Raw genomic sequence first — 72,089 nt, forward strand, 5'->3', positions numbered from 1 at the left:
TAGGCAAGTGCTTGGTTGACCTGACACCTGGGTACCATCACCTGGCCATCACATCCCTTTTACATGGTATAAATATCCCCTCTTCCCTAGGAACAGTTTCCTCACGTCCTGGACATTGCACGGTGTGTCCTATAACCAGAAATCCCTTGCCCCAGACAGCCACTTAACTGCTCTCCCACAGCATTCTGTAGGGAGAGCTCTGTAAGCCACCTTCTACACACAGGGCATGTTCTGGAACAGTGAGTCCCTCAGGCCACCCACCACTAGACAGATTGGCCAGACATACATGCTCCCAGTGTGTGTACAAGGGTTACCCTGCCCTCTCTGAAACTGGGAGCAGGGATCCACACTGAGCACAGATTGGCTGCATGCCAAGCTGGTGAAGGGTGGAGACCGGACCAGCCAGGGCACCATGAGAGCCTATCATTTATTTTTACTTAATGCAATTTTATTGAGACATATTCATACACCATATCATCCATCCAAAGAATACAATCAACAACTCATAGTATCATCATATAGTTTTGCATTCATTGCCACAATTTTAGAACATTTTTATTACTCCAAAATAAAGACAAAAAATAAAAATAAAAAACACCCAAAACATCCCATACCCCCCCATTATTTATATATTTTTTGTCTTTATACAATGGATAAAGGGAGTGCCAGTCACAAGGTTTTCACAATCACAGAGTCACATGACAAAAGTTTTATAGCTATACAATCATCATCAAAAACAAAGGCTACTGGATTACAGTTCAACAGTTTCAGGTGTTTCCTCCTAGCTATTCTATTACACTAGAAACCAAAAAAGAATAGCTATATAATGCATAAGAATAACCTCCACAATGACCTCTCGACTCTATTTGAAATCTCTTAGCCACTGAAAATTGATCTTGTTTCATTTCTTTTCCTCTTTTGGTCAGGAAGGAATTCTTAATCCCATGATGCCAGGGCCAGGCTCATTCCTGGGAGTCATGTCCCATATTGCGAGGGAGATTTACACTCCTGGGAGTCATGTCCTACGTAGCGGGGAGGGTAGTGAATTTATTTGCAGAGTTGGATGAAAGAGATCCTACTGCTTTTAAGTAGCTTTTTCTTAATTTTGGCTCTCACCCTTTTACTGCAGTCCTTTGGCTGTTTTCTGGAGCTATAAGAAAGATGTTTCTACTAGATCTTGCTGGTTGTTCCAAGTTTCTTTCCAAGTAGCCCTCTTAGACACTGCTGTCAGGAACATAAATAACAGCTTGGCAGTGTGAATAAAAACTTTAAATATGTGCTCTCTTTCATCTTGAAATTCAACTCTTGGAATTATTATAAGGAAATAACCCAAAAAGTATTATTTTGTTTGCAATATAGAAAATTTTGAAATAAACTAATGTCCAAAAATAGGGGCTTGATTACATAAAGTGTGATACTTCCATACAATATAATACTGTACAAACATTAAAATGACATTGGAGATCTACATTTTTTAACATGGTACAAAAACACGAAACATATTATATGAAAACAAGTTACTAAACAAAATACTTTAAGTGATCAATTTTCTGCTTTAAAAAATACATGTGTATAAATGAGGGTGGACAAAAATAAAACAGCTAGTGTGAGATACACCAAAGCATTAACAGTGGTTATCTTTGGGTAGTGAGATTATTTCTAGAATAGTCATAATTAGCAAGTATTATTTTTCTTATGAGAAAAAACTAAGGTTATTATAAAACAAAATCACTTTCAGTTCTTTTCCTTGCCCAATCAGACTTTCATAGACAATCCAGCTCTGTCCTCATCACAGGGGCTCAGGGCCTGTACAGATCTGTGCCATTACGATTATTTTTGCCTGTAAATTATGTAATATATGTGGAGAAACTGTCTGAAATTATTGTGTCACATGCCTGTAATACTTGTGGTTTGGGCAGTAGTTGGGAAAGAGATACTGTCAGGTCTGACGTCTTGCTTCCAAAGGTTCTAAAAATGCAGTACTGTGTCTGACATTTTTAATTAGAGCAACAGTTAGTTTAAAGTGGGTACTTTGCTATTACATGTAGTGCTTTCCTTTCTGAAGACAAACATTGTCCACTCCCAGCCTCAGGTTTCTCATCCGTAAAGTAGAGACCGTACCTCATTGGGTGGATAAAATACATGGAAACAATTTTAAATCTAAAAAGTGCCATTCAAATATTCGATATTTTACTCAAGGTAACAACCAAAGTGATCTGAGGATATAAATTATCTCTGGTGTTAAGGTCTGCTCCTATTTCCCAGAGGGTGAGCTGTGCTATAAATGCAGAGTAATAAACTATACTATTTACTGTAACTGGCCTTGTTTTTACTTTCTGTGTATCCAAAACTGGTCTTTTCCAGCCAAAATCTTCTATACCTTTCCTATAAATTTCCTGGATCAATCTAATACTTCTGTAGAACACTTTGAAAATGTTAGGACCTGACCAAAGTCCTTCCATCTCTCAGTGTTCTGTTGATGGATTTATCCAGAACCAAGAAGTCTGCTAGGACCACCAAAAATCAAGTTGGTCAACATGGACTTCTAATTGTCAAACAAATGGCCATTTAAAAAATAAACTCATTAGGTCTTTTGTATTACTCATAATTCCCTTGCTCTTGAAATTCTCCTTCCTTGGTTTTCAAGACTCCAGAGTCCTCAGTTTGGCTCCTTGGATTTTTCTACCATCTCTACTTGTGAGGCAATACATTACAGAGTTAAGAGTTCTCTAAATTAGGCACAGAGCAGCACCCTGGATCAATAGCTTGCTAAGTGAGACTTTGGGCCAATTACTGAAGAGCCTCAGTTCATCATCTGTAAAATAAAGATAATAATAACCTATCTCATAGGGTGGCTGTGTGAATTTTAAGAAATAGTTTGTGTTAGAGTTTGGCACATCAGGAAACTTGGCAAGTATTAACTCTTTGACAGCTACTTCTGCCTCCTACACTGTACTTGCCCTGCCTTCAACGTGGGATGCTCTCCAGGGTTATGTCTTTGGTGATCTTCTTCCTAAATGATCCCCTCAGCTTCCATATCATCTAGACACTGATCTCCAGCCTATCTCTCTCCTTCATGCATATTTCTTACTAGCTTTTGCACACCTGCACCTGCATGTCCAATAGGGTGGCATCTCACACTCAACGTGTCAGAAACTGAACTTTCCCCTTTCACCGCAAACTTGATTTTCCTTATATGCTCTCTACCTTTTTCAATGTCCCCACCATCCACTGAGTTATCCAAGCTAGAAATACTAAAGTCAACTTAACTTCTCCTCCCTCATTTCTCTCTTCTCACTGGTTATGATTGTGGACACTTAGGATAATCTTCCAGCCTTCCTTTTCTCTCTCTAAAAGTCACCATATTAGTGCAATAGGACCCTGTAGCTCACATCAGTGAATTGGTTCAGGGGTGGCACCTGATCCATGCTCGATTTTTGACTTGGGCACACGGAGAATTTGAGGTCCATTTTAATGGTGGAAGCTGTTAAGATGTACAAGTCTGGAGCCATTGGTGACCAGGTTTCTCACCACATGGAGAAAACTAATCTGCAGCAAGAGAAAAGAACACTGCCACCCTGAAAGGAGCATAGTGCAGAGAGAGAAAGTGACCTAGAAGCATTTAAATTCCTGGTTGTTCTTGAGATCCAGGTATCTTCCTCCTTTTCCAAAAACTTGTTTTTTTGACGGAAAAAAGTTCAGAAGGACTAAAGCTTAGAATGTTATGGTTGGAGGGTTTACTGCTGAGACTCAAGAGGCAGACACCCTATAATGCAGAATCCAAAACCACATGGGACTTTATCTTAACAGCAGTGAGAAGAAATTCAGGGATTTTAAGCACAGAAACGATATGATCAGTTTGGCATTTGGTAAAGATCATATTGGATACAGTGTGGAAAGAGATTAGGGGTGGTAGTTTGGAGGGCAACTTAAGGCAGGGAGAAGAGGGAGAACATGTAGGAGGCTGCAATAATTTAGGAAAGAAATGAAAACAGACAGGACTGGACAAATGTCATGGGTTGAAAAAAAAGTAATAATAGACCAGAGGAATCAACTGGTCGAAAATCAAAAAATCTTAAGCAACAGGAAAGACAAGCAGAAAGAGTTCAAGTCCATCTCGATCGAGGGTCCTGGCGAGGCCCTGGAACGCGGCAGCTGCCCTGTCCCCCGGGCGCTCGGAGCCGGGGCCAGCGCCAGCGCCCGGCGCGCGTGATTGGCAGCCCCCAGCCTCAGCCCAGGCGCGCCCTCGCACCCAAGGCGAAGTCCATTCCCCGCCCACTCCCAGGTCGCCGCCTCCTGCTATCGGCCCTGCTCCAGGTCCCAATCCCGCCGCCCACTTCCCGCCAGGGGTCGCGGAGCAGCGAGGGTTCCAGGACGCCGCGGTGCGCGCGGGCGTCGCCAGAGCCGGACCATGAAGCTCGAATTTGCGCCGCTCAACATCCCGCTGGCGCGGCGGCTGCAGACCGCGGCGGTGCTGCAGTGGATCTTGTCTTTCCTGTTTCTAGGTAAGGACCCCGGGCCTGGGTCCCCGTCTCCTGTCTCCAGGACAGTCGCCGACCAAGGGCATGTTTAGAACCTTTCTGCCCTTGTTCACTTGGCAGCCGCAGCAGACAGGTCAAAGAGGGCGCGCCTGGAGCTAACTCGGGACGCTCCTCTTTGGTTTGTATTCCCACGTGAACTTCGTGGCGAATAACTGTTTACCAACTCTATTTTCCCTGTACTGTTTTTTAATTGAGGTATAATCTCCCTACAACAGATTATGGGCTCGATAAATTTTGACATATGGATATAGCCAAATGTAACCACCAACTGTCCAGCTATAGTACATTGCACTTTAGCCTCTCAGAAGTTGGTAAACTCATTTCTCATGATTCATAAATGGAAAAATCGTACCCACTTATTTAAAACCTGATTCCTTCCTCTCCCATCCCTCACGGCAAACAGCCCTGTTTGCTTTTCCGTGATTGAGGTCTCCCGGATGCAGAAAGGTAACTTTCTGCAAAGAAGACTGCATCAAGACATTGGGTTGGGTGGCTTCTACTAGAAATAATTCTATCCCGGACTGTGTTCTCGCCAGTTCCCAAATTAAGCCCACGGTAGAAACGCACACAGGCGCAATTACTGTAGATGGGAACATCAACCTTATGAGGTCTGGCCTTGAACCAAGAGAGCACAGGTAGCCCTACCTGAGCCCTTTTTTTCCTGCATGCTTGTTCTGCTCTTGGAGTAAATGAGGAGGGGTTGGCGGTAGCGGGGTACGGGGAGAAATCATTTATTGAGAACCCGTACTATGGGAATTTGAACGCTTCTGAAGGCTAAAATCATTTGTCTCCTATGAGACTGTGGGTTGTATGTTGTTAGGGCCAATGAGGTCTAATGCAATAATTAAAAAACAAAACAAAACTCATTGCACTGTAGAGCTTTACATTTCTAAAAGGGTTTTGCATGTTGAATGACTAGCAAGGTGGTTTTTAACCGTGGATGCACGTTAGGATCACTTGAGAAGCTTCCAAAAAATGGGGATACCCAGATTCTAGCCCCAGAATTTCTGATACATTTGTTTCAGAATAGGGCCCATGCATTACAATTTTTTTTTAAAAAAAGAACTTTCCGGGTTACTCTAGTGTGCAGCTAAGGTTCACTGAATAAGGAAATTCAGAACATTAGTTCATTAAGCTCTGATGGGCCACGTTGATACCTTACAATCCCTTTTGCTCTGGACCAAAGGGGCACCGAGATAACAACAGATATTATTTATCATAGGTTGATATGTGCCAGGTGCTGGTTTACGCATGCTATGGGGATTAACCTGCCACGTAGTCCTCCAACACTCTATGAGTTAGGGACTAGTCTTGCACACATCTTACAGATGAGGGAACTAAGAGGTGAAATAAGCTGCCCAAAGTCACAGAGCTAGAAGTAGGTGGAGAGGCTGGATGCACACCTAAGTAGTCTGCCCAAAACCCCTGCTTTAACCATTCTGCTGACTCTGCAGAGGCTTGAACTTGGAGCTGGACTGATCCAGTGCATCTCTGTACTTTTTTTTTTATGTCTGTGGTTACTTGAGTGAGGTCTGTATTGCCATCCTAGTCTATAAGCTCAGTTAGGGCAGCACCCAATTGGTTGGGGAATGGTATGGCTTTGTGAAACAGTTCATGAGTTTAGGGATTAGGCAGATCCAGGTTCAAGTCCTTTGGACACTCAAATTCTCTGAGCCTCAGTTTCTGCAACTGTAAAATGGGGGCAATAATAAGCACATTGGGGGTTGCAAAGAGGAGTAAATGAGATGGCCTGTGTAAAGTAATTGGGAGACGTTCACTGTTCCATACCTGTCCTTTCCCTTCCCTGCTGTGCCTTGGCTCACTTGACAAAGCTTTGAGTACAGCAGAATGAGGCCTGTGTATCTTGTAATTATTTTTGCACCTTTTACTAAAATAAACAGGAAACGAACCGATGGTAGTAAACTGTCAGCACCCAGACCTGGGTGGAGGGAAATGGATGAAGCAAGCTAGAGTGATCCTGATAGACATGAGGGCAGAGGGCACTCTTTGGCCTTGCTTCTAGACCCATGGAGACTTGCTCAACAGTGCCAGAATGTAGGAGAACACCCACAGAAGAATGGAAGGCACAGACTTCCTTAATCTTTCACCTACTCTGTTAACCTGTAACCCGCTCTGGAGAGAGCAGCAAGTCAGTCTTTGACTAGGTTCAATTGTATGCTTTGCTAAAATCCATACTAGGTTTAATTATTATTTATTGATTTATATATTACCAGAAATATAAATACACATCCTGATTTCATATATACATTATTATATGAGACTGAGGTCAGCACTGGATGAGAGATGGCAGCTTGTAACAGAGGAGAAAGAGGCAATGGCCCTCTTTAAATTAATAGTGAGAGCTGGCATTTATTGAGCACTAACAATGGGCCAAGCCTGTTGTTCTTTATGTATATTCTCCCTCCTCCTTCTTCCCTCCTTCCCTCCCTCCCCCCCCATTGATGTATTTCACTTTAAAAAAAAGGAATTTTTCTTGTGATACATAGCACAGACATACAATGGGTGTATAGCTTAACTTAATATATTACTCTAAGGCAAACAATCTTGCAACTACCACCTGAATTTTGTTTTTGCTTCATGTATTTTGAGTCTACGTTGTTAGGTGCATAAACAATTACGATTTATCTGTCATTATGAAATGTTGCAAGAAGTGATATATGAGCTAAGATCTAGAGTCCTTCTTATGCAACGTCTCTCTCTGGCAACCGAGTTCCTGAAAATGAAGTTTGTCACTAGAATGTTTTCTCTTTTTGAGCACATGAACAATGGCTGCTCACTCGTAGTGACCACTTGTGGCAAGAGACTCCTGTGTCCCTCCTGTCAATGATGGCCTCTCCAGCTATGGTGTGGGGGTGGCAGTGTAAGGTCATAGTGAAGGGGTGGGCTTGGAACTCAGCCAGAATTTGTTTTCCAGAGCAACCACTGACATGCTGGGTGACTTGGGACAACTTACTTAACTTCTCTGAGCTTCCATTTTCTCTTCTATAAAAAGGGAGAATCAGAGTACTGTGGCTACTTTAGGGATGCTAAGGCTATGATGAGGATTAAATGAGACTTTTCAGGCAGAGCCCACAATATAATACTTGGCATATAGGAAACATTCGATAAATGTTAAACAATATTGTATCACTCGTCTCTCATAATATTACCTTACTTGAACAGAGGCTCAGTTCTCTATACCCCAAATGTGTTAAATGCCCCTACCCTGGGACAATGATTTTACAGTGCGGTGAGCAGATACTAACTGACCTTGACTCCACGAGGTTTGGTCCTTTTCTTACAGCACTGGTGTGCATTGGAATCATTGTGATACTGATCATATACAACTATTGGTTCCTCTACATCCCATATTTCACCTGGCTTTACTTTGACTGGCATACCCCAGAGCAAGGTGGCAGGAGATCCACCTGGGTCAGAAACTGGACAGTTTGGAAGTACTTTAAGGACTATTTTCCAATTCACGTAAGTAGAATTGTTTTATATAGTACTATTTTAATATTTATGTGTTTATATTTATGCTATTTGTATATATGCATATAATACTATTTTAATTATTTACGTAGTACTATTTTGAGTTGAATGGAAGTTTGTTTTCATCACATAACTTTCGAGCTTTTTCCTTTTCAGAGGGAGAAAGCCTGCAGTTCAGCTCAAGTTATTAAATTGACTTTAAATTAAATTGACAAAATTTAGAAGGCTCTGTGTGAAGGGCTCAGGGCTCAGGTGATAGTTTAGAAATTTGGAATCAGCTGCAGCACAGAGAAATAAAGCATCACAGTCTCTATTTCCTCTTAGCATAAGAACCAAGAATGAGTTCTTTTGTGTCTCATTGGGAACCACTAAGGAAACATTTTCTTTTATATCTCAACATAAATACACTGTAGCTCATCAAAACTTGGGATTTGGAGCCAAGTCACAACTACATTTTTGGGTTTCACCCCCATGGAGTACTGGTTCCTGGAGCCTTTGGAAATTTTTGTACGAATCATTCGGACTTCAAGCTGCTATTTCCCGGCTTTACTGCATATCTTCATGTGCTCTCAGTCTGGTTCTGTTGTCCTCTCTTCCGAGAATATCTGATGAGTTCTGGTAAGTGAAGGCAGATCACTAATTTTCCAGTGGTAGAGGGTGGCAGCAGAAAACAGGATGTCCCCTTCAATATCCAGCCGGGCTTTCAGTCTCTTAGGGCAAAGCCCTGTGTCCGTACTCCTATCTAATACTTGGCGTGCTGTGTAGCTGTTTTCTGCCCCCGCTATTGGACCGTAAGGGCTGGGAGGACACAGACGATGTCTTTTTCTTTTTCTTTTTTTTCTTTCCCATCCCACTCATTTGGCATGATGTCTGAAACATAGGAATATTCAATAAACATTTGTTTCATGAAAGAATGAGTTAATGAATTCATTTTGTATGTCCAGCTATAAAAGAAAGAATCACGGATCAAATAAGTGATAGATTGCACTCTTAGAGAGGCTCTTTGTGTGCTTTTAGAAATATTAGAGGTGGAATATATCCTCTAACGTGTCTTGAAGTAATGGCAGTGGTAGAAACTTAGCATACGCAACTCATTGTCTTTTTCTTCCCAGATTAAATGTTTGGAAATGAGAGTCTGTTCTGCTCTGCTTCTCTGAATCAGTGGAAGACTCTTTGATTAGTGAAATTATACTTCTGCTAATTCCAAGATAAAGTTAAACTGAAGTGCTATAAAGATACTTTACATATTTTATAGCTTGTGTTATTAGTAGCTCTCTTTCAAATCCAGAGACTCAATTTGTTTGGTTTTCCAACTTGACCAAAGTTACTCTAGGGTAACTTGCAGAGAGCTGTATATTTATGAGCATTGTGTAAATAATTATTGTCTCTGCATTTCTTGGATATAAAGAAAAGTGTATATTCTCTTTTTAAAAAATTATACTTTCAGGATCAATAAATGGCTTGTTCAAAGAGCGAATTTTCTATGGTCTCCCCGATTTTCAATACTTCCTATGAATTCCTCAAGTTTCTATTGTCATTATGTAGCTGTTAGGAAATAACTAAAGCATCAAAGGACCAGGATCCATGGCTGGATTTTAAGTTCTGTTTATGGAACATCACTATATAACCCTGGGCTTCCAGTCCAGTCTGGGCTACTGCATTTGACCACTAGAAGGAACAGTAAACTCCCAAAATAACAGAAGGGGAAAAAAATCTCTTCCTTGTTTTGCAGACACTGAGTTAGAGCTTTTCAAAAGGAATAAAATTAAAGGAAAAAAAATTTAATTTCTAAAAAATACAAGGACAGAAATATATTCATGGTATACTGTTTGCTGAGTCAAAGTATAGTTACGGTTGAGTTTGACTAGTGCAGCTGAAAGCAGGAGTGGAAAATTCATAGCACAATGTTTGTACACCCCTCTCCACGGCCAAGACTCAGTTCATCAATCTTAGGGTCTTTCTCCGTACTGCACCTCTGCAGCCACTGCCATTTGCTAGAGGTGACATTGGAGATGAAACCTGTCTTCCATCTTTGGCTGATCATGAAATCTTTCCTTTGCTACAGCCTTGAAAGTCCTAAAAGCTATATAAAAATTTCCAAACTTTTAAAAAAAAAAAAAGGTAAAAAAAAATTCCAAATTTGGAGATTTAGGTTGTCCTCGTCTCTATATTTAGTGGGTCCTCAACCCCTTCCAGAACCGGCTTTCCAGGCCAGTCCCTACTCTCCACTGGCCTTAGTGGTTGTCTCGCTGGATGTGAAAGACAGTGAGAGATATGTGCACCAGATCTCATGGAGTAAAGAAGCAGTAGGATTTCAGGGGTTCTTTACTGACAGGTGTCTGTTTTGCTCTTACCCAAGAGGTTTCTGTGGCTATCAGTCCTGGAAATCCCCCTCCAAACCATTCCTTTTGGCCCATTTGAGTGTATCTATACTCACTAGTTATTGGCCAGAGCAGACTGTGTGTTTCAAGGCTTGTGTTCCTTTCTGTCTACCCATAAAGGCTGGGCAGGTCGTCAGGGATCAGATCACGACTTCTGTATACATTATGCAGAGGAGTTTAGATTTTGTGCTCCAGGTAAGCAGTAGGGAACTTGTGAGGGATTTTGAGCAAAGAAGGGACATTATTGGATTTTTCTTGATATAAAGATCATTCAGGCAACAGCTCAGAGTCAGGTTGGAGGGAAGTGAGCTTGGAGACTGTGATGATGAAAGAGGCCATGGCAGTGAAAATACAAAAGAGAGGATCAGTATGAAAAATGTTTGATGGGCAGATTCAGTAAGACTTGGTGATTGATTCAGCCTCATAGGGGCAGCAACTGTGCAAGTTAATATGATGGCTAAGAGAGAGCAATAAATCTAGGAAGACCCTATATTTCTGATTTGGGTGACCGGTTAGATGGCAGTCCCATTCATTTTGATAAGTAATGTTGCAAGAGCAACAACTTTGAGGAGAATTTAATGAGTTGGGTTGGGGAATATGATGTTTGAAGTGTCTTCAAGACATCCAAGTAGAGATGTCCTTTGGGCCATTGGAAATGTGGGCCTGGAACCTCAGGAGAAAGGCCTCCCAGGATATGGGTTTGGGAGAGAGAACTCAGCACACCTGGGTGGTGTTTGAATCCATGGATGTGGATGATGTTTGAAGACTAGAGACAGTGAAGAAGCCCTGGGGGCAAGCAGCAGAAAAGAAATGCTAGAGAGATAGGAGGCAAGCCAGGCTAGCCAGGTGTCTGGGGATCCACCAAGGCCCTTTCTCCCTTGGAAAAGATGCCTTCACCTCTCACTCAATTCACAGAGCAGAGATGATGGCTACACCTTGAATTCACTGAAAGCTCAAACCCGTTTTGGCTCAGGTTCTCTACCCTCTGACACTCCCCGCCCCCACCCTCTGCTTCTTTCCTTAAGAGTGTGGCTGGTCATTCAGAATCTTGTCATAATTTACAATTCCCCCAATAATAGGAACCTGTGGTAAAACCATCATACAGTTTCCTCCAAGAGATGAGGTGTGTTATGTCTTTATAAAAACAGCCCATTGAACAGTCTGTTATGTCTAAGAGGATGAAGGAAACTAAGAATGGAAGGAAACACAAGACGTTAAAATATCTCTGAAATGTGGGTCATGAATGGTTTGTGGTTTTGTCTTTATTCTTTTCTGTATTTTCCACCAAGGGTTCATAGCACATCTTAAATCAGAAAAGAAATTCTTGAAGTTATTTTTACCTGGGAAGGCCTAATACAAAGACTGAACAGCTCTGTAACTGTCTTAAATGAACGATTTAGCAAAATTGGACTACATATCTTGGAACCATGTAGAGATCTGACAGGTGATCTAGGTTATTTGTCAAATGTCCAAATTATTTGAAGCCATTTACATTATAAATCCGGGTTTGGAAAACAATAAGCCATATAGGATACCTGACAACAAGCCACTGTGTTTTCAGATCTACTGCAACCTCCTGAAGGATATTTTTCCGTTCTTAGCAAAGATCAGCCAGGTTGATGATCAAGGCCATCACCTATGTCTGTGTGGGTTGTATGAGTTGTGCACTGAACAACTCCAGGGAGTACCTTTTACTTTAAATGCAATATGAATGGCTCTCATAGAGTTGAGCAGTGTAGAACCTGCCCAAACAAGCAGTGGATCTGGTGATAATCAGGTGACATTTCATAACCTGAAAATGGTGCTTCATATCTTAAAGACCTAACCCCTCACCTGCCAAATGTTTGATCTCATTAATGGAATACATTGCCAAAGGTTTGGCTGTGCAAACATTATAAAACTGCAAAGTGCTCCAAATGTAAGCAGTACAGGAAATTTGGTTAAATGTTTGCTGATGCCGTGGAACATTATGATTAAAACTTTCTTAATTAAAAAAAAAAGTTAATTTACACCTTTTGTTTTATTCACTAAGGGATTGTCTCCGTTTCCAAGAAAAGTGTGTCCCACGTGCTGAGCAAGGAAGGAGGTGGAAACATTTCAGTCATTGTCCCAGGGGGTGCAAAAGAATCTCTGGATGCCCATCCTGGAAACTTCACTCTGTTCATCCGCCAAAGGAAAGGATTTGTTAAAATGGCTTTGATCCATGGGTAAGTGGCTTTATATTTCAGACCACTGGGGGTCAGGGGAGTTAAGACATTATTAAATGACCATAAAGAAATGAAGTACTTTTTCTAGCTCTTAAAGACAGATCTTCTCCAAATCAATCACAATAAAAGCAGGGGTGTATATTCTTAGGGGATGGAATAGACCTTCCCACTTAATGTAGTGCAATGCCAAGGCATTTGGCAATTAAATTTATCTCTAAAAGCAAAACTAACACCCCTCCCCCCAAATACTAAGTTTTGTTGACACAGTATAAATTTCCAGCCAAATGAACAAATTAATAATGGTCAAAGGTATAGATGCAAAAGAAACTTCCTAGAACCCTGGTTTTCTATAGAATAAAATTCCATAAATGGCTAGGCTAGACTGCTGAAAAAGTACCTCCCCAAAAGGTTTCAAGTATACGTATAAGACAGTTTCAATGTATATGGAATATGAAGTTAGCAATCTAGGGAACATCGGGGACATTAAGGAATTTTTAGGAATTAGTTGCAAAAGTCAGGTGGACAGGCTAAAATATTAAATCCTTTTCATCTAATTCTTACCCTGTGTTATTTGCAGAGCCTATTTGGTCCCAGTGTATTCTTTTGGTGAAAATGAACTATTTAAGCAAGTTAGCAACCCTAAGGGCTCATGGCTTCGAACTGCTCAGGAGAAACTACAGAAGACCATGGGGTTTGCTTTGCCACTGTTTCATGCCAGAGGAATTTTTCAGTATAATTTTGGCCTGATGCCCTATAGGAAATGTATCCACACTGTGGGTATGTACATTGATGACTAAAGGCTTGTTAAAATGGTGAAAATATCTTACTTTGAGCAATGTTTGTTGTCAATGACTCAGGCACTAATGCAAGAGAAGTGGCTTTGAATAAGAACTTCCTAAATAATAACCCTACAGACATTATTTGAGCTTCATCAACATAATGCATTTTTTTTGTGTGTGAAATAGCTACATTTTCCATTTGAATGGAAATTGACTACTACTTTCAAGAATACTGCTACTGATCTCCAGGTAGAATTCGATTTTTGAAACCAAGTTTCTAATTCTCTATAACAAATCTATTTCTCGTTACCAGGAGATTATAGCAAAACAATTCTTTGACTAACAAGGTATCAGAGTATGCTAGCAGATGAAAAGTTCTGTATAATAGCTGTCTTCATTATGTTCATTTCTCATAGACATCAGTTTCTCTAGCAAAAGCCCTTCTTGAATTTTTTGATATATAATCATTTGCAAACTAGCTATAGTTATATGTACTCCAATATGGACTATTTTTAAAATTGCATGTTTGAGGGGGAGGTTTAAGAGGGGGAGGAGAGTGACAGATTATGTTGATAAAGCGGACTGAGGGGCCAAGTAATAAGGAGGTAGGAAGGGGAACAGAGCACTGAAAATGAGAAAGTGCCAAGGTGATGCTGATAGCGGAAATGAGAAAAACCAAACACTTGCTATGAAACCGGAAGTAATATTTTCACCATGGATAGCCCATTAAATGAAATTTAAAAATATTTGAAAAATAGTCAAATATTTTTGGTCTGTTTTCACTGGAATTTTTTGCTATTATAATGTTCTAAGAGCTTTGCATTTCTCACGTGGCCATACATTTTAAATGCTGTATTTAACTCAAATGGAATGGTAGCAGCCTTATTATTAGTGTAATAGGAATACTGAGATAAATTTGTTTACAATCACATCTTTCAAGGTAAGCTGGTTACATTTCTTTGGCATATTAATAAACATTTGTATCCTTTATTTGCAAAGTACTGCAGTTAGTATTTTGGGGGATATCAAGAAAATTGACTTGATTTTAGGAACTAAGAATCTATTGAAAAGAAACTCATAATCACACATGAAATAACTTGTGAATATTGAAAGCAAGTATGTTCTGTTGAGTTAAATGATTACAGTTATCCCCTGGCTGAGTTAAGCATTTTTTAAAATGCAATTTTATTGAAATATATTCACACACCGTACAATCATCCAAAGTGTACAATTGTTCATAGCACCCTCACGTAGTTGTGCACCCACCACCACAGTCAATTTTTGAACATTTTCATTACTTCAAAATATAAAATAAAAATAAGAGTAAAAATACAGGTAAAAAAGAACACCCAAAACATCCCACACCACTCCCTGCACCCACCATTCATCTACTCCCTGTCCCCATTTTTCTACTCATCTGTCCAAACACTGGGAAAAGGGAGTGTGAGCCACAAGGTTTCCACAATCACACGGTCAACACCATATAAGCTATGGAGTCATACAGTCATTTTCAAGAATCAAGGATACTGGATCACAGTTCAGCAGTTTCAGATATTTCTTTCCAGCTATTCTAATAAATTAAAAACTAAGAATGACCTCTCAACTCCATTTGAAATCTCTCAGCCACTGAAACTTTATTTTGTTTCATTTCTCTTCCCCTCTTTGGTCCAGAAGGCGTTCTCAATCCTATGAAGCCAGGTCCAGGCTAATCCCTGGGAGTCATGTCCCACATTGCCAGGGAGATACACCCCTGGGAATCATGTCCCATGCAGTGGGGAGGGCAGTGAGTTTACTTGCCGAGTTGGCTTCGAGAGAGAGGCCACATCTGAGCAACAAAAGAGGTTCTCTGCGGGTGACTCTTAGGCACAATTATCAGTAGGCTTAGCCTCTCCTTTGCAGTAACAATCTTCATAAAGGCAAGCCCCAAGATTGAGGGCTCAGCCTACTAAACTGGTAGTCCCCAATGCTTGTGAGAATATCAGTAATTCCTCAGGTGGAGAAGTTTAATATTTCCACATTTTTCCTCAAGGGCACTTTGCAGAAACTTTTTATTCTCTGCCCATATTACTCTGGGTTGTATTAGGGCTTCACGATAACCAGTACAGACCAACCAGATCTCACTCCCTATTCAAGATTCCATGTAATTTTGGTGTTTGAGTAAACTGACCATACAAGTTAAATTATATAGTGTGCTACAGAAAATATAGATTTTGCACCAAATAAACATCTCTTTCTTTGTCCCACAAAGAAGTCAAAAATTTAAAATGGTTAATATCATCCTCTGCCCTTTAGTCTGATCTACCCCAGTCTCAACCAAGTCCATTTTGTTCATATCTCCAATTGAAGTCTGACCTCCTTTTCAGCCCCTTTAACAGTTGTTGCATGGAGCAAATCACAGCTGCTGAACTCTGGCTCTGAGTCCCTGGCACCACACAGACACCTGAAGCTCCAGGGACTGACCAGATCACACACAGGCAGCTCAGCATCTCAGAATTTAGAAATAACTGTTACAACTCATGAATAGATGTGACTGCTACAAGAGCTTGCAATCTGGGAACCTTTACACAAGCCTTCCCCTGATAACCCATGCTCCCAGATTCAATTCTCAGAGTTTGCACATTATTATTAGTCCATATTACTGAGGCACCATAATGTTTGTCTTTTCATTTTTGGCTTATTTCACTCAACCTACTGTTCTCAGTGTCCATTCACCTAGTCTCATACCTCACAACTTCATTCCTTCTTGCTGCTGCTCAATGTTCCATTTGTATGTATACAGATAGTTCACTATTCTGTTTATCAGTTGATGTACCCTTATACCACCTCCATCCATTGCAAATAGTGAATACTGCTGCCACAAACACCAGTGTGCAAATATCTACTCATGTTCCCACTCTCAGTTCCTCCAAGTATACAACCAATAACAGGGTTGCAAGACCAAATGGCATACTTAACTTCCCATGGAACCACTACATTGCCCTCTTGATGGGCTACACCATTCTACTTCCCCACCAAAAGGGAATAAGTATACCCCCCTCTCCACATTTTCTCCTGTACTTGTATCCCTCTGTTTATTTTTTAGACATTTTTATTCACACACCATACAATCCATCCTAAGTAAACAATCAATGATTCCTGGTATAATCACATATTTATACAATTGCCACCACAATTTATATGAAGACATTTCCATTTCTTCTGCAATAAAAGAGGAAGAGGAAGGTAAAAAATTAAGAAGGAAAAAAGATAGAAGAAAAAAACTACATTGAAAAGGTCAGACAACAACACAATGCCAAGAATCCCATAGCACTCCCTTATATCCCCCTCTTATAGACATTTAGCTTTAGTATATTGCATTTGTTACGATTAATGGAAGCATATTATAATGTTGCTGTTAACTATAGGCTCTAGTTTGCATTGATTGTATTTTTCCCCATACCATCCAGTTTTCAACACCTTGCCATGTTGACTTTCATTTGTTCTCCCTCATGTAAAAACATTCTTATATTAGTATACTTAATCACCATCATTGACCATTCTAGGCATCACTAGGTTATACAGTCCCAGTCTTTATCCTCTATCTTTCTTTCTGGGATCATACATGCCCCTAGCCTTCCTCTTTCACCCGTACTCACACTCTTCTTTGTACCGAGTACTTACAATATTGTGCTACCGTCACACAGTATTGTGCTATCTGTTTCTGGATCTATACAATAAATCCTGTTGAACATTCTGTACTCATTCAGATGCTTGATCTCTACCCTCTTTCTGTCTCCTGATAAGCTGTGGTCTCAACTTTAACTTCCAAGGTTCGCTCATTAATGTTCATTCATATTAGTGAGACAATACAGTATTTGTCCTTTTGTTTCTGTCTAATTTCAATCAACATACTGTCTACAGTCTACCATTTTGTCTTTTGGATTTTATATGTCATATCTTATTTTATTTTTATTTTTTTTTCTCTCTCTCTTTTTACCCTTACTGATAGTCTTCATTTCTACACTCTTCTCTGAACCTCTCTCTGCTGTCTTTTCTATCTGCCTGTAGTGCTTCCTTTAGTATTTCTTGTAGAGCAGGTCTCTTGTTCACAAACTTTCTTAGTGTCTATTTGTCTGAAAATATTTTAAACTGTCCCTCATTTTTGAAGGGTAGTTTTCCCAGCTATAGAATTCTTGGTTGGCAGTTTTTCTCTTTCAGTGTCTTGAATATATCATACCACTGCCTTCTTGCCTCCATGGTTTCTACTAAGAAATCTGCACATAGTCTTATCAAGCTTCCCTTGTGTGTGATGTATCACTTTTCTCTTGCTGCTTTCAGAATTCTCTCTTTGTCTTTGACATTTGATAATCTGATTATTAAGTGTCTCAGACCAGGTTTATTCAGATCTATTCTGTTTGCAGTACACTGTGCTTCTTGGATCTGTAATTTTATGTCTTTCATAAGATATGGGAAATTTTAAGTGATCATTTTCTCTATTATTGTTTCTGCCCCTTTTCCTTTCTCTTCTCCTTCTGGGACACCTATGACATGTATACTTATGTGCTTCATGTTGTCATTCAGTTCCCTGACATGCTGTTCATATTTTTCCATACATTTCCCTATCTGTTCTTCTGTGTGTAGGATTTCCAGTTCATGACTCCTTTCTTCTGTCTCTTCACATCTGCTGTTATATGTCTCCATTGTGTTTTTCATCTCTTCTACTGTGCCTTTCATTCCAATAAATTCTGCCATTTGTTTTTTTCAAGCTTACAAATTCTTCTTTATGGTCACCCAGTGTCTTCTTTATATCCTTCATCTCTTTTGCCACTCTTTCCTTCAACTCATTGATTTGATTTAGAAGATTTGTTTGAACATCTTTAATTAGTTGTTTCAACTCCTGTATCTCATTTGAAGTGTAAGTTTGTACCTTTGCCTGGGCCATGACTTCATTTTTCCTAGTGTGAATCGTAATTGTTTTTTGTCCAGACATCTGGCTTCCTTGTTTACCACAATCAGATTTTCCCAGACCAGACAGGCCCAGGTCTCAGGAGGAGGGTGTAATCAGTATCAAGTTTCCCTGAGGATGAGACCCAGAAGGTTGTCAGACTTCCCTGTGGGGCCTCTAGATTCTGTGCTTTTCCTATCCTGCCCAGCAGGTTGCACTTGTCATCACACAGCTCCGCACTGGTATAAAGAGGTGCAATGCCTTTAATTCTCAGTGGACCCTGTCCCAGCCAGGGGCTGAGGGTGTCTGAAGCCAATTGTCAGCATTTTTTCAAAGAAGTAAAGTGGTTTGCCGTTTGACATAAATCATTATTGGTCAAAGGTCAAATGGAAATGACTGAATCTGAGTTAGTTATAATGTCTAGAAAAGTGCAGCTCTTTTTTCCCTTGTGCCTGCCCACCTTGGTTCTCTTAAAGATTCAGAATCAGAGAAAACTGATTCAACCTGCCCCTCCCCACACCTCTCCAAAAGGATTATATCAGAAATACTATTTATATTCCATAGCACTAAGTATCCAGTTATTGTTTGAAGTCTTTTAAAAACAAAGCTTAGAAGATAAACGTTCAAGAGTGGAAGCCAAATGTGAAAATGTCCCGATTTGTGGAAACCAGACCTTCAAAACTATGTGCATTTAAAGACTTTCATTTACTTGAAATAATGCAAGTTAAGGAAAGAATATTTTAAAATTCCATAAGCAAAAGTAAAGCTATTTTTTAATCAAATGGCACAGACAATAAAACACAATATGATAACTAAAACTGATTTAAATTACTAGGTTTATTTCTATTTTAAATCAAAGTGCTTGAAACCCTGAGTTGTTTCTTGCAGACTCCCTGATCCAAAGTTCTTTTTGTCCCACTCTGTTCAGGATTCCAGGCAGAATCCAGAGCAGCAAGTTATTCTGTGGCCCCTTTGCTCCCCCTTCAATTTAAAAGTTTAACATAAGTAAGCACTACTTTGCATCGTAAGTACTCTATACATAGTTTTGAGGATTGAATTCCATACATATTAGCTGAATTCCTTCTAAATGATCACTATAGCTATAATCCTCACTCACAGGTGCCCAGAGATGCCTGAATTCTCCATCCTGTAAAGTGTTCCCAAACATCTTTCAGATTGCTTTTCATTGGTGACCTCAACCAGGGCCTACCTTTCAATTTTGAGGGATTTTCATTAACACTGTAATATTTTTGTCTGTTAATATCCTTTTAAATTCCTTTAAAGATGTGTTCTCACTAAATCCAAAGTGCCCTAGTCAAGTCAGAGTCAACCTCTATGCCATATTTCTTACCCCAGTCTTTGCTAAATCATCAGGCTGCTCTGCATTCTCCATCAAAACCTTCTTTTCTCCCTGCTGAGGGGCATTCTCAATGGATGTAATCTCGAGGAAGCTACTCTATCCTTTCTTTACACAGTTCACAAATAGTATGAAATTTACATATTTCATGAATGTTATCAGTCTATCAAATAAAACAAAACATTTGCATCTGTTGGATTTTATCACATAGTGATAGAGAAAAATGATTTCTCTGATTTAAATGTCATATCCATCATGACAGCCAGAGGGACAATTGAAATAAGTTTAGGCTTTAAGAAAATGTGTAAAGAATCGCTGTTCCTTGGAAGAACATTGGTTCTTTTAGTTCTGCATTTTTTATTTGTGCATTACTGAGCTCCGTGAGGACAAGAGTAAAGATAGATGTGAAAATTGCTATTTAAAATAGGAAATTTCATGTTTCATAGTATGTGCTGTTTTTCATTTAAAAATTTTTATGTTGAAAAATTTCAAACATTCCAAGAATTTTACAAATAATAAAATTAACCCCTATGTCTTTCTCCTAGACTTAACAGTTGTTAATATTTTTCTACTGTTTCTCTCTAATGGTATAATATATTTACTTATTATCACTGAACTCTTTGAGTAAGCACAGATGACATGACCCTTTGCTCTTAATTACCTTTACATGTATCTTTTAAGAACAATATCATTGTCTTCCATACTGGAAGTATAGTTCAGGTGATCTAACACTGATTCAATACTAGTATCTAATACACAATTTGCATTCAAATTTTGCCAATTGTCCCAATAATTTTCTTGTTACTTGATAGTGTTTGGTTGTGGTTTTTTTTTTTGGGGGGGGGGGTGCTAAGCAGGATTATGCATCACATTTAATTTTCATATCTCTTTTGTCTTCTTTAATTTGGAATAGTTCTTCAACCTTTCTTTGTCTTTTTGGCATGGGTAGTTTTGGAGAATATAGGCCAATTGTTTTGTAGAATGTTCCTCAACTTGGGTTGGTATATTTCCTCATGATTATATTCCAGATATGTTTTTGGCAGCAAGTCCACAGAAGTAAGTGGTATACTTCTCAGTGCATCAAATCATGAGATACATGCCAGTTTGTCTCATTATTGAAGATGTTAACTGATCACTTGGGTAAGGTGGTGTTTGCCAGGTTTCCCTACTATAAAGACACCATTTGTTCTCTTTATTATTAACAAATAAAAGCAGGGAGGACTGTTACTTAAAGACTGTGTAATTATCCCATTCCTTATCAAACTTTCACATGATGGTTTTAATATGTGTTGATAATTCTTGCATGAATCAATTTCTGCAGTCGTAATTGCAAAATGGTGATTTTCTAACTCTAGCATTCCTTCTGCATTTATTAGTTGGCATTTTGCTATGAAGAAGGACTTTCACTTGTCCCTTCCAATGGTAGATTACTTTGAGTTATAGATACCCCGACAAGCTTATTGGCTATGTTTGCTTGTAGTACAGAAGTCTCCAGTCCCAGCTCTCATAGCCTCAAGACTCATGGACTTTCTCGTAACTCCAGAGCCCATCTTCTGATTGTGGATGTGATAAAAGTGTTTATTCCATTTTGACTCTTAAGGCAACATTGAGGAAATACAAGCAATGCAGTCAAGAAATTGGTTCTTCCCACCTGTAGGCACATTGTGCCAGGTTAACAGTAAGGCACCAACCACACACACACACACAAATTGATTTGACCTTTAGAAGGCATTTATCGTCTATATATCATCATATCAGCCAGATACATAGAAGGAGCTGGCATGGTTTGAGGTCTGACTCTGAGTGACTTTGGATGTTTCATTTATCTTCTCTGAGCCTCAGATTTTACAGCAGTAAAGAGGGGATAATAATAATTGTCATATCTTCTCTCCAAGCTATTCTGGGGGCTCAAATGACAGGAGCTATGGGAAATGATGCTGTAAATGCCAGGTGCTAGGCAAATGGAGGCTGGGGATACTGAGTAGAAGTCTGTCCCAACCCGACTGTGGGGATCTTTCAAATGGGCTTCAATATCCATGTGCAAGGATTCTTGCTGAAATGTTAATCAAATCAGATCATGAGGAAATAATCAGGCAAATCCAGATGTGGGACACTGTATAAAACAACTGGCCTGGACCCTCAAATGGTCAGTGACATGAAGGACAAAAAAGGAGGGGACTTCAAGCCACACAACAGCTGTCTTGACTTGGAGGAGAAAGCAGCTATAAAAAGAATATTGTTGGGGCAGTTTTTAAAGTTTGAAAATGGGTTAAATATAAAATAATATTGTACAGATGTTAAATTTCTTAGGTATGAAAGTATTGTTGTTATAAAGGATGGTATCCTTATTTGTAGGTGATACATGCTGAGCTATTTAAGGATGATACATCACATGATGACATCACATGATGTCTACAATTTAATTTCACATAGTTTTATAAAACTGAAAATAATCAGACACACACACATATGTAGAGAGAAAGAGAAAGAAGCCCAGTGTGTTAAAATATTGAAAATTGGTGAATCTAGATGAAGGGTATACAAAGGCTTATTGTATTATTTTTTTGATAGGTTTGAAATATTTAAAAATAAGAAAGAGAGTGGAATGTATTTTTTGTTGTTGTTGTTTCAATTGATTTGAAATCACTTGAGGGCAAAAGTAGTCCCTTATGTTTCAAATCATTATTATATGTGGATGGAAAAAAAGCAGACTAACATTCTCTGAAATAGAAAGGAAGGAAAGGGAACTTAATTAAGTTTTCATTGTAAAGTAGGGCTTAAAGGAGATAACAGTGTAAGATAACCAGCATGTTAATGTGTGTATATGTTTGTGTGTACAGATAGATGTACATACTGACACATGCAAACACACACGCTTACAATGGGTCTTTTTCGAGCTTCTATCATAAAGCAGAGGTTGGATTTGAAACCACATTTTATCTGGTACCTAAGTTTCTACTCTTTACAACCCCACTCTGCCACACAACACCCTACCTTTTCTGTCTCTAATTGTTCAGCTATGTACAGTCTTGAGAAGGAGTATTTCCTGAGTGACACCATTAGAGAGATTAAGTCTTTGGAATGTTTCATAATTGCAGAAAAATAGAACAAAGATTTTTTTTTATTGTGAAAGGTCTACAGCTTGCTTCAATGCCCATTCCCAAACTCTTTTCTGGCTATTTATATTACAGCCCATGGAGCTGCTTATTCTTCATCTTAGGTAAATATAGCACAGTGCCCGTAGAAATTGGAGCAAGACTTCTGTCCAAGGCAAGAAATACGTAACTAATCTTGAACTGTTGCATGGAATTTGGAAAATGGAGCCAATGAGCATGCCATCTATAAAAAGCAGCAAAACATAAAATGAGAGCTATGATTCCTGACTCTTCTACAGCTAAGTAGGCATTGGCTGATTTTTCCAGAGCAAGAAGTTCTATTTCCAAGAGCAGCCGGATACAGCTGTTTTTCCTTTGTGTTGTAAAAAGCAGTTTGCAACTGATCTAGTCTTATGTTGATAACATATTTTTTTTTCTTCTCTTTAGTAGCAAAAATCTCCTGTTAGTTGAAATTGAGAATGCTTGTCTCCAAGGGCTGCCAGGGCCCTTCTCAGGCTATCTCCATTCGCAATAACACAATTCCAGGGGGATCATTTTATTTCATCCTCACAACCATGGAGTTGGGTATGGAAGGGATGTTTTGCATCCTGGTTTCGCAGATGAAGACGTTGAGGCTCTAATGATAGTAGCAGGTGTCAGAAATAAAGCGGTACCTGTAAGGGGATAAACGCTCAACTCGGTTCTGGAGGAGAAAAGAATTTATTTACCATCTTGCAAGATAGGGCACACAGCCAGAAACGTGGTGGGTGGGCGTGCGGGAGGAAGAACATGGCTATCTTTTAATCTCCTAGTCCTAATGCGCAAGTCCCTCCCCTGTTTCCCCATTGGCTGGGTACTACAGAGGTTACAGCCTGTCTGAGAGAGCTAACTAGCCCGTCTTTGTGATTTTAATTTGTACAGCCTATCCGAGAGAGTTCATTTAGTTTAAATTTCCTGCTGGGAGTTCCCGCCTCTGATTATACCCCATGTCCCTTTATGGTCCAGTAACCGTGGTTACTTTTCCATATAAGGAGCTGGCGCAGATTCTAGGCTTACGTCACGGCTCTGTTTTTCTTCCCTTTACCACAGGGCCTGTTTAGGCCGGTTCTGCCACCATTTTCTCTATTCCATGCTGTCTCTGTGTGAGAGCTAAACTTAACCGTTTCTTACAGCAGGTAAAATGTGACAGTGCTTATAACATGTTAACTGGGGCCCCTTGTGTGGTGGCCTAAGGGGATAAGGCAAGTTTGCCATAGGGCTGGGATGTGAAGCAAGATAGGGGCCCCCAGAGCCAATGCCCTGCTCCTCTGTCCCCAATACCTGCCTCCCCATCTACAGAAAGCACAGTGACCGTGGAGCCTCCATGTCTTCGTCTCACAGCCTTTTGGCCAGAGCTCATTCCTTGAAGAGGTTTGCATTTCTGTACTGCTATTCAGGTTCATGAGGATTTTCCCTGGACTAGTTAAATGAATCTTTCTGTGCCTCATTGTTCTCATTTGTAAGACAGGGGCAGTAATGGCTGCTGCGCTAGGTGGTAGTAAGGATTCAAGTTAATGGTCTCTAGTAGACCCTCAATAAATCATAGTTATATTTCCAATATAGAAGCAATTTAGCCTCCAAGTAGCTCAATTTGGAACTAAATTCACAACAGGAGGTTGTTTCCCACTTAATGGCTTAGGGGTCTTCAGCTTCATTTCTGTGAGCTATGATTCCTTGAGTTCTTGGGTAAAAGCATCAGTCAGGATGAGGGTTACCACTGCCTTTACCCCTGAAAAGCCATTGAGAAAGGTTTCTTATTCTCTAATTTAGTTTGGGTCAATTTAGAAATGAGGGGCTGGAATGCTGAGTTTAAATCTTAATTTCATCTGCTTTCAGCTCTCAAATTGTGTAGGAGCTTTCAGTACCTTGATTTCTCTACACGTAAATAGGAGGAAGGCTAGTATTACTATGCCTGTCACAGTTTAAGGAGAAAATATCTTGTGATGATAAATTCAGTATATGTAGGCATTTTTGGACTCTCTAGAAGAACCATCTGAAATATAATAAAGCTATTAATAAGAAAATAACAGCAGTAAAATTAGCTGTAGAATAACTGCTAGAAAAGAAGACTTGATTAGTAATTCAGAATTCACACACCCTAATTAATGTAAGCTGGGACCAACACACTTCTGTGTGGCTCTTCTTAGACCCATGTGTCTATAAGTCCCCCACTCCCACTCCAAATAGTTATACTCGACCTCTCTCATAGGGAAAATTTCACTGCTTATAAAAGCGCTAAGAAAACAGAAGCTCTGTCTATACAACTAAGAATATGCTAGTAGATTTCTCAGTTTACATATTGATTCCTCAATTTTTCCCTCAGACAACATCAATGTTCACAGCTGGAAGGAAGCTGCAAGATCACCAAGTTCTACTCTTTTATTCTGTAAATGAGAAAATTAAGGCCAGAGAGGAAGCTAACTTGCTCAGTGTATATTTTGGTGAGCTAGAGCTAGACCTGGTCTAGCCTGGTGCTTTTTGGGTCACACCAGCTCCTGATTCCATCCCTAACCGTATTAGCCTCTTCTAGTCCATATTTCCAACCACAACTGACAGGGTCGTGTGTTTAGTCCTTTATGTTGAACTACAAAGGACTGATGACTATTATACATAAATTTGACATCCAAGCTATCAAAGAAAATTGCACATGAGCTTCTTGAGGCTATATCTGGTTTAATACTTAGCAATTTGAAAATATTAATGTTGCAGTAAGGATATATTATACTGTATGTGTGACATGTATGCATGGATGTGTGTGTATCACTTCCTTCTCTTTGCTCCCTTGCCTCTCCTATAAATGTCATTCATCATTACCTTGTTCTCAGTGACTTAACAATTGCTGGGCTTTCCCTTAACTAACCACCCTCTGTTACAGATGTGAATCTGAGCCTTGCATGTGCGTTTTGTGACTTATGACAGGACAAGAGAAACCCCTTCTCCTGCGAGTTCCTTTCTATCACCTACAGCCCCACATGACCTCATGTCCAAACTAATAAAAAATAAGAAGAAGCAGTTTGTATCTTGGGGGTGGTTGATTATCCTGCACGTTTTCAACGTTTTGCAATCAGCAGCGGCATGTGACCAGTAGGGGGCGCAGGGGTGCAGTGAATAGCAGAGAAGACCCAGGGAGCAGGTGCCAAAACTAACTGTATCTTTGTATTCTCTAAAAATTCGAGACAAGTGAGAAAAAAAAAATGTCTTATATAAACACCTTTAAAAATATGTATAGAAATTGCCAGATTTTTAAAAAATTAATTCATTTTTTTTGTAATCATATAGGTAAGACAAATGTATTCTTGTAAAAAATACATACAATATAGATGAAGTGAAAGCTTCCCTATCTCTACCTCATTCCCTAGAGGTAATCACTGTTATGGGTTTGTCATCTTCCTCTCCAGACGTTTTTCTATGCATTAAATGCTTATATATACACCTGGAAATATGAATTTTTTTCATAAATGGAGCCATACTATATTTTTTTGCAGCTTGCTTCCCCCCATTTTTAGACATCTATATATGTGTGTGTCTACATGCATATGTTATTTAACTTTTAAAAAATGGCTGCTTAGGATTCCATTGAATGAATGTTTTATTTAATAATTCTTCATTGAGATTTTTAGTTAGCTTTCGATTTTTCACTGTTACAAACACTGAAATCCTCATAATTGCATGTGTTTCCTTAATACAGATACTTAGCTGTGAAAATACATATTTTTTATTTTTTAGAAAGACCATTAAAAGAGTTGGAATGGGGGGTTGAAGCCACATGAGTCAAAGATTTCACAGTCAGTATATAATAGGGCACTGTGGTCTGGCTGTCAGCTGTGCCAGAGGGAGAGTGCCGGTGACGTGGACACCCAGCTATGTCCAGACACCTCACAGCTGCAGTCAGCACAGTAGCTCATTTAACTCGAAGTCAAAACCACCAGGGAACTGACAATACAGAGTCTGCTGAGAAGGAAAGTTCTTTATTATCAAGTGGGATGGTGTGACTACTACCGGGAACCAGTAAAATGAAAAAAGGATTGGCACGATTGGGCCCGAACGGATTCTGATTGGCAGGTCTTTCTAGAACTCTTTGTTAGCAACAGTTGTCGGTGGTGGTGTGGCTTGGGTTTCTCATGGATGATGTATTCTCTGTTTTTGCAGTTGGCTGCCCAATCCCTGTTCATCAGACTCTGAACCCAACCTCAGAGCAGATTGAGGAGCTGCATCAGACCTATATGGAGGAGCTAAGGAAATTATTTGAAGAGCACAAAGGGAAGTATGGTGTTCCAGAGCACAAAACTCTCATTTTTAGATGATTGTACTCTTAGAAGGCATAAAGGAGGACAAGAGAAAATCTCCTTGAGAGAATAAATATTTTAAATAAGTTTATTTTTTTTCTCTGACTATGGCATCAAATTTATGGCTGAAAAGTATTCTTTATGGTGACAACTGTTGATGTTTTATCTGTGGTAAATAAAAATACAGTTGATGACTATAGGATGAGCCTGGAGAGGAAAATAAGGCTCATAGTAACCTTCCTCATTTAGGAAGTCTAAATTGTTTTACTGGTCAGGAAAAGCTTTAGAATTATTTATGTGTTCCAAAAACAATTACAGCTACCAAAAAATTTAGACCCTTTAATACAGTTTCTGTTTTGGGTGATGAAAAAGTTTTGGTAGTGGATGGTAGCACAACACTGTATGTATTATTAATGCCACTGAATTCTATGCTTAAAAATTGTTAAAATGACAAATCTTGTGTAATGTGTGTTGCCACAATAAAAAAAAATTAGACCCTTTTCCTAAACATCATGATAGTTTTAGGTGGTGTTGACTGAGTGTGAAAGCTGTCATTCAGCCCAGCCAGAACATATAGGAGACAGCATGTAAAATAATTTGCCATTTGTTGGTAAATAATGTTAGTAATATAATGTTAGTGAATAATGTTACTTCACTACTTAGATAATTTGATCCTTTAGGTCGTACCAACCAATGCATTTTTATATGATATTGCAGATTTTTTATGAAGTTTTGGAAATAGGATGAATCTGCCATGTGGAAACCCATGTGGACAAGAGCACTTCTCATCTCTACTTATGCTCAGGAATATGTTCATCTGCTATAGAGAAGGAGATCTGTTTAGAAGACATGCTTTTTTTTTTGCACATGTTTTGGAACATTGAGTTTCCAAAAAGTTTTCATGGTAACATAAATAGTTTTAATTTGCTTCCCAAATGGCCTCTTTGTTGTAAGATGGGCTACGAAAGAAAGTACCCTCTCCAGGGAGCTGTGTTCTGCTCACAGTGCATCTGCCTGGATCCACAACTGGCAATTAGTTGGCTCACAATAAGTACTTGCTAAATGAATGCATTTATAGGTGAACACACAAACAAATTTTGCCATTAGGCCATGAATTTTAAAAAGTATACCATAGGACAAAACCTATTATAAGGGAAGAACCACTTTCAGATGGAGACAATTTGCTATGTTTGATGTCCCACCCCACTAATCAACAATCCTGAGGGCAGGTTTGTAGGGAGCAAGTCAGAGGGAGGTTTCTGAGAGTCACTAAGTGTTAAGTTACTACTCAGTAAGTAGGTAAGAAGAATGCCCAGTTTCTATATGATCTCCATTGTAGATGTTTGCTTCCACGCCTCTTCCATGCTAGGTGTTTGTGGGCAACTTCATTTGAGTTGCATCCTAACTTAGTGGTAATATGTCTTCAGAACTCTGATTTTTAAAACCTCAAGCCCTGGGCTGAATCCCAGATTGGGTTTGACAATAGCAAAACAAAATTGTATTGGTTGATGTCTTGAATAGGAAAGCATTTCTTTTGCAAAAAAAAGTGAACCTTCTCAGTTCTTCTTAACGTTAGATCAATTTTTTGTCAAAGCAGGGAACAGGAGACAACAAATTATAAAGATGCAGAAAAGTCCACTATAAAGTCCTTTTGGACAAAATAAAGTAAAAGGAGCACCATTTGAATAAAGTTACACCCCAGTTTGTGAGGTCAGTCCTTTAGAACAAAGCTGTGAAGCACAAATAACCACAACAACCAAAGGCCTTTAAATTATTACAAAACCCATGATTTCATTCCTATGGAGAAGTTTACTAAAGTCCTGTGATGCACAGTTTATTGTGATTTCACTTAGGCATGAATTTTAATTTCCCATTCAGTAGTGAGAGGGTATCTTAATTTCCCAGGCTGTTAAAACAAAAACCCCCACAATGAGTTGGCTGAAACAATGGGAATTTACTGTCGTACGGTTTCAGAAGCTGGAAGGCTAGCTTGCTTCCAGGGTTGGTAGCATTTTGGCTGGCCGGAAATCCTTGTGTTCCTTTGCTTTCCTGTCACCTGGCAATACATGTAGTGATGTCCTCTCTTTTTCTTCCCATTCCACTGACTTCCAGGTTCCAGCTCCTCCCTAGGACTTTCTATTTCTGAATTTCTTCTTTTATAAAGGACTACTGTAATCTGGATTAAGACCCACCCTCATTCTTTTGGGCCACACCTTAACTAAACATAACATCTTTAAGAGATCCTATTTACAGTGGATTTACACCCACAGGAATTAAGACCAAGAACATGTCAAATTTGGGGTCATAACTCAAGCCATCACAGAGTGCCACCCAGCATCAACTGGATTATCAATTCAAACTCATGCTTAGTAAAGCAGGGGCACTAAAAAATGAGAAAAATTCTGTCCTTATGAATTTATCTAATTTTGCCATTAAAAAAAAAATCTAGACAGACTCACCTTTAATTTTGACATATACAAAAACTGTTTTAAAAATACATATTGATGGGCTTATCTCTTTATAGGGTCTCTAGAGGCCTTAATTCCTGCCATGCCAGATTGCATGATATATTCAAAGTTCCATATAGTCCTACAGATTGCAAAAGAATTTTTGATATTAATATTTGCTACAGCAGAAAAGTGGGCCATATATTGTATGCCCTGGTACGATTTGATGGAGGTTTCCTTCCCTATTTTAAAGGTACCCATTTACTATGCAAGTGCACATCGTTTTAAATAGCAAAGCAAAATAGTAACAACAACAACAACAAAATCTAAAACACTGCAAGAGAAACAGGGCTTATAGCCTTGAGGAAATACGCATTTATGCTGGTTGAGTTGGATTTTCTTTCCCCTCCCTTTCTCTTACACACGGAGTGCAGGCTGGGTCATTTCCTTTGTCTTGCACCTGGAAGTATACAAAATCATCAGTAATCAGTTAGCTTCATTATGTTTACGTTGAAGGTTGCTGCTTCAATGCTCCTGAAGGCCAGCTTGTTTAGCTCTGTGGAAAAGGAAACTAAGGCAAAGGACGCTGGATGATTTAATGCAAATCCTTCGCCACTACTATGAAAACAATCGAAGTGTGGAACTTTCTGGGTTGATGGGTGAGCCTTTAATATATGCACAGGGTTAAAAGGGAGATCCCTATCTTATCCAGTAGGTGTGTTTCACCGGAGAAATGTGAGATGTAGTGTGGATGTCTAGTAATGTCCATGCTTAGTTAACTTTAAATTTAATCTTTCAAACTACCTCACTGGTGCAGAACACCAAAGTTTGTGATAAATTTGAAAATGATTTTTGGGTTTGTTAGCTGTCTTCATTGATGGGATTTGTTGATTGGTTGTTGCTTTTCAAATAGCCCAAGATTGCTAATTCTCATATTTGTATTTTTTAAAACTAAGTGATAAAGTACTCATTTGTGGGGCTGGGTTATTATCAAGTGGAATTTGTATGCATTTTTTAGGGAGAAAAACAGATCAACTTTTAATGTAACCAACCAGTTGGCCTACTTTCTTAAGGATGACAAAAAGGGGTTCTTTATATTCAAAACAAAGGGATTTCTCTGGTACCTCATATTTTGAGTATTTCTGTTAATCCTTTCCAGATACCTCCAGTTTATGCCTTAACATCTTATAAGAGGAGGAGAAAATTTTGTATCAATCCATTGTTAACCCATAGGATAATGCTTTCTTCAATAGAAGAATCTGTCTTGTTTGCAATGTGACCCTGACATCAACAAATAGACTTTCAGTGGTCTCGATAAATGCTTGTGGCATGAACCTGGAAGTTTGATGGATTGTATCTTGGAACGCAAGTTTTAGAGCTAGGAGGGGCTTCACAGTCTGTCTAGCTCTTCCTTCTGCTGATGAGGAGTTGGGACACAGTGAGGTTTAACAGATTGGAACTGGCCTTGTGTTCATGTTTCTCTGCCCAAGATTGAACGGGAGGTTCTGCTATTACATGATCATTGATTACATAAATGTAAGAATCCTGCTACAAGACAGAAATGTCAAAAAAGTGGAGTATGCATTAAAAATCCACTTAAAGCAAGGAATTTAACAACTCTGAAGCAAACTCTGTCTTATTGGTATTGAGAACATGTTTCCTTTTGGAGACCAATATACCACATTGTTGATTTTTCCCTTTTACAAGGGCTATTTTAGAAACGTGTCCTGGGTGAAATCCAAGCTTTCAACAATGGGCTTAGCCACTAGAGCCTTATGTATTGGAGCAGCAGGGATAAGGCAAGATGCTTTATTCCTGGACAACTGATGAGCAGTTGGATTGTGCAGTCAAAGCAATCCTGTTACACAACAGGGGTGGAAATAGTGCATCTATCGCCTCCTTCACAGCCTCAATTCCAGAGTCTATTCTGGCTCCAGCCTCACCCAACTGGGTTGTTGCTGCTGCTTTCTTATAGCTCTTAGATTCTGGCTAAGAATCATTACAGGCTCTCCTGAGAACAAAGCTAACCCTGCCCCTCCTCTGCTCTCAAAGGCTGTGTAATTCTCTCCCTGCCTCATTTCTAGATGAGCTTGGAGCCTTAGGTCTTCCTGGTTGGATTCCATGCCCACCTGTGTGGATGTGCAGTGATGTCCAACGTAACTGCTTCATTGTTTTCTATTCTCCAGGCTTCTATTTTGGATAGTCTTATAGCCACTGTCTTCCACTAACTGACCAGGCTAGTGGCTTTGGGCCTCAGAAGGCTTTGAGCCTTCACATGTAAACAAGAGTTGGGAGTGAATGGTCTTCAAAGCCCCTTCTGCCTCCATCTATACTATGGTCTCTGCCTAGCCTTTTTCCTGTCATTGTTATGGCATCTAGTTGGAGATGTAGTTTATCTGATCACTTTCCTCTTTCTCTATAATCCTTACTTGATTTATTCCTCCAGGAAATGCAGTGTGCTGAAATGACTGTCTTACTTTCTTTGTATAAGTAAAACACAAATCGCTACTGAAATTTCTCCCGGGTCACAGTGAACTTTACTCATGGTGGTTCTAATAAATAATTTATTTCTCAAAATAAAAGTAGGAGAAATTTGTCTAAGAGGCTTCATCTTTTGTATCATTCAAAACCATGGAATAATTCAGTGTATTACATGTTAAAATCTTTATAGGAGACCGTTAAAGTTTATATTTTATAGATTGTATATGGTGTTGCTGTGTGCTTTTTAAAGCTCCCAAATGTTAACATTTGGGAACAATAAATGTGTTTTTATGCCCAAGTTATAAATGTGGGATGTGTTTTTTAACCTGGATGGAATGGTTTTCATTTCCTGCACCTGACAAGGCTGAATGAGTTTTGTCTTGGGGATGAATAGAAACAAGAGAATTGCAGCAAAATGCTCCATGAGCATTGCAAATTCTCATACTGAAGAGTCAGTATTTTAAATTATCTTAATGGGATAAAGACAAAACATAAAGCAGGGGCCAAGCTAACAGATAACCACAGATGTACAGATATAAAACAAGAAAAGGGGTTGATAAGAAGAAGCAGAGACAAGAAACTGTCATGGTCTCAACATGGTCATAACAGAAGTGAAGCTTCTCTGATACAGAATGTTTCAAAAATTGGTAGAAAAAACTTATTGATAATAAATCAAGTCAATCACTGCTAATAAATATGGGTTTTTTGGGGGCGGATGATGAAAATGCTCTATAGTTAGATTGTGGTGGTAGATTGAACAACTGTAAATATATTAAAACCACTGAACTCTACAACTCAAATGGTGGATTTTATGGTAAATAAATTATATCTCAATAAAACTGCTTTGAAAAATCAAGTCAATTATACAGTTGCTAAAGTAATGAAAGAAGAAGCTAAATACGAAATTCCTTCTCTTATGTGTCAAGAATGAAATTGCCTCCCTTTGGATGTCTGCTCTTTGTGCAAAGTTTATGCCTTGATTTTTGAAACCTTATAATGAACATGATTAAATAATTGTTTCAATGCTTTTTTTTAATTTTAATTTTTATTGAGATTGTTCACATACCATACAATTATCCAAAGATCCAAAGTGTACAATTAGTTGCCCCCAGCACCCCCATACAGCTGTGCATCCATCACCACAATTAATTTTTGTTCAACTTTTAGAACCTTTTCATTACTCCAGATAAGAAATAAACACAAAGAACTGAAAGAAAGAAAAAAAAAAAAAAGAGAGAAGGAAGCTCAAATGCTCCCATATCCCTAACCACTCCCCTCCATTGTTGACTCGTAGTATTGGTATAGTACATTTGTTACAGTTTATGGAAGAACTTGAAATACTACTAACTGTAGTATATAGTTCGCGATAGGTATATATTTTTTCCCTATATGTCACTCTATTATTAACTTCTAGTTGTATTGTCATACATTTGTTCTGGTTCATTGAAGAGATTTCTAATATTTGTAAAGTTAATCACGGACATTGCCCACCATACGATTCAGTTTTACACATTCCCATCTTTTGACCTCCAACTTTCCTTCTGGTGACATATATGACTCTGAACTTCCCCTTTCCACCTCATTCATGCACCATTTAGCACTGTCAGTTATTCTCACAATGTGCTACCATCACCTCTGTTCATTTCCAAATGTTTAAGTTCATTCTAGTTGAACATTCTGCTCATACTAAGCAACCACTCCCCGTTCTTTAGCCTCGTTCTATATCTTGGTAACTTATATTTCATGTCTATGAGTTTACATATTATAATTAGTTCCCATCAGTGAGACCCTGCCATATTTGTCTTGTGTCTGGCTTATTTCACTCAGTATATTGCCCTCAAGATTTTGTCATCAACCCATTTGTTTTTTTTAAGATGGTTTTGTTCCCATGCCATACATTCCAACCTAAGTAAACAATTGATGGTTCCCTGTATAGTCACATATTTATGTGTTCACCACCCTCACCACTATCTATATCTACATTTCTACCAAAGAAGCTGGAGGAAGAGTCAAAGAAGGTAGAGAGGCAAAAGAAAAAGAAAAAAGAAAGAGAAAAAAAAATGACATCTAGGAAGCAGCAAAAGGAACGATAACCTTAAATCAAAGTAGAATAAAGAGTCAGACAACACCACCAATGTCAAGTGTCTCCCACCCCTCCTCTATCCCCCCCATCTTATCTGCATTTACCTTGGTATATCACCTTTGTTACATTAAAGGGAGCATAATACAATGATTCTGTTAATTATAATCTCTAGTTTATGTTGATTGCACCCCTCCCCCAATGCCTCCCCATTTTTAATACCTTACAAGGTTGACATTTGCTTGTTCTCCCTCATGAAAAAGCATATTTGTACATTTTATCACAATTGTTGACCCCTCTAGTTTTCACCAAGTTACACAGTCCCAGTCTTTATCTTTCCTCCTTTCTTCTGGTGTTCCACATGCTCCCAACCCTCCTCTCTCAACCATATTCATAGTTATCTTTGTTCAGTGTACTTACATTGCTGTGCTACCATCTTCCAAAATTGTGTCCCAAACCTCTCATTCCTGTCTTCTCCTGTCACTCTGTAGTGCTCTCTTTAGTATTTCCTGTAGGGTGGGTGTCTTGTTCACAAAGTCTCTCATTGTCTGTCGGAAAATATTTTGAGCTCTCCCTCATATTTGAAGGACAGTTTTGCTGGATATAGAATTCTTGGTTGGCGGTTTTTCTCTTTCAGTGCCCTAAATATATCACACCACTTCCTTCTTGCCTCCTTAGTTTCTGCTGAGAGATCCACACATAATCTTATCAAGCTTCCTTTGTATGTGACAGATTGCTTTTCTCTTGCTGCTTTTAGGATTCTCTCTTTGTCTTTGACATTTGATAATTTGATTATTAAGTGTTCTGGTGTAGGCCTATTCATATCTCTTCTGTTTGGAGTACGCTGCGCTTCTTGGATCTGTAATTTTATGTCTTTCATAAGAGATGGGAAATTTTCATTGGTTGTTTCCTCTATTATTGCTTCTGCCCCTTCACCCTTCTCTTCTCCTTCTGGGACACCAGTGACACGTACATTCTTATATTTTGTTTCATCCTTAAGTTCCTGGAGATGTTGCTCATGTTTTTCCATTCTTTTCTCCATCTGCTCCTTTGCGTGCAGGCTTTCAGGTGTTTTGTTCTCCAGTTCCTGAGTGTTTTCTTCTGTCTCTTCAGATTTGCTGTTGTATGTTTCCATTGTGTCTTTCATCTCTTGTGTTGTTTCTTTCATTTCCATAGATTCTGCCAGTTGTTTTTTTGAGCTTTTGATTTCTGCCTTATGTATGCCCAGTGTTTTCTTTATAGCCTCTATCTCTTTTGCCATATCTTCTCTAAACTTCTTGAATTGATTTATCATTAGTTGTTTAAATTCCTGTATCTCAGTTGAAGCGTAAGTTTGTTCCCTAGACTGGGCCATAGCTTCATTTTCCTTAGTGTAGATTGTAGTTTTCTGTTGTCTAGACATCTGACCTCCCAGGCCACCCCAATCAGGTTTTCCCAGACAACAACAAGCTCAGGTCACAGAAGGAGGAAATATTCAGTGTCCAGTTTCCCTGATGGTGTGTCTTAAAGAATTGACACACCCTGTGCTTTTCTGCCCAGCAGATGGTGCCTGTCAGCCTGTCACGGGCTGGTATGAGGGGGTGTGGCCCGCGGCTCTCTACCCCCAGGCTCTGGGGTCTGGTTCTGAATGTAAGGCAGGCAGGATAGCTGGGCCCCTCCTCTTTCCCCTTGGGAAGATTTGCCCCCTAGAGAGAGGTCATTTGCATATAAATAGATTCTTTGTTTCTCTGGCTCTGTCTCCCCCTTGTCTGGGTCAGAGTGCTGCAATTTTAAAATGGCTGAGGCTTTCTTTACTGCAAAGCACTGCGAGAAGTAAATGGATGAGGCTTTCTCCACTGAGCCGCCCAGATTGACAGACAGAAAGCCCCCAGATTCACCCGTCTGCCAGAGATAGCACCCAATCCTCTGGGCTCCCCGCCCTGAGAAAGATATGTCCCCTGACTCTCCCAAGGTCAGTCATCACCAAAAGCCTCTATCTGCTTGTTGGGGATCCGCAGTCTGTATTGAGTAGTTAGTATTAAAACCCCAGTCGGAGCTGGGCTGAGGTATGCTAGCTTGTTCAGAGTTCTGCTCTCTAGCACCACCAGGCTTCTGTGAGGGAGGGGCCCTCAGCTCTCAGTGTGGGTCCGCAGTTTTTACTTACAGATTGTATGCTGTGATCTTGGGCATTTCTCCCAATTCAGGTTGGTGTATGAGTAGACAGTCACGTTTGTCTCCCCACAGTTATTCCAGGTTATTTACTAATTTTTCTATCATTTATGAATTGTTCCAGGGGGGTGTAACTAGCTTCTACTCCTCTCTGTGCTGCCATCTTAGCTCCTCCTCAATGCTCTTTTTCAGCATTTTGTTGGATAAAGAACATGCCGTTTCAGTAATGTGTAAAATACTGTTTGACTTATATTCTACCAGTATTTAATGCTGCAGTTTCAGGATTAGTAAATATGATCCTATATAAACAATAGTCAACATTTATTGAGCACCTACAAAGTGCCACATATTGGGCTAAGTACTCTATGCACATTAGGTGATTTAACTCTTAAGCTAGCCCTATAAGGTTAGTACTGTTTTTATCCCTCAGGAAACTGGGGCTCAGAGGCATGAAGGACCTTGCTTGAGATCACCCTGAGGGTGACTGATGCCTCTGGGATTGACGCCAGGTCCTCTGGGTGTAGGACTCAGCAGCCCTGGGGTCCATTGCCATGGGACTCTTGGGTAAGTGACCTTCTATTTTTCACCTAATAAATGGGAGGGTGGAACATAACTGCTGAGGTTCTTTATGGGTCTACCTGGCTGTGATTCTATTCCAAAGCCATCTACATATCTGAGCAGCCCCTCCAAATCCAACAGGCACAGGAGCCATCCTCAGGGCAAAGAACAAGGCCCAGTGTATCAATATGGGAGAGCAAAATGGCAGAGAAGAAGCAGAAAAAGTTTCCTAAATGGACTAATATCCTGCTGTCAAAGTTAAACATTTAAAATATTATATTAAAGTCATCTGTTTAGTTAAAAGTCTCGATTCTTCATAGCTGTGACTATGTAAAGCATTAGCTGGGGAAAGATAATTTTTCCAAAATTTATTTTTAAATTCATTTTATTTCATGTGTGTGTGTCTGTGTGTGTTTCTAAGTTATCTTTTTAATTTTTTTCTCTATATGACATTTGCCACGTTTTCCAAATTTAAGAAACTGCTATTTGACACACCCACCCTTGCCTTCTCCAGTTCTCAGGCAAGATCTTTAAAACATTTTAAATGGAAAGGAAATTCAATTTTTAGTTTGACCTTGAAATTGGCATTTTATGTATGATAACGGAGATAAAGGAATGCTGTACCCTCTCTTAGATTAGTTGATTATGTAAGAGCAGGGTCATACAGTTTGTAATATTAAGTTGACTTAACTTTAAAATAACAATGAATCCAATTTATGGTACACCTACATGTAGATCAAATGAACATAGAATTTTAATTCATATCGAAGAATTTTAGCAGGTTCTGCAGAAGGGTAATATATATTTTCCTGTTATTGAGATGATACCCAAATAAAGGAAATTTTAAATCACTGGGAATAAACAAAAATGTGACTCATTTGGGAACAGGCTATAATTTTAAAGATAGAATCTGATTTATATTTTGAATAATATATGGTTGATGGAATTGGTGCCATTTTTACAAGCGAACATGGAGGATATGACATAATGACACCTTACGATGTTTCTATAGGAAGCAACATACTTTACCCTTTCACAAACCAGGACACAAGCAGAGCCTCATCTTAAGAGCACTTCATCCAGCTCAAGAGGGAGCGGTAAACCTCCTGACCACGGAAGGTCTTGAGGAGATATGCACCCATGCTCCTCCCATTTTCCATCTTTCTGTTATTTAAATTTTCTCTTCCCTTTGGCTACTGCTTTGTCCCTAATTCAGGATAAAGAAAACTAAAAGGAAGTGAGGAGAACCAGGGGAAAGTCAGATTGTAAGAAGCAACTGAGGTACTTGCATGTTCTATCAGAGGTAAGGTTGAGGATGATGAAAGTTAGGGCAGAACTGAAAGGAGGAAGAGGGGAGACTCCAAGGAGCAGGAAGGACAGAAAGAGAAGAGGAGGACATCTTTGCATGATACGCTTTATGCCAGTGGACCCTTCATGTTCCATTCCCTGGCCTGGCTGTGTGCTATTTCAAGACCATGTGTGTGTACTTGCCCTGAGGGTCTTCATTTCAAGAGCAAATGACAGGGACCCATCTGGGCTGCCTAAGTGAAACGTGATCTCAGAAATAGCATCTCACTGAAGGAAGATGTACTAGTTTGAATGTATTATGTCCCACCAAAAGCCATGTTCTTTAATGTAATCTTGTGGGGGCAGATGTATTAGTGCTGATTAGGTTGGAATCTTTGAGTGTTTCCATGGAGATGTGACTTAATCAACTGTGGGTGAAACATTTGATTAAATTATTTCCATGGAGATATGGACACCACCCATTGAGGGTGGGTCTTGATTTAATCATTGGAGTCCTCTGAAAGAGCTGACAAACAGAAGGACCTCATAGCAACTGAGAGAGACATTTTGGAGATGGCTGTTGAAAGCAGACTTTTGCTGATGCTTTGGAGATGCTAGTCCAGAGTTGGCTCCAGAGATGCTAAGAGAGGACAAAATGCCCCAAGAGCAATATTTTGAAGAATGCACAGGAGCTGAGAGAGGAGCTAGAACACAACCTGGGATCAGCAGATGCCAGCCACATGCCTTCCCAGCTAACAGAAGTTTTCTGGATGCCATTGGCCTTCCTTCGTTGAAGGTAGCCTCATGTTGATGCCTTCATTTGGACACTTCATGCCCTTCAGGCTGTGACTTTGTAAACAAATAGACCTCCTTTCTAAAAGCCAATCCATTTCTGGTATTTTGCATAATGGCAGCATTAGCAAACTGGAACAAAAGGTATATCCTCTCATCACTAAGAAGGTATATCTTTCTAATGTGGGAGTCATTCCTGCATTAGAATTTTAAAACTTTCTTGGTCTTTCCAGGCCCCTATGGTAAACACCTTTGCTATTTACCCAATTACTACATGAATCCACAGTCTCTAACCTAGACAACTGAAAATCTTAGATACAAATTATGGGAGACCCCAAACCCAACTTTTTCCCAATATTGTGCCAAGTGGACAGATGATAATCTAGTAACTAGTCAAAGATCAAATGATCAAGTGAAAATACAAGAATAAAATTGCATTTGCACAAACCTTAGAACTAAATATTTCTGCAGTCATTGTTGACAGTTCAATGAAACAAACCATCAGGAGGTCTCTGCTACCATTGTTGAGTTTAGATGTTTAGAGACAGAGCTTATGCAAAGCAGTGTGCCCTACCAGTCATTTGTGGCCAGAGAAAACGCTTTTCGTAAGGAACTGTCAGTGTTGAGCTTTTGAGTCCCTCTGAAGCTGTTACCACATCCTTTTAGCCTGTCTTTATTGCAGAGGTTATTTCCCTTTCCACATCTTGATAGGCTTAAAACTGCCCTGAGGCCATTAGTTCAGAGACAAGTTTCTCTTCCGTGTTGCCTGTGCTTTCTTTGCCTAGGGCTCTAGGTTTTTTGAGAAACATGGGGATACAGTGACTTCAGTCTGATCATCTATCTGGGGTATGAAATGTGTTTTCTGCTAATTCACTGAGTTCCATCAGGGCCATTTCTTTGCCAGAAGTATTTGGCAAGAATCCCCTGAAGAATTACTTTCAGCTTTGTTTGTGGTTACTTGATTCCATTGGAATTTCCTGCATCTCTCGGTGATTCAAAGATCTTAAGAGGATCTGGGGCCAGCGCAACAAGGTGTGTTTCTGCCAGGAAAGGCAAGAAGTCTAGGTGCAGCGTGGAGGAAGATGTGCAGGGTGCTCAGGAGCCATTTCTTCTGAGCATTCTCCCAGTGGCCTTGCAGTGGGACGGTTTTGATCAAGCCCTGATTCGGTGGACTGAACCAATGCGTGGGGCTTGTTTGCTGCGCTCTTGGGGCTCAGGCTTAGAAAAGTAATAGGAGAAAGAGTGAAGCAAGTGTCGTAGGAGAAGGGCCAACCCCATGCTTTGGGCACATGGAGGGATGAATTCTGGCTGGGGAGATCTGGAGGAATCATAGAGGAAATGGAATTGACTTGTGCTTGCAAAGATGAAGAAGGCTGAGGTGAGCTTTATGAGTGAGGCTAGAGTGACCAATTTGTCACAGTTTGCCTGGGTCTTTCCTGGTATTAGCAATGAAAGCTCATGTCCTGGGACCCACTCAGTCCCATGCAAACTGGGACAGTCAGTTACCCTAGGGGTGAAGGCAGAATACCTCATGGCCCGGGTATCCAATGCCCTGCAAGCAGCTGTCTGGAGAGATGGTAACGAGATAATATTTTACTGTTCTAGAGAGCAGCTTTTAAACTAAATTTTGGAAAATCACTAATTCCAAATTAGCTGTACATCCTGGATGTGGTGGTTTGGAACTGTATATACCCCAGAAAAACATGTTCTTAAAGTTAATCCACTATTGTGGGTGTGAACCCATTGTAAGTAGGACATTTTGATGAGGTTACTTTAGTTAAAGTGTGACCCATCTCATTGAGGTTGGGTCTTAATCCTATTACTGGAGGCCTTTATAAATGGAATGAATACAGAGAAGAAGAGAGAAAGCCATGGAAGCTAGAAGCTGGAAGCAACAAAACCCAGAAGAGAAGAAAGAGACCAGCAGACACTACCATGTGCCAGAGGGGCCAAGGATCACTGGCAGCTGGTCTTTGGGAAGAAAGCATCACATTGCCTTGATGATGCCTTGATTTGGACATTTCCATGGCCTCAAAACTGTAAGATAATAAATTCCCAATGTTTAAGCTGAACCATTTCATAGTATTTCCTTTAAGCAGCCTAGGAAATTAAGACACTATAATACCCTGAAATTTCCATTACTGGGAGTACAATGTGAATGACAGGCTTGAGGCTTGGAAGGTTTGCATATGTTTGGTTGAGATTTTGTTGAAATCTCAACATTGTGCATTGTCTTCCCTAATGCACTGTTTTGTTTGAGCAGCCTCAAAACTAACTAGAGTGAATGATTCCCTAGGAGTCCAAGTCTTATGGAGAAGGTTTGCTGTGTAATCATCTTTTCTGTACTGTAGCTCCCATTTCTATAAGCAGCGATTATCTTCTTCTACAATGGATTTACAAAATATTTTCAGTGAAGGGGTGCTTAGACTCAGAAATTTTTAAAGCTTGAAATATACTTACATGTCTGTAATGTTGGGAATTGCCCTAATTTTTATATAGCATTTGCTCTAAGTTTTCATTTTGTTTTGTTCTGTCTTTTAGATGTTGATATGCATGTTTATTTTAATCTTATTTATTGATTTATACCTTGTTTCCAAAAGGAGCGTAGGAGGAATAGCTCTGTTAGAGATGTATTGGTCTAAATTGCCACTTATGAAACTTACTAAAAATGAGAATTGAATATAAGTATATAAAATTTTAGTTAAGTATTCATTTACATCAATAAAATCATCTCTCTTACACAGAAGATCCCCTGAGTAATAGGAGCTAGTAATCAGCGATGCTTTATATCATTCTCACCATTAAATGAATACATTCAACCTTAGAACACAGCTTATTAAATTTGTTTTGTACCTCACTCCCACTTCAAGTACCTTGACAGATTTAATCTGAGCCGAGTTGAACTCCCCTCCATTGGAGTCTGGGGTTATATGACCAAAATCAAATTCCTAAAGAAATCTAAAGTTTCCCATGAGAAACCTCTGTCTAAACTATTCTCTTCTCCATGACCCTTGTTAAGAATAGGTAAAGAGAAGCTGTAGACTGCTTCAAATAATTCCAATTGCAGGCACTCAAGAAAGCAGTGCATCTTTCAAAATACCCAGAAATGTGTCACATAGGAGTGCTTCCAACCTCATGCTTGTTTCATTACGGTGGCAACAATGTTGCCATAGTTCCAGATATCCTGTCTCTGTTTAAGGCAGGAATGAAAAGAAAGAAGCCTACTCTTTTCTTTTATTAGGAAGCACACTGTCTTTCCCAGAATTCCTCTAGCACACTTGCCTTTATATCTCATTGGTCAGAACTGAATCACATGAATCACTTCTACCTACAAATATGGGTAAGAGAGTGACTATTTGACTTTCCATTCTTATAGCAGGAATCAAAACACTTTTTTGGTAAAGACTAAGTGTACTGGCTTAAATATGTTGTGTACCTGGGAAAAGACTATGTTTTTTCTTCATCTAATCTTGTGGGGCAGACCTATTGTGGGTGGGAACTTTTGATTAGATTGTTTCTATGGAGATGTGACCCCGCCCATTCAAGGTGGGCCTTAATCGCCTTGTTGGAGTCCTCTATTACAGGATAAAAGGCAGAGACATTTTACGGAAAAGCTAAGAGAGAAGTTAAGACATGTAATCCAGAGTTTGTCCCCAGGAGAAGGTAAGAGAGTAGCTAAAACAGAAGCCCAGAGAGATTTTGGAGAAAACCACGGAAACCAGAAGCTAAACCCGGGAGAGGTCTGGCAGACTCCAGCCATGTGCCTTCCCATGTGACAGAGGAACCCCAGATGCCATCAGACTTTCTTCAGAGAAGGTATTGTCCTGTTGATGCCTTAACTGGGACATTTTCATGGCCTTAGGACTGTAAATTTGTGAACTAATACACCCCCGTTGTGAAAGCCAATCTGTCTCTGGTATATGGTATTTCGGCAGCTTTAGCAAACCCAAACACTAAGATAGTACATATCTTAGGCTTTGCAGACCATTTGGTTTCTGTCACAATCATTCAACTCTGATATTGTAGCACAATGCTGCCACAGATAATATGTGAATGGATGATTGTGACTTTGTTCCATTCAAACTTTATTCTTAGAGACTAAATTAGAATTTCATGTAAGTTTCACAAAGTATTATTCTTCTTTTGATTTTTCTTCAGCCATTTAAAAATGTTAAAAAGCATTCTTAACTCTTGTGGTGTATGAATATGGGCAGCCAGCTGGACTGGGCCGATAGTTTGCCTGGCCCTGCAGTGTGAGAGGAGGGTGTGGATAGCTTTGGGAGGTCCACCTACAGTGCTGCCACAAACAGGCTGTGTACCTTGGATATAGGACATTGAAAAGTGATGACAGAAATGCAACCTATCAGGCCAATTTTTTTTTTTTTTTAGCTTTTATATAGGTGGTTCATTTGGTTACAAAGTTACAGTCTTAAGACCATAGAAGTGTCTAAGCTACGGCATCAACAATAGGGCACCTTCACAGAAGAATGGCCAATGGTGTCTGGAACACCTTTGTTGTCTGGGAAGGCACGTGGCTGGCATCTTCTTCCTTTGCTCCCAGGTTGTGTTTTAAATGGCGTTCTCCAAAATGTCTCTTTTAGCTGCAGCTATCACCAATACGTCACTCTCAGTTGCTCTGAGGTCCCTCTGTTTGTGAGCTCTTTTTATAAGACTCCAGTAAATTAATCAAGGCCCACACTGAATGGGTGGGGCCAAACCTCCATGGAAACATTCAATCAGAGGTCACACCCTAACCACAGGTGTCACTCACAGTTGGGTGGGTCACATCTCCATGGAAACACTCAATCAGAAGGTTCCAAACTAATCAACACTAATATCTCTGCCCCTACAAGACTGCATTAAAGAATATGGCTTTTTCTGGGGGACGTCATATACATAAACCGGCACACATGGTTTTGGGGTATGCAGCACTTGTTGATGAACTGGTAGCCTCCACAGGATGACACTCATACAGGCAGGGAGGTAAGGAAGCATCCAGAGGCCTTAATCCAGACTAAGTTTTAAAATTGTGGTAACATACATATAACATAAAATTTGCCACTTTAATCATTTTTTTAAAGTATACAATTCAGTGGCATTAATTAGATCCAAAATGCTGTGTGATCATCACCACCATCCATTACCAAAACTTTTTCATCCCCCCAAACAAAAACTCTGTACCTGTTAAGTTCTCCCTGCCCCCACCAATTTTAATTTCCTGAGATCAAAAAGAAAAATCTGCTTCCAAATCATGTTCTTGTCATGAGCAAATTGAAATTTACCAGATACCTTTAACTCAGAAAATCTGTAGTGTCTATTTCCTAGGCCAGAGGACTTATATATTTTACATATGTTATTCTATGTTGCCCTGTACTGCTTACAAAACTGGATCAAACCCTTCACAAGGAAAATCTAGAAGAGTCTAAAACTGTAACCAGAAGAGGAAACTCTGTATTAATATAACACGGACATTTGTAGAATTGTTGAAAGGTCCGTTTGCATTGGATTATTAAAAGTTTAGAGATAAACCTGCCCTAAAGACTAGTTAAAACAGAGTGGTGGCTCCCCAACTGTGTGGGACATGACTTTCAGGGACGTAAGTCGCCCTGGCAACATTGGACATAACTCCCAGGGATGAGCCTGGCCCTGGCATCGTGGGATTGACAATGGCTTCTTGATCAAAAGGGGGAAAAGAGAGGTAACAAATGTTTCAGTGGCTAAGAGATTTTAAATAGAGATGTGAGGTCATTCTGCAGGTTACTTTTATGCAAGCTTCAGCCAGATATTACAAATTGCCATGGTATGTCAAGCCCCAACCAATAATATTCCTGAAAATCCTAAAGAAAACCCAAGGCTCTATCTAAGACTCTATAAAAGTTTTGCTTATTAAGTTTATTTTCCAGAAACTCAAAACCTCCAGATTGTTCCTATGCTAGATAAACCCTGAAACTCAGAAGTACTAGCCTCTCTCAGAACATCAACCAGTTGATTCCCCTACCCCATAATGTCTATACTCCTTTTCAACATGTAGAAGTTAAAATGGTCATTGTCCAAATATCCCTGAAGATTGAGAGAATGAGCAAATGAGAGGGAGGAGTTGTAACAGAGAAGTTAGGATTTAACAAATGATTATGACTACTGGATCAGTATATAGATATTTCTTTTTAGTTTCTAGTGTGTTAGAACAGCTAGAAGAAAATACCTGAAATTGTGGAACTGTAACCCATACTACACTTTGAAATTTGCTCTATAACTGCCTGTTAAACTGTATATTGAAGTTTATCACTTTTCTATATGTGTGATACATTTCACAATAAAATATATTTAAAGAATAAAAACAAACAACAACAACAAAAAAACGGTAGTGGCATACCAGGTATTTGGTCTAAAAATTCTTTTTTTGACAGTATCTCTAAAATGTTGCCTGTTCATTCCCTTAGAAACTTTCTCTTTGTTCTCTTTGAATTTGACAGTTAATTTTATGATCATGTTGTATGTATGTATGTGTATATAAACACATATGAATATTGATAAATACATATATTCTATAGACATTGTAGTGACTTTTGGCAAAAGCAAGAAAAGCTTGACCTGAATAAACTGATTTCTAATTTCTATATCTATAACAGTCAGGATACTCTCCTTAAAAAAAAAAGAAATGTGTTGCCTTATGCAGCTGAGAAGTCCAGGGATTTAGGCATGTCTCCAGATGCTCAAATGATATCAGCGAACTTGGTCTTACTCCATCTGTTCTCTCTCTTCTCCACTATATTGACTTCACTCTCAGTCTTCCTTTGTGGTGGAAAGCTGGCCGCCAGCAGCCGCTTGCACACATCCTGCCAGGTCAGCATCCCCCGAGAAAAAACAACTGTGCCTTTTCCTAGAACTGAGTCTCGCTAAACTGACTTGGGTCATGTGTCCACCCCGGACCATCACTATGGCCTAGAAGTTGGAATCTGTTGATTTGCCTGGCCTGGGCTGAGTGGCTGAGTGTACAACCTAGAGCTTCTCTTGATTCATTCAGAGACCAAATTCCTTTCATCCTGTTGCTCCATCAGCCCCGAGATGTTGTCTTTATCTGCTTCCACATCCACATTCCAGCCCATGAGGAAAGCAGAGAGAGAGAACAGAGAAGCCAAATTGGTATTCAAGGCTGAGGCCCAGAAGTGGTCCACAGCACTTCTACTCTCATTACTTCGACCTGGCTTAGTCATGTGCCACAACAAGCTGCAAAGAAGCTGGGGGTATAGTCTCTTTCTCATTCAAAGGATATATTGTTTTCTTGACTTTCTGAATACCCACACTCACATATATACCTGTCCATACATAGCCATGTGCCCAGCTAAAATTGAGCACCTAATTTTTTTTTTAAACATTTGTTACTTTCAGTTCAGCAAGATAAATTGAAAGTTTGCATTAATCTTGACCCCTTGATGAAACTCCACTGACTAAGAATAAAGGACTAAAAATGGTAAAATGCCAAGAAAGCCAAAGAGAACAGGAGAGGAGGAAGTGATGTTAACACTATTTTACAAAATGGAAAACAGATGGAAAAGAGGTAACTGACCTGGCAGAGCAGAGAAAGAGAAACTTAATGCCAGAAGGAGTCCAGCAGGAGAGTCCAACAAGAAACAAACTGATTCCCTCTGCAGAACCTCAGAAGGGCTGAGCCACGGAAGGCATCACCTCTCTCTGAAAGTTGGGTATAGAAGGGACCAAAAGCAATGAATAGGCAAAAGTCTCTCTAAGCAGCAGACTCCTGGAGTCCCTGCTCCTCTTGCAGCTTGTCCATCCTCTACCTGGGTAAGTAAATTCTAGAGAAGCTCTGAGTTCCAGGGCACCAGGCTCAATGGAAGGGGTGAGGTGCTGAGGGGCCTTTAAAGGGGATTGAGTGAAAAATCTTCATTTTGAATGGTTAATCCCACAGCCCCCTTCCCACACTAAGTTTCTAGAATCCTGAGAAGCAACAGGCTGGAGATTCCTCTCTGGGGAAACTGACCCACCCAGAAGAGGAGACCTACAGATTCCAATCCTTGTGGGTCCTCCTTAGCCAGACTATAGCAGACCCACCAACTGACAAACTCTACCCATTCACACAGAGCTTTCTGGTGACAGTAAGGGACACCCAAGAATCAGTAAACAAGGAACATGGGAGAGATAGAGACAGCAAGACAAGACTTCAGAAAATGGTCATTTATATCCTCAGAGAGATGAGACAATTCTGCAATAGTGAAACTAGAACAGAATGCTATGTACAAAGAAGCAATTAGAAGAAAAGAAAGTGGCATAACTATACTGGGATGATGGGGGAGGGGAAAATAGGCGCAGGAATGTGTGATGGAGCCAAATCCTCCTATTGGATAGAAGAAAACCAACAGATGATGCCTATAATAGGAAAGTCTAGAAATAACAGTTTAAGCATCAACTTTAGAAATATAAACACAAATAGGCAAAGAAAAAGCTAAATGAGTTGAAAATTATTGCCTCTAAGAGTGGAGATTGAGGATGGTGTGGGTGAACTGATGCTTTTCATTATAAGCCAATAGTATTTGACTTAATAATCCTTGTATACAATGACAATAAAATATTCTGCACATTTCTTATGCTTTTAATATTATTTTAAAATGTCATATATATGCCTTAAAATAATAAAAAATATTCATATCATACCTCAAAGATTACTTCCCAATAAGATATTGAGATATAAAGATAGAAGTCTCTATGTGATGTAATTAATAAGAAGTGTAGCCTTTATAGAGCAGGGGTAAAAGGCCGTTTAAAAGGGAACATGTGGGAAAAAGACATGGACAGACACTTTTCTGAAGAGGAAATACAAATGACTCAAAAACATGTAAGAAAATGCTCCACTACACTGGATTTTAGGGAAATGCAAATCAAAACCACAATGAGATAGCATCTCACACCTACCAGAATGGCCATTATCCAGAAATCGGAAAATTACAAGCACTAGAGAGGATGTGGAGAAAGAGGAGCACTTATTCATTGTGTGGAGGTTCCTCAGGAAGCTAAGTATAGATTTGTCATATGACCCAGCTATTCCACTGTTAGGTATATACTCAAAGGAACTGAAAGTTAAGACACAAATGGACATTTGCAAACTGATGTTTATTGCAGCATTATTCATGATTGCCAAGAGACGGAAGCAGCTCAAATGCCCATGAATGGACGAGTGGATAAACAAACTGTGATATATACACATGATGGAATATTATGCAGCTGTAAGACAGAACAAAGACATGGAATATATAACATGGATGAACCTTGAGGATATTATATTGAGCGAAGTTAGCCAGAAACAAAAGGACAAATACTATATGGTCTCACTAATATGAACTAACATTAATTAGCAAACTTTGAGAGTTAAAAGCTGATAACACAGGCTACCAGGAGATAGAGAGAGGGTAGAGATTGGGCATGTGATGCTGAAGGACTACAGAATGTTCAGCAGGATTGATTGTATAGATCCAGAAATATATAGCATAATACTGTGTGATGGTAGCACAATATTGTAAGTACACTGAACAAAGATATCTGTGAGTAAAGCTGAAAGAGGTGGGATTGGGAAATGTATGACACCAGAAGTAAAAATAGATGATAAAGACTGAGACTGTATAACTTGGCAAAAACTGGAGTGGCCAATGACTGTTGCTAAATGTACAAATATAAATATGCTTTTACATGTGGGAGAACAAATGAATGTCAACCATGCAGAGTGTTGAAAAAGAGATGGTATTTGGTAAAAACATAATCAAAGCAGACTGGAGTGTATGGTCAACAGTAACATTATAATATGCTTCCATTAAATGTAACAAAGGCAATATACCAAAGTTAAATGTGAGAGGGGGATATAAGGGAGGGATATTGGATTCTTGGTAGTGGTGGTGTTTTCTGTTCTTACTATTATATTGTATTGTACTACATTTTTTTTCTTTTATTATCTTTTTCATTATTTGCCAAAAAAAAAAAAAACCTCTTTCATAGTAATCAATATGTTCAAGTGCTGACTGTGGTGATAAATGTACAACTATATGATGTACCATGAACAACTGTACAATGTGGATAATTGTATGGTATGTGAATATATCTCTATAAAATTGTAGGAAAAATATAAATGGGGTAAAAGTGCTGGAGAAAACATGGAGAGAGAGATGTACCTATTTGTTGTTGATGAGGAGGCAGAATGGTGTAATCTTTTTGGAGGTCAGTGTGGTGGTTCCACAAGAAGCTAAGTATGTAGGGGCCATAAGGTCCTGCAACCTCATTATGGGGTATGTACTTGGAAGGTCTGAGAGCAGAGACATGAATGGACATTTGCACACTGGTGTTCATAGAGGCTGTATTCATGATTTGCAATGGGTGGAGATGGCTTAAGGGTACACCAACTGAAGAACAGAATGGTGAATGCATACAATGGAATATTGAGCAACTACAAAAAGGAGTGAAAGCTCAGAGACTTGCAAGGAGGTGAATGGATCCTGTAGACAGCATTTTGAATGAAGTACACCAGAAACAAAGGCAAATACTATAATGCCTCACCAATATGGACTAACTACAGTGTGTAAATTCAGAATTGAATCTTAGAGCACAGCCTAACAGGGAAATGATTATTGTAATGGTCCCTAGATTGTAATCTCTTATAGCAGTCAAATCTATTCCTGAATTGTAATGGCTATCTCCAAACTCTGTGATGCTGACCCCTTTGTGTATAACCCGACTGGTCTCTGGAACATTGGGTATCTGTGTGACACCTGAAACTCAGAGCTAGAGCTTGGCAGATATGACTGTCAGCATTAACGCATACAGCAACTGTTAAAAAAAAATGCTGAAAAAGAGTCCAGACTTCAATTAGAAATATGAATGAAGCAGATTTGGTTAAGACTAGGGCAAATCGGGCCAAAGGGTAAAGGTTGAAACTGACTGTGTGTTAAAACTTCAACTTCCATGTGAGACCAAGGCAAGAGATGTTTATTTGATATAGGATCTGTATTTTCTAAAGAATATAACTTCTACAGCCAATTTGTTCAAACACCACAATTACATGGAACTTTGAATAGGAAGTAAAATCCAGTAGGTTTGTATAGTTTAGAGTGAAATAGCAACACATCCCAAAGTAATTTGGGTGGAGAATAAAAATATATATGCAGGAGTCCCCTGAGGAGTTGGGGGAAAATGCAGAAGTGTTGGGCTTCCTCACCTGGATTGTTGCTGATATTCTCACAAACATTGAGGACTGATGGTTTGGTATGCTGAGCCCTCTATCTTGGGGCTTGCCCTTATGAAGCTTGTTACTGCAAAGGAGAGGCTAAACCTGCTTATGATTGTGCCTAAGAGTCTCCCCCTGAGTGCCTCTTTGTTGCTCAGATGTGGCCCTCTCTCTCTAATCAAGCCACCTTGGCGGGTGATCTCACTGCCCTTCCCCATGTGTGGGACCTGACTCCCAGGGGTGTAAATCTCCCTGGCAACGCAGGATATGACTCCCGGGGATGAATCTGGACCTGGCAGTGTGGGATTGAGAACATCTTGACCAAAAGGGGGACGCAAAATGAAACAAAATAAAGCTTCAGTGGCTGAGAGATTTCAAATGGATTTGAGAGGTCACTCTGGTGGACATTCTTATGCACTATATAGATAACACTTTTTAGGTTTTAATGTATTGGAATAGCTAGAAGTAAATACCTGAAACTACCAAACTCCAACCCAGCAGCCTTGACTCTTGAAGATGATTGTATAACGATGTAGCTTACAAGGGGTGACAGTGTGATTGTGAAAACCTTGTGGATCGCACTCCCTTTATCCAGTGTATGGATGGATGAGTAGAAAAATGGGGACAAAAACTAAATGAAAAATAGGGTGGGGGCTGATTTGGGTGTTCTTTTTTACTTTTATTTTTTATTCTTATTCTGATTCTTTTTGGTGTAAGGAAAATGCTCAAAAATAGATTGGGGTGATGAATGCATAACTATATGATGGTACTGTGAACAGTTGATTGTACACCATAGATGATTGTATGGTATGTGAATGTATCTCAATAAAACTGAATTTAATTAAAAAAACTTGATTGGTCTTTAATAAAAATAGTTAAAACTAAGATGTCCCATTTCATTGCTAGACAGGTGATTTTAAAACAGGTACATTCAAATTATAGTATAAATTTAATTCTAGGTGCCAAAGAAAAATTTTGTAACTTTAAGACATAGATACCCTCTAGCTCAGCACCATGTTTGTAAGAACAAATAGGTCTTCTTTAAAAAAAAAAAAATCAGTTGGCCATAGATGGGGTTGATTTCTGAGCTCTCAGTTTGATTCCATTGTATCATGCCATTTTGATTAATGTGACTTTGTAATAAATTTAAAATCGGAAAAAAAAAAGGGAATATGTGCACTTAAGACACAAAGATATTTGAAAGAACCTTGTAGCATTCAGGAGGGAAAGTGAGAGTTCCTGTTTGAAGAAGTCTGAGAAAACCGTTATAGACCAAGCTGCCAAATATTTCCAGAGGCTTGGCAGGCCTTGTAGAAATTGCAGATGCCCTATTTTTTTACATTGTTTACATATTTTAGTAATAGGAAGTCTTTAGATAATGTTGGGAAATGAAGACTTGCTTTTCCCTTTAAGTTACAACCAGAAATGCTTTGCAAAGCATTGAGTCATACACTACTAATTGGCTTTTAAAAAAAACCCTTCTCCTTGGCTGGCATCCCAATGAACAGGTTGGATAGCTGATTTCTCAGCCTTACTGTCAGCTAGAAGTCACTATGTGACCCAGTTCTGACCAGTGAGGTATAAAGAGGTCTGCTTAGGGGCTTCTGGGAAGTTTTCTCCTCCCTGATAAGGAGCTGGTGCACAGGGAGAGACCCTTGGCATCCTGCCTTTGCACAGCATGATGATGTTTTGGAGCTCCTTGCGGCTCTCTTGCAAACACGAGGGCAAGGCCAATGGAATTACAAAGACACAGCCCCCCAGAGTCCTGGCATCAATAAGCCCTGAACCAATACCAGTAACCATCTAACACAAGTCTCCCTGTTATGTAAGAGCAACAAAGCCAAGGTCAATCCAGTTTTCTGGGGTTTTTTTTGTTTGTTTGTTTGTTTTGCAACTGAAAACATTCCTACCTATACCAATTGCCCAAAGGTGTCGGTATATTATTTTACAAACGATATTATGGTACAGGTGATTGGCTAGTGTCTCCTATAGCAATTAGATGAAGGTAAGATGATTAATACACATCAATATGATCACACCATTATGTGCATACATTTGTATGAAAGTTTATTACAGAACTTCTCAAGAGTGTTCCTTACCTATTTGTTGCTCGGACGTGACCCTCTCTCTCTCTAAGTCCTTGCAGCAGGTGAACTCACTGCCCTCTCCCCTATGTGGGGCATGACTCCTTGGGGTATAAATCTCCCTGTCAACATGGGATGCGACTCCCAGGGATGAGCCTGGACCTGGCATCATGGAATTGAGAAAATTTCTTGACCAAAAGGTGGATGCAAAATGAAATAAAATAAAGTTTCAGTGGCTGAGAGATTTCAAAGGGAGTAGAGAGGTCACTCTGGTGGGCATTCATATGCATTATATAGATATCCCTCTTAACTAAGCATTACTATTAGCTTTTAATGTATTGGAATAGCTAGAAGGAAATACCTGAAACCATCAAACTGCAACCCAGTAGCCTTGATTCTTGAAGGCAATTGTATAACTATGTAGCTTACATGTGTGACTGTGTGATTGTGAAAACCTTGTGGCTCATACTGCCTTTATCCTGTGTATGGACAGATGAGTAGAAAAATGTGGACAAAATGAAATGAAAAATAGGGTGGGATGGGGGGTGGTGATGGGATGTTTTAGGTGTTCTTTTCTTGCTTTTATTTTTATTTCTTTTGGAATAAGGAAAGTGTTCAAAAATTGATTCTGGTGATGAATGTACAACTATATGATGGTACTGCTGAATAATTGATTGAACACTGTGGATGATTGTAGGGTATGTGAATATATCTCAATAAAACTGTATTTCAAAAAAGAGGTTGCTCCTTGACACACAACTGCAGGTGTGATGTCCTATTTATTTATCCCTCATCCCAGGGGGTATCTAGATGGGGACCGGAATGTCAGGAATCTCTAGGGCTGCTGGAGCTCCTGGGCTGTGAGAACTCCCTCTGGGCCACCTCGTCCATTTACCCCAATGCACTGTACGAATGTAACCCTTTATTCTGAGGGCCAGCAAGTAAAAATTGCCAGGAAGCCGCACTATGGAACTTACACATGGCTTTTATGCGAATTACTTTTCATGATCTTCACAGCAACATCCTGACATTATTATTAGTCTCATTTTACAAATGTGGAAACAGCCGCAGAGAGAGGAGAAGGGAGCTCCCTAATTTGCATAGCCATTTGGTGGCAGAGTCCAGATTTGAAGCTACGTCTCTGGGCTCCAGGCCCAATACTCAATCTTCTGTATTGCTGCAGAAAAAAATAGTCCCCATTCTCATTTTACACTTCCCTCTGCACCTATCTGGCAATAATGGACTTTCACTGCTGAAAGAGGGTGGGAGGAGGAAGCAAATGGGATGACATGAGGTAAGGATGGTTTAGCAACCGCAAGAACTGAAAGCTGAGAGAATAAGAGTGGTTCAGCCAACTCAAATCTCTTTGTGTTCTTTGAAGATGTGAAGGGACCAGAGAAGCCAGGACAGAAGACAGAGACCACTGTGTTCTGCTGGTCTGAGGCCAAATGAATTTCCTCACCATTTGTTTCTTTAGCCTCCTTGAACGCCTCCCGGTGGCATTGTAGTCATGCCCTAGACTAGCGGAAACAAGGGGAAGGGCTTGTGTGGGGGCGGGCTGGGCTGTCCACGTGCGCGTGGCATTTCTACTTGTTTCTTTAACTTCTGGGGCTGTTTGTCTGAGACTCTCAGCTCTGGGGCCACTGCTGATCAGGACATTTTATTTCCACTTGTGAATGATGATGTGAGGCGCTGGTAGAGAATTAGAGGCGGCTGGGGGACCAGAAGACTAGGCCAATCTTCTCTTTACACAGATGAGGAATATAGAGCCTTAATAGGTGGAATGAAGTTCTCCAAATCACAGAACTAGTTAGCAACAGAGCAAGGGAAGGGACGACTCTCCCAGGACAGTAGAGCTGGCTAGTGAGAGCCCAGCTCAGGATCCCCTCACTTCCTGATTGTGTGACCTTGACCAAGAGACTTCTCCAAGCTGCAGTTTCCTCATCTGTAAAGCAGGGATTGTAACAGTGATTTTTCCACGGGGTTGGGAACGTCGTTGAAATTATTCAAGTAAAAGGCTTGCCCTAGTGGTCGAGCACAAAGTAGAGGCTGAAATGTTGGCTCTGTGTTATTACTGACCCTGTTTCTATTCTGTTCTGCAGGTCTGCAGTGTGCTAATTGCTGACTGTGGAAAACACATTCGAGAGCATTCCATTTGTCAAAACTCATAGAATTGTACACCTGAAAACTGAATTTTACTGTATGTAAATGATAACTTAATAAAACTAAGAGGTTTTTTTTAAAGCATTATTCCTTTGCAAACTATCAAGCGTTAAAAACGTAACACTATCATTTGAGTGGGTCTTTACACAGTCACAGCTGCCAATTTGAAATATGAAGGCTAAAGTGATCAATTTAGAGAGATCTGAATTTTTTAACGTACTTTAACTTTACTCTAAGTGTAGACATACCAAAGTCAACTTAAGTGCAATTATAGATGAAGTTGCCAAGATATTTGCTCACAGTATTGGTTAAATGTTCTAAAAGTCTCAGAAACCAATTTTTAAAATGTCCCCTGTGGTTAGGCAAAGGCAGTTTGTTTCGGTGCTTTTAAAGAAATTCCTGCTTTTCCCTTGTAGTTTGTGTGCTTTTTGTTGCCCAAGAACTTTTCCATTAACAGTTTCCATTGAGAGTTATTTCTCTGAAGCTTGGTAAAGTCAGAATGTATTTTCCTGCTTTCCTTTTCCCCAACCAGACCTGGTCGTGCTCCTCTGGAACCTGGTAACATCTGGCACCATCTAATAGCCATCAAGATCCACCTTACACCATAATTATGTGTGAACACGTCTTATTTCCTCCTCCAGACTTTTATTTAGCTTTTTGAGGTCAGGTGCTGAAACTGAAGACCTTTGTATCCCTGAGAGTTCCTTGGCTAGTGGTGAGTGAATGGAAAAAAACAATCAATCATTTTTTTCCATTTAACTGATAAGAGTCCAAATTATAGAGCAATGTATTGTTTTATGGAGGACTTGAATAAATGAAAAAAAAATCAATGAACAAAATGCTGTTTCATTATGAACTGGCAGAACCAACAAGTTCTAAAAACTAAGAAGAAACATATTGTTTCAGAGGGAAACTTGGGTTCTCATTTTGGCAAATAGACAACCTGCCATCAACATATCAGTCCTTTCTAAATGAGTGCTTCTGACTGGACCTGGAATTAGGGCACCTGCTCTGTAATCCCAGCCCATGACTAGCCAACTGTGGAAACTTGACCAAGTCACCTGAGCCTCTGAATAGCAGTTTCTTCTCTGTACAATGGAGGGATTGAAGTCACTGTAAGACCATCCAGATTGTTCCAGTTTTAGTACCTGCAAAGTGTCTGGCTCTATGCTATAGGCACAGCAGACCCTCAGGTAATGCCTAATAGTTGATTGAGGGAATTAGTTAAGTGTTTGGCTTTAACATTGATTATTTTGCCAACTCTTTCTTTATTGATAACAAAAAGCTAGATCTCAGCCAAGACCCTCTGTACAAACTCCATTGGCATTTCAAAGGACTGATATTTTAATACTTTTCATTTGGAGTGCTTGTCGCTTTGACATCTGTTCTAGTTTGCTAATGCTGCAGAATGCAAAACACCAGAGATGGATTGGCTTTTATAAAAGGGGGTTTATTTGGTTACACAGTTACAGTCTTAAGGCCATCAAGTGTCCAAGGTAACACATCAGCAATCGGGTACCTCACTGGAGGATGGCCAATGGTGTCCGGAAAACCTCTGTTAGCTGGGAAGGCACATGGCTGGCGTCTGCTCCAAGTTCTGGTTTCAAAATGGCTTTCTCCCAGGACGTTCCTCTCTAGGCTGCAGTTCCTCAAAAATGTCACTCTTAGTTGCACTTGGGATATTGGTCCTCTCTCAGCTTCCCCAGAGCAAGAGTCTGCCCACAAGGGCCATCTTCAAACTGTCTCTCATCTGCAGCTCCTGTGCTTTCTTCAAAGTGTCCCTCTTGGCTGTAGCTCCTCTTCAAAATGTCACTCATAGCTGCACTGAGTTCCTTCTGTTATGTTAGCTCATTTATATGGCTCCACTGATCAACTTAGACCCACCCTGAATGGACGGAGCAACACCTCCATGGAAATTATCCAGAGTCATCACCCACACCTGGGTGGGGCACATTCCAAAGAAACACTCAAAGAACTACAATCTAATCAACACTGATAACATCTGCCCACACAAGATTACATCAAAGATAATGGCATTTGGGGGACACAATATATTCAAACTAGCACAACATCTCTCATGTGTTCCATGGATGACAAAATTTCTTTTGGAGAAAAGGGGTGTTTAGATATAATCTCATCTAGGGAGTTGGAGCCTGAGATCGCTGAACTCACGGGCTTTAGGGGCTTGATGAACATCTAAAATGTAGCCCTCAGAATCCTGTCACTCTTTATAGCTGTTCTATATCTCCTTTTTCTTCAGAGTACTTATCATTACTTGGAACTGTCATATAAATTTACTTTTTCATCAAATCTGAGCCTAAGCTACACACACACAATCACACACAGACACACACACACACACCACTAGATTGTAAGCTCCAGGAGAGCAACATCTCTTCTGTCTTGTTTACCACTGCACCCTACAGTCTACGGAGCAGGGATTGGCACCCCGAAGTTGCTCAATATTTGTTGACCGAATGAATGTGTAGCCCCCAAATAAGTGGATTCCTTTGGAACCAGACTCAGTTTATTATCACATCCCTTAAAACTCACAAATCCAATTCCAAAAGCCTTGAAAAAAGTATGCATTTTCTGAAGTTTCTAGAATGAGTTACAAAAGGAGGGAAGTGGATATATCCCAAATACACATCAAACTTCCTAAAAATCCTCTTTACCTACCCATCTTTCCAACATCCCATACAACAAGGCTAGTAACTTGAAATTTTTTTTCACTCTCCCTTCTCCAAACTCCAAATTAGGCTGGCTCTTGTCTCCCTCCTTTCTTTCCCTCTATAATCAGATCGATATATTTTTATTAACCCAGATATAATTCACATCCATTTAAAGTGTATGTTTTAATTTCCTAACTGCAAATACCAGTATTATAAAATGGATTGGCCGAAAAACAGGAATTCATTGGCTCACAGTTTCAAAGGTTAGAAGGCTTGTTTCCTCTTAGGGTTGGTATTTTCTGGCTGGCTGCCAATCTTTTGGGTTCCTTAGCTTTTCCGTCACATGGCAATATAAAATGGCTGCACCATTTTATATTTTTACCCGCGAGGTATGAGGTTCCAACTTCTCCACAGGTTTGCCTATACTTGTTATTGTTCATCTTTTTCATTGCTATCATCCTAGTGAATATGAAGTGGTATCACATGGTTTTGATTTGCATTTCCCTAATGCCAAGGGAAGTTGAACATGTTTTCACTTGCTTATTCACCATTCATACTGCTTCTTTGGAAAAATATCTATTCATGTCCCCCCCCCCTTTTTTTTACAATTGGGTTATCTGTCTTTTTGTTATTGAGTTGTAAGATTTCTTTGTATATTCCAGAAACTAAACCCTTATCAGATATATAATTTGCAAATATTTTCTCCCCTTCTGTATGTGGTCATTTCAGTTTCTCGATGGTGTCCTTTGAAGCACAAAAATTTTTAATTTTGATGAAGTATAATTTATCTACACCAGATCTATTCTTGACTTCTACATTAATGCCCTGAACTTTCTTAGGTAAATCAGTCTAGCCTCTCTTGTTACTTCCAATTCCTCTTTCTACACATAACCCTGATCTGTATAACAAGGCTCCTGAGGAAAGTAGAACAAATACAAAATCCTCTTTAGAAGATAAAAATGAGAGGGACAGGATATACAAAAATGTTTAAGCACAAACACACATTTCTGAGGGTATGACTTTATAGACTTATTTCATCATCTTTCCAAAGATGTCCTTAATATCAAGAATTTCAAGAAGTATGCATCTAGCCTTACTCGATCTTTACAGGAAAATGAGCCCCAGCACCGTTGAGTGACTGGCCAAGGTCACTCTGCTTTTTGGTGACAGTTCTGCAGGCACTCAGGTTTTCTGGCCCCACGCCCACCCCAACCAAACACCATCCCATTTACCACACTGCCTACAGAATCCCTGTATTCTGGATAAATTCCCCTTAGAGCAGCACATTCATCCAGTATGACATCTCAATGAATATTTATTTAGCAGCAATTAAGTCCAAACAAGATTGACCTGGAGGGTGTGAGGGAGTTGGAGAACAGAGTGGGTCTTGCTGGGGTGAGGACCCATCAGTCCCCATGCTCCCCAGGGAAGCTGCATGCCTGGATCGCACTCAAACCAGAAAATCATAGAATGAAGGATTTGGGAAGGATGGGGAAGAAATGAGATACATCGCCACTTTGCCCGGGTGGGCTGGAAACACATTTAAATCATGGAAGTGCATGTGGTGAGGAGTGGGAGATTGGTTCTACCTAGCAAAGTGGGAGAAAAAGACAAACAGTACAATTCAGGCAGTCCTAATTGATCCTTAATTAAAGAGACTTCTTTGGTTGCTACATTGACAAAGGAATGTTTAGAGACATTCTGGCTCATTTTTCACTTTTGGACTTTTTTTTTTTCAGTCAGCAAAGAAATCTATAAAGTCTTACATGGATATTGAAGTTAATACTTTGTTTAGAATTTCTTTTTAGTTGGCTACTTATTTTGTACAAATGTTACTTTCCTAGTTTGGTTATTGTACTGTGGTTATATACAATGTTAACATATGAGGACGCTAGGTAAAGGGATATGGAAACACACATTTTTTGTTTTTTGTTTTTGTTTTTTTTTTTTTTTTTGCAACCTTTCTGTAAAGTCTCAAATTATCTCAAAATTAAAAGTTAATTAAAAAAAAAACAACTTTGGCTACATTTTGTAGTTTTTTTGCTTTTCCAGAACTTTATGTTTTAGACATATTTTCTTAATGGGATCATTACGCAAAAATATTAACTTGTGGACAATTAAATGTAACAAACCTTATTAAACTTGTATATATATTTTATTTTATTTTTTGAATTGCTGTTATATTTCCAGGGTTCACCATTTTAAAATACATTTCAAAACTTTTCTTCCCACTACTTCCAGCCACTCAGTTCTTCTCCCCACAGGCAATATTTTTAGCTTTTTTTTTTTTTTTTTTGAATGTGCCCTTGCAGAGACATTGTTTGCAGGTACAAGCATAGATATCCAACTTTTACACAAATGTTAGCTTTCTCATAAACACCCTTATTCTGTTTTAATTTTAAGGAAATGAGAGATGTGACAATAATAAGAAAGAATCTTGTCAATCTTATTCATACAACATATTTTTAATATGGTTTTTTTCAAGGTATAATATAGATGTTTTTTCCCCCAGATCAAGTAGAACTAAAATATTTATACTGAAAAATAATAGCCTCTTAATCTATCCCCCTATACCACCTATCCTGCTTCCCAAAGGCAATCATTTTCTATTTTTCTAGTCATTTCTTCTTGTGATTACCTCTAAAATGCTACTGTTGTGTCATCAATTTAGTTAACTGTCTATTGGACTTGGCTCCTACTAGACTCACTCCCTCAGTATATAAAATTATATCACTATTTATAAGTCTCATTGGGTTACGTTTGTTTCTTTAACAGTAGGCAAACATTTTTAATTCTTGCTCATCAACTATGGCCAGATCTTTTGACTCCTTAATTATCAAAAGAAGATATTAACTGTCCTATTCTTTCCTTCAGCTGTCTTCTGTCCTTCTACCTTCTAATGTTCATCTTCTATTCTTTTCCTTTTACACAAAGTCAGTAATGTCTACATTCTTTTCATAACCATAATTTAGTGTTTCATATATTGTCTATAGATTAATTCTAAAAGTTGGAAATATGTCAGTGCTGTTTACATTATGTCTATGTAAAAATTGTTCACTGCAGACTCATTTTATCATTCAATTATATCTCTTTTTTGTCCACCATTCAATCTCTCCTGGAGTTTCAATTGTCTTTGATTTTTTTTCCTTGCTCTTATTTTTGCACTACTTGCCATCATCACATTCATAATCTCTCCCACCCCCAACTTTCTCACCAATTAGATACTCTATCGAGACCTCCTCCGTTTTTCCCCTTGGAGCCTCGTTTCGGAGGTTTTCCCCCCAACCTTCAATGCCAATCAACACACTCCCATTCTCACACTTTCCTTCAGGACTTCCCTTGGTTAGATCCACTGTTTTTTGTATCCTGTGTTTTCTTTATTCCTTCATTTTTGCTGGAGCCCTTCTTCAAGGCATTTCTAAGAGAGTGTGATATTGGGTCCCAGACTCTGACATTTCCATCCCCTCCAGATCATGTCAGTTGACTTTATCTCTTTATGAAATTGGAAAGTAGAAGTAACTAACCCACACCTATCACTTAACTTACTTTTCTGTAACAGGGGCAGACATCACCACTATCTAGGCTCTCAAAATTTATATTTTGGGCCTTTCCATCCCTACTACTGTGCTTGCTCTGGGTGCTAAGGACCTCTTATGTATGTATGTGTGTATGTATGTATGTATCATTTTAGTATTTTGTTAGTGATCCACTTCCCCTCAGACAGATTTGCCATCTCCCATTTTGTTGAGTTCTACAGCTTCTTATATGGTTTATTTTCAAGATGTCCTCTTACTTTATTACATGGAATGTTTTCATTTTCATTTTTATTATTTTTAAAAAGTATAATCCTCTTCTTCCAGATCATACCCAGGAAAACGTCTCCTTTCTCAATCAGTGAGGCCCATAGTATAGATTTTCTAGTGGAAAACACTGCCCACTGCTTTGTGCCTAACTTTCTCCTACTGTAATATAGAAGAAAATAGTTATTTCCTTTTATTTGTTTTTTTTTTCTCAAGAAGCAGCAGTTCCTTCCCTTTCCCATCACATCAGCTCCTGCAATACCAGAAGGCTGCCTTTCAAAGTGGGCCCTGGTCACCACGTACCCACTGGTCTGTCAAACCATATTTGCAGTCACTGCTCCAATTGCTGGCAGGTGAGGAATTGGGAGATGAATCAGCTATTGGTTAAACTTGAGATAACCAGAACAGTCTGGAATTGGCAGCTGCCTTTGCCACATGAGCTGCTGTCACAAACTGGCATGTGAAAAAAAAAAAACAGGTCAGATTACTGAGGAGCAGAAGGCTCTCTTCTCTGTCTGACTACATTTATCATATCTTTGGACTAAGACCTAGACCTATTAGTTACAAAGCACCCTGCTTTCTAGCGCAAAGGGTAAAGTGCATCCTAGGAGGTTCTAATAGCAAATGCCAAGCTTGCACATGTATGCATACATTAAAAATATAAAAAACATACCGGTAAACATGAGAAAAGTTATAGATTCCAGCTTAGCATTCTCTTTTCAATCCTGACTATGTAGTGTGTTTTAATAGTGGTGTGACATACTCCAGGAATTCCCAGTCAAATTATAAAAACACTTGCAGGTCTTTCCTCCAGAGTTCACTGGTGTTCTTTTTAATCCTTACAGCCTTCTTGTACAGTAGATAATTAAATAAGACATACCACTGGGTGCAGAGAATTTAGGGAGTTACTTAAGGTTGGGTAGCATAGCCATCAGTATTTCCCAGAGTAACAGCACCAATATGGTATATGTATATGTATACGCATATGCAGATGTATATGTATATGTATATGTATATGCAGATGCAGATGCATATGTATAAAGAGATTTATTTTAGGGAACGGCTCACATGATGGTGAAGGCTGGCAAGTCTGAATTACACAGGGCAGGCTGGAGGCCAGAAATTCTGGTAAAAATCATGTTGAAATCTTGAGTCCAAATTCATTGGCTGGAAACTCAGGAAGGAGCAGAAGGTATAGTTTTGAGGCAGAATTCCTTTTTCTTCCCAGAATTCTCAATTCTTTGCTTTTAGGGTCTCCATTTGATAGGATGAGGCCAACCCACTCTCTGAGGGTAATCTCCTCTACTTACAGTCAACTGATTATAGATGCTAATCCCATCTACGAAATACCTTCATGGCAACATCTGCATCAATGTTCGACCAAACAAAGGGGCACCATAACCTAGCTAAGTTTACATATAAAATGAATCCTCACAGGTAGGAAACCTGGTAGAAAACCGGGGAAATAATGATTATCAGGCCACTGTTTCTCAAATTTAACGTAGGTGCAAATCTCCTGGAGATCTTGTCAAAATGCAGTTTCTGTTTCAATAAGTGACAGTGAAGCCTGAGATCTGCATTTCTAACAAACTTTCAATGATGCCAGTACGGCTAATCCAAAGAGACATTAAAGAGTAGCAAGGATCTTGTTCTGTGCTAACACCACAGCCACTAGTCACATAAGGTCATTAAAATCTAAAATTAACCTAATGAAAATTTTAAAAAGTAAACAAATTCAACTCACCACATTGGTCTCATTTCAAGTGCCCACATGTGGCTAGCGACTACCATATTAGATGGGGCAGATACAGAACATTTCTATCATCCCAGAGAGTTCTGTTAGATAGTGCTGCTCTGGAACAATGGTTCTCAAAGTCCTGGGACCAGCTACATCAGCACCCTTTGGAAACTTATTATAAATATACATTCTCAGTCCCCACCTAGACCTAATGAATCAGAAACGCTGGACCTGGCAACCAGCCTTCTGTGCTAACAAGCCCTGTAAGTGACTTCAATGCTGGTTTGAGAACCAGTTCTCTTTAATGATTTATTGCAATATTATGGATATAATAAGGATGTAAACAACTGACTGTGATTGCAAAAAGTGGCCAAGTTAATTGGGTTATTAAGGCATTCCTGGGGCTTAAGTACTCACTTATGTCAGCTGTGAAGAAGATCTAGGCTGTTGGCCCTGTCTTATTACAGGTTCTCCCCCTTCAGAGCCTGGGACAGTTACTTCCATACTGTTAATTCATTTGTTGGGATGTGACCTCAGGGAACAGGTGTGGGACATTGGGAAGAGTGTAATAGGGAAGAGGAAATCAAACCAAGGGTGTATCATTGAGCTGGTTACTGCTGTGGGCAACTGGAGAGCATTCTACTGGCAACCCTCTGGGGATTCTTATAGACTGGGCCTCACCACTGTCCACATGAGAAAAGAAAGAACCAAGTCTTCTGTTGATCAAGGACTGCCCCATAAAGTGTGAATGCCTTCACACTATGTTTTTGTAATGTCGTTGAATGGCCAACTGGACTCCAGTAGGAGTCCCACGCAACTGGGGCCGGAAGTCTGGACAGAAGCAAGAAACACACAACACACCTGAGGCTAGGTATTAGGTGGCTGCGGTGGTAACAACAAAGTGAAAATACAGGCCACGTTGAGATGGAGCATAAAAGACGTCCAACCTATTTCCTGAAAATGGGATACTCTCTACTACCTTGGAAAAGAGGATTAAAACACAGTGAGGGAGAAACTAAGATGGCGGCTAGGTGAGACAGGGCAAAAAACACCTCCATGAAAAACACTAGATAAAAACCAGAAAGTGACCCAGAATACCGGTTACAGCAATGCGCCAGCTGGACAAGGTCTGCTAGTATCACAGGGGCCGTATACTTGGCGAAACTGGGAGTCTGCATTCTGAAATGAGTGAGTAAGCTGGCTGGAAGACCTGCAGCTGCGCGGCGGTGAGGGGAAGCCAGGGCTTGGCATTTGGAGACCGACTGACTCTTTTTAAAAAACAAATTAAAAAAGGGGAAAAACCCAGGAGCGGCTGCAGTTGTGGGAGTGGGAACCACGTAGTAAAACACAGCAAGAGGGGGCTGAGCCAGCCTCTCAGTGTCTGGCCTGAAGGATAGTCTGCTGCAGATACCCTCAGGGTTGGGGGAATGGAGGGGAGAGCCTGAAGCTGAAAGAAACCCTGCGGCTCACAGCTGGCTCCCCAGAGGGCTGGATAAACCCCTGCCTGGGGCCGTGCCCACAGCCCAGAGCCCCGCCAGTTGTCCCGGAGCTGGGAAGGAGGAATTGTGCGAGGAGGGGGGGGGTTGAGACGCCCCATTTGGCCATCTTTGCATCAGGCGGAGGGCACCACTGCATGGCCCGGTGGCCCGGGGCTTCCCTTGAGGGATGGCGTGCACTTGTGATGTAACACGGCATTCCCTCGGCAGAGCTCCTGGAGGATCGCGGCTGGGAGGGGGGACCTGCTCGGAGATCCCAGGGACACTACGCCAAGTCCGGTGGTTTGTGGGACAGTGAGAGAGAGGGTCTGGGGCTGAACTGAAATGAAGGCTTAGACTCTTGCGGTGGCCTTGAATCTCCAGGAAACTGGGGGATTTGAATATTAAAGCTGCCCTTCCTCCCTGGCCACCCGTACACATGCCCCACATTCAGGGCGGACAGCTCCAGCAACACACCAAATCTGAGTTCTCCAACTGAACCCCACAAGAATCATTTCCCCACACACTGCGGGAACAAGGTTGAGAACTGACTTGAAGGGTATAGGTGACTCACAGATGCCATCTGCTGGATAGTTAGAGAAAGTGTATGTCACCAAACTGTGTTTCTGAAAAATTAGATTGGTATCTTTTTTTTACAACCTGAAAGAACCCTATGAAGCAAAGCAAATGCCAAGAGGCCGAAAACAACAGAAAATCTTAACGCATATGATAAAACCAGACGATATGGAGAATCCAACTCCAAACACACAAATCAAGGTATCAGAAGAGACTCAGTACTTGGCAGAATTAATCAAAGAACTACAATTGAGGAATGAAAACATGGCAAAGGATTTAAAGGACATCAAGAAGTCTGCGGCCCAGGATATAAGCAACATGAAGAAGACCCTAGAAGGGCATAAAGAAGACATTGCAAGAGTAAATAAAAAAAATAGAAGATCTTATGGAAATAAAAAAAACTGTTGGCCAAATTAAAAAGACTCTGGATATACACAATACAAGATTAGAGGAAGTTGAACAGCATCTCAGTGTCCTAGAAATCCACAGAACGGAAAATGAAAGAACAAAAGAAAGAATGGAGAAAAAAATAAAAAAAATTGAAAAGGATCTCAGGGATACGATAGATAAAATAAAACATCCAAACTTAAGACTCATTGGTGTCCCAGAAGGGGGAAGAGAAGGGTAAAGGTCTAGAAAGAGTATTCAGAGAAATTGTTGGGGAAAACTTCCCAAACCTTCTACACAATATAAATACACAAAGCATAAATGCCCAGCGAACTCCAAATAGAATAAATCCAAATAAACCCACTCCAAGACATATTCTGATCAGACTCTCAAATACTGAAGAGAAGGAGCAAGTTCTGAAAGCAGCAAGAGAAAAGCAATTCACCACATACAAAGGAAACAACATAAGACTAAGTTGTGACTACTCAGCGGCCACCGTGGAGATGAGAAGGCAGTGGCATGACATATTTAAAACTCTGAGAGAGAAAAATTTCCAACCAAGAATACTTTATCCAGCAAAACTCTCCTTCAAATCTGAGGGAGAGCTTAAATTTTTCACACAAACAAATGCTGAGAGAGTTTGCCAATAAAAAACCTGCCCTACTTCAGATTCTAAAGGGAGCCCTACCAACAGAGAAACAAAGAAAGGAGAAAGAGATATAGAGAACTTTAACAGACATATATGGTACCTTACATCCCAAATCACCAGGACACTCATTTTTCTCTAGTGATCACGGATCTTTCTCCAGAAGGGACCATAAGCTGGGACATAAAACAAGCCTCAAGAAATTAAAAAAAAAAAAAATTGAATATACTCAAAACACATTCTCCCACCACAATGGAATACAAATAGAACTCAATAATTTTTGAACTGTAACTCCACTATTTACTTCCTACACCATATAAAATACACAAACTCTAATGACAAATCAGTGGTTTTGAACTCAATGTAAAATATGTAATTTTAGACAACTATATAAAGGTAGGGGAATGGAGGAGTATAGGAACATAGTTTATGTGTCCTATTGAAATGAAGGTGGTATCAAAGAAAAACAAGATTGTTAAGGATTTAAGAGGTTAATTTTAAGCCCCACAGTAAACACAAAGAAATTAACAGAGAATATAACCTTAGAGATGAAAAGTAGAGTTTGGGTTAAGAGAAATGGGGGAAGGGGCAATGGGGAGTTAAGAAATGAGTGTAGGGTTGCTGTTTGAGGTGAAGGGAAATTTCTAGTAATGGATGGTGGGAAAGGGCATTACAACACTCTAAAGGTGATTAATCCCACTAATGGAAGGCTAGGGAGGGGGTGGAATGGGAAGATTTAGGCTGTATATCTGTTTCCACAATTGGAAAAAAAAAAGACAGTCTAAATAGATGACAATTGAATGCCAAGGATGAGCCTGGATGGGATTGGAGGATAGAAGACAGGAGGCTCAAAGGGACACAGCTGAGACATAAGATAAAGGAAATATAGAATGTAAGCTTTGTATCATTGTTGAATCTCTTTTACTTCTTAGCTGCGCTTAATGGGATTGTGTAAAAGAATGTTCTTGTTCATGGGAAGTGTATATGTGAATTATAGTGTTTGTTCAAAGGTGTGTGCAGCTAGCTCTCATATGTTCAGAAGACAGAGCAATAGATGATGGATGATAGATAGGGAAGGAAGGAGGGAGGGAGGGAAAGAAATAGTGACGTGACAGCATGTTAAAGTTGGTTGATTGGGCTATCAGGGGAGGGGGGTCAGGGTATGATGGAATTCTGTGTATGGGGTTAGTATTGTTTTTGCAACTGTTCCTATAACTTTGAATTTATTTAAAAAAAAAAAACACCAAAAACACAGTGAGACTCCCTTTATTCAGTGTGTAGATGGATGAGTAGAAAAATAGGGACAAAAACTAAATGAAAAATAGGGTGGGATGGAGTGTGTATGATTTGAGTGCTCTTTTTTACTTTTATTTTTTATTCTTATTTTTATTCTTTCTGGTGTAAGGAAAATGTTCAAAAATTAATTGTGGTGATGAATGCATAACTATATGATGGTACTGTGAACAGTTGATCGTACACCACAGATGATTGTGTGGTATGTGAACATATCTCAATAAAACTGAATTAAAAAAAAACACACACAGTGAGATTGAGTAAAAAATTAGAAGATCTGGCATTTTCTTTTCTATTGATATAATTAGTCAATAATAACTTACAACATATGGGGAAGAAAATTGTTTGCAAAATCGCTAATGATGCCTGGCATATAGTAGGCTCTTAACAAATGGAGTAACCTCCTTCCCTTTTTTCCCTCCATCCTTCATTCTGAGACTTCACACATTTCAGTAATTAAAAATCTGACTTCCCATGTGTAATGGAGTCACATGTCAATATTATGAGCAATTTCTAGTGTGCTGCTTGGCAGAAGAGAGAAAAGTGATTCAGATACTCAGCTGTCCTGGGGAATGCCTTCAGAGCATACAAACTGTAATGCAACTCTGTTGCTGAATCCTTAAGAGTTGTGTGAAACGCAGTGCCACTGTCCCCATCCTTTGTAGTTTCTGCTGTATGATATAATCCTAAGAGTCTCTGAAACAATGTTTTGCTGTATAATCGAACCAATGGCATCAAGACATACCCAACTGATGGCATGAGCTGATGGTAGAGCATTCATAATGCTAAGAACTATAACACAGGAAATAATTCAAGATCCCTTTACCATTTAGAATCTGAAAGCATGGTTGGTGGCTCCCAACCTTAGTTCCAAACCAGCTTCCAACCAAACCTGCCACGTCCTTTCCTCCCTCCTTCTCCTTAGACTTTCTTTCTCTACTGCTCTTTTATTCCATGTGGTATGATAGAAAATACACAGACTTGGAAATCAGGTTGGTCTGTGTTTCTATTCCTATGGCAACTTTTACTAAGTATGAGATCTTAAAGTGACCTCTGGGAGTGTCACCTTCTTTATTTGCACTCAAGGATACTACTTTCTTCTTCCTAGGTCTCTGTCACACTTCAGAGACCATATACACGTAAGGGCTTTATCTGGGAGTTACCAACCCCACACTAACATTTAATAAGCGTTAACTCTCTGCTCTGGATCCTTATGTTTCTTTCTCTCCTTGTATTTTTCCATCATTCCTTTCCTTTCCTTTCTTCTTTGTCTTCATCCACCCCTCTCCTCATCTTTCTCTTTTTAGTTTTCCTTCCCACTGGCCACTACCATGGGCTACACGGCCTGCTTCCCTTCACTTTACTTGTGGCACACTAGCCACAAGTGAATTCCTGATCCTGACCAGACCTACACATATTTGAGGTTGACAACTTTGTCAACGAAGCCCAAGTGGAAACAAACATGAGGATTTACATATATATGGAGCTACCTATCATCATGCTGAGTAAACTTTTTTAGTTTATTTTTTATTTTTTTATTGTGAACTTTAACATATATACATAACAGTGATAACTTTCAAAGTACAATTCCACAAGTAGTCAGAGAGCAAATTTCAAAGACTATCACAGGTCACAGTTACACAACTTCAGCTACTTCAATTGTCATAAAATATAACATACACACAGAAAGGTGTCATCTTTTGATGTACAGCTCAATGAGCAGTGTATATAGGTAATTTCAAAAATTGTTATGGGTTACAGTTCCACAGTTTCAGTTCTTTCCTTATTTTGCAATACAAAGTATATACAGAAAGATGAAGACTTTCAAGGTACAATTCAGTGAGCACCTATAGAACAAATTCCAAAGGATGCTATAGGCTTCATTTCCACCATGTCATTTATCTCCTTCCAGCCATTCCAACACTCCAGCATCCAAATTGCTAAAAAAACTTTATGCTAACTCTACATCCAGTCCAGAAAAATATGCTCTCCTAGCTCAGACAATCATCTAGCATGGGCAGTGTGCTGGTTTGAATGTATTATGCCCCCTCCCCAAAAGCCATATTCTTTGATGCAATCTTGTGGGGCAGATATATTAGTGGGGATTAAGTTGGAACGTTTATATTAGGTTGTTTGCATGGAAATGCACCTCACTCAACTGTAGGTGATAACTCTGATGAGATATTTCCATGGAGGCGTGGCCCCACCCATTCAGGGTGGGCCTTGATCAGTGGAGCCATATAAATGAGCTGATGGGCAGAGGGAACTCAGTACAGCTGTGAGTGACATTTTGAAAAGGAGCTACAGCCAAGAGGCACACTTTGAAGAAAGCACAGGAGCTGCAGATAAGAGACAGTTTGAAGACAGCCATTGAAAGCAGACTCTTGCTCCAGAGAAGCTAAGAGAGGACAAATACCCCAAGTGCAACTAAGAGTGACATTTTTGAGGAACTGCAGCTTAGACAGGAACGTCCTGGGAGAAAGCCGTTTTGAAACCAGAACTTGGAGCAGATGCCAGCCACGTGCCTTCCCAGCTAACAGAGGTTTTCTGGACACCATGGGCCATCCTCCAGTGAAGGTACCAGATTGCTGATGTGTTACCTTGGACACTTTATGGCCTTAAGACTGTAACTGTGCAACCAAATAAATCCCCTTTTATAAAAGCCAATCCATCTCTGGTGTTTTGCACTCCGGCAGCATTAGCAAACCAGAATAGGCAGTAATACCAGCTGCAAGCTTGGGGTCAGATTGGCAGGGAGAAGAACAAGAATAGTAAGCAGGTAGCCTCCATCCAAATCTGCCCACTGACTAGTTCTAAATGGCACAGGTTTTAAAATGGAAAGTTTCTCATATAACTCCTGTTTTCTATTCTCTTAAAAAAAAAAAAAACTGAGAGGATCCGGCAATACTGGGCCAGCATTTCTTCATGGCAACCATCGTTAGGAGATGGGTAGGAGGTGTGCCTGTTAGGAGGGCCATGTGTTATCCAGTTTACCCCAATCCTTACTACTTGTTAACAAAGAACATTTGGCTGCTTTCATTTATTTTTACTATCTTGCTGGCCTGGTCTCTGAAAGCATTTGAGTTCGGGATGCCTGTGTTCTCCTTTCCCTAAACTCTGCTTTGCAGGCTTATAGGGATAGTGGATAAAGAGGGCAAGTGGGAGGAAATAGAAAGCCTTCTAGGTTTTTAAACAACCACTTGTTTCAACTTAGGGAGAGTGTGATGGTTAATTTTGTGTCAACTTGGCTCATTTATGGTCTCCAGTTGTTTGGTCAAGCAAGCACTGGCCTGATTGTTACTGTGAGGGTATTTCATGGATTTAAATTGTTAGTCAGTCGATGGCATCTATAGCTGATTACATCCACAATTAACAAGGTGGTTGCCTCTGGCAAAGAGAGGAGTCTCATCCGATTAGTTGGAGGCCTTAATGGAGAACTGAGGATTTCAGCAGCCAGAAAGAAGAATTTCTATCTCTAGGCTGCCAGCATCTCCTGGGAATTCATCATTAGCTTCATCAGAGTTCCCAACTTGTGCCTTCTCCTTGGGAATTCAACATCGTCATTGAGTTCCCAAGTTGTGGCCTGCCCTGCAGTATTCAAACTTGACAATCCCCTTGGTCATGTGAGCTGGTGCACCTTTTTCTTTCTCCCTCTTTCTTCCTTCCTTCCTTCCTTCTTTCCTTCCTTCCTTCCTTCCTTCCTTCCTTCCTTTCTTCCTTCCTTCCTTTCTTTTTCTTTCTTTCTTTCTTTCTTTCTTTCTTTCATTCTTTCTTTCTTTCTTTCTCTTTCTCTCTTTCTCTTTCTCTCTTTCTCTCTTTCTTTCTCTTTCTTTCTCTTTCTTTCTTTCCACCCATCCATCTATCCATCTATCTGCCTATCTACCTATTTATCTATTCTGTCACTTTTGTTTTTCTGAAGAACACTGACTAATACAGAAGGAGTAAGATTTAGTTCATCATTTTACCCATTTTTCTTATGAAGCATATGTTGACTGTTGGCTCCTCAAGGGACTACCAGAAAAATCTGTTGATCATGCAAAGGCAAATTTATTAGACCTGTCACAGGAAAAGAGACTACACCTTCGTGGTAGAGCCTCAGCAGGAGGATGTAGGAGAGGAGTTTAGCACCTGGCTTTGGTGATTTTAAGGCAGGTCTTTGAACCTGGGTTACTGGTTGGCACTGGGCAGAGTTTATGACATAACAGCTTTGGATCTCTGGGCAAGATGAGGTAAGAGCGTGAAGCCAGTCTTGTGAGCAAGCTGTTAGTCTTAATAGGTAAGCTCTTTTAGTTGGCTCATGGTCTTATTTTCCAAGAGTGAGTATTTATTTTCTGGAACAAGTAGATAAGGCATTTTTGCTTACTGTTTAACATAGGGACAGTATGTCCCATCCCAGTATTGTTTGATACAGGCTCAGGGAATTATGTTGGTCTCTATCCTCATAGGTAAGGAGGAAATAATCTTATATTTACTTTTAAATCACCCATTCATTCAGTGAGAACCACTGCAGGACAAAGAGGGATGATAGAACCATCAATGACAGAGCTGGGATGAGCATTTGGATGGACAGTGTACCTCTTCTCTGAACCCAAATCAAGCTGAATTTCTGGTCTCTTCACTTGAATTCTAATTTGTGAATAGTTTATTTATGCAATATGAGTTATCTAGATGTGAGAGAATTTCCCAATTTTTCCAATCTTGTCAACCATGGAGGTAACAGGTCTCACTCCTTTCCTTAGTAGGAACATCCATCCACTCACACCCTAGACTACTAACACACGTGTGCACACACACATACACACACACACAAGGATCCTCTTTCCTCCCCACATCCCCTTTCACACAACCTCTACTTAGTCAAAAATTGACAAAGGGCAGTGAGAAAATCTAGGTCAGCTTCACAAAACCCTGCATTGTTTGGGAAACAGGAGAAAACAGCACTTTTGTTAGCTTAATCAACATGTATTTGCATGTGTTGCTGTTTCAATTCTCACAATTTACTTATTAAAATTCCTACATTTTAAAATAATAAAATTAGAATTTCATAACCATTTAATGACAGAGGTCCATAGTGATGTGTGTTAAACATGGCCTCAAAGTTTACAACAATCAGTTTAAACAACCAGTAAAACATTAA

General features: G+C 39.7%; 1 protein-coding gene across 2 annotated transcripts; it reads left to right on the forward strand.

Moving 5' to 3' along the window:
* The first annotated feature begins 4,332 nt into the window (after window positions 1-4,332).
* MOGAT1 (monoacylglycerol O-acyltransferase 1) lies at window positions 4,333-33,055 on the forward strand. Of its 2 annotated transcripts, XR_005218866.1 has the most exons (7): window positions 4,333-4,505; window positions 7,846-8,024; window positions 8,447-8,651; window positions 12,447-12,621; window positions 13,199-13,398; window positions 26,965-30,207; window positions 30,708-33,055. XR_005218866.1 is itself a non-coding variant. In XM_037850036.1 (6 exons), the coding sequence occupies exons 1-6, from the start codon at window positions 4,412-4,414 to the stop codon at window positions 27,117-27,119; spliced, it is 1,008 nt and encodes a 335-aa protein (XP_037705964.1). In that variant the 5' UTR covers window positions 4,333-4,411; the 3' UTR covers window positions 27,120-33,055. The 2 variants fall into 2 exon arrangements, 1 of the variants encoding a protein (XP_037705964.1); XM_037850036.1 differs by having other exon boundaries at window positions 26,965-33,055.
* Window positions 33,056-72,089: the final 39,034 nt, after the last annotated feature.

Source organism: Choloepus didactylus, chromosome 9 (assembly GCF_015220235.1).
Source record: "Choloepus didactylus isolate mChoDid1 chromosome 9, mChoDid1.pri, whole genome shotgun sequence".
NCBI classification, from domain to species: Eukaryota; Metazoa; Chordata; class Mammalia; order Pilosa; family Megalonychidae; genus Choloepus; species Choloepus didactylus.

Excerpts from the sequence above, each read along its gene's own strand:
- MOGAT1 (XM_037850036.1), top strand. The coding sequence starts at position 4,412 with ATGAAGCTCGAATTTGCGCCGCTCAACATCCCGCTGGCGCGGCGGCTG. Across the intron at positions 8,652-12,446 it reads AGAATATCTGATGAGTTCTG|GGATTGTCTCCGTTTCCAAG; the intron begins GTAAGTGAAGGC and ends TTATTCACTAAG. Across the intron at positions 12,622-13,198 it reads AAAATGGCTTTGATCCATGG|AGCCTATTTGGTCCCAGTGT; the intron begins GTAAGTGGCTTT and ends TGTTATTTGCAG.